The sequence below is a fragment of the Chenopodium quinoa genome, unplaced genomic scaffold (assembly GCF_001683475.1).
Source record: "Chenopodium quinoa cultivar QQ74 unplaced genomic scaffold, ASM168347v1, whole genome shotgun sequence".
Taxonomy (NCBI): domain Eukaryota; kingdom Viridiplantae; phylum Streptophyta; class Magnoliopsida; order Caryophyllales; family Amaranthaceae; genus Chenopodium; species Chenopodium quinoa.
Window position 1 is genome coordinate 4476443 of NW_018742484.1, and position 71728 is coordinate 4548170.

Sequence of the window (71728 nt, forward strand, 5' to 3'; positions counted from 1 at the left end):
TTACTACTCGTATTAGGTTTCATATCCAATTTCAATAATATTCAACCTCCTCTAATTATAAGTACCATAGAGTTTTTTATTTTTTTGAGGGAAAATACCATAGAGTAATATTTTTTAATTTATACGTACTCAATCAGTATTTTTATGCATACTCAATCAATATTACTGAATATCTCCTAAACTAATAATCCTAGATTCCTAGTTCCATCTCTAACATCCGTAATTAAGTCAATTTATTTGTAACATCCAAACAATAAATTCCTTTCTAAAATCGCTAAACAAAAAGCTACTAGCAGCAAAATCCAAAATTTTCCAACCATGTAACATGCACAAAGTAGCCGTTACCACTTCAAATTAAAACCATAATCCAAAACACCAAATCTTATCAGTCTTATAGACATTAAATATTCTCAATTAAAAGGGCAAGTAAGTTAAAAAAAAAGCTCATTTCTTACTATACTTCAGTAGTGAAGTGAGTTTAAAACAAATAATCCAAAACATACACATCAGACATCACCCACTTTCAATTTAACGGCTACATTTCTACATTCGCCCGCCCTTCCCCCAAAATTTGAATTTCTTTCTTTCTTTGAAAACTGTGCCCTGTTTTCTTTTCTCTCTCATCCAAATTCCTCAAATTTCAAATCTTTTTCTTCTCTACCTCTCTCATTTTGCTCCTCCCACCTACTTTTAATTAAGCCTTTATCTTTTCTTTCTCTTTGATCCTTCAGATTTTTAGTCTAATCTCATCAAAATTATTTGCATAGATTAAAGATGGGATGTTGTTTGAGCAAGAATGATCCATGTTCAAATTCACATTCACAAATCGAACAAACTGATACAAAAAAGAATCTTCCGGTTTCGGTTCCGGTTCCGGTTCCGGTTAAATTAGAGCACCCTAAGAAGCAATTAGCCGGTTTCGAGGCGGCAACCCCGAAACCGGAATGTAGCACAAAAGAAATAGAAAGTGAAGCAAAGGAGATTTTAACAAAGAAGAAGAAGGAGGTTTTTGTAATTCAACACTGAAAAAGTAATGAAAAGAGACCGGAATCAGATGGGTCGGTATCGAATTCAAGCAACCCGAGTAGAGGATCCGGGTCCGAAGAGATTGGTAGGAATATATTAGCAGCTGCTGCAAATGGGCAAGCAGTGAGAACTTCAAGCTGTACAAAGGAAGAAGTTGATGCCATTTTGATTCAGTGTGGTAGGCTTAGTAGGAGTTCATCTGGTAAGGGAAATGGAAATGGGAATGGGAATGGGCATGGAAGGAGGTATTCGGGTTCGAAACGGAGTTTCGATTTCGATAGAGAGAATGATATTGTTGAGGATTCCAAGAGAATAGGAAATGGGAATGGAAACGAGGATGAACTGAATGATGATGATGAACGATTGAGGAGGCGACAATCCCGGGGTTCGAATCGAAGGAGGACTACTCCGAGTAGGAGTAGGGAGAGAGACCAGCAGCAGCAGCAAAGGTCAGGGAGTAAAGAGAGATCACAGAGTAATGGGAGGAGGGTTAGTAGGTCTCCGGGAAGACGATCCGAAAGTCCCATAACTCAAACCCACAATGGTAATAATGGGAATGTTAGGCCTGGGAAATTAGTGTCTGTTCCTGCAACTGTGAGTTCACTGTCTGTTGAAAAGGGTAGTATTGGAAATGGAACTGATGGGAATGTAAAGAGGGTTTTGGTGAAGAGGAATGTGGGTTCGCCGCGGTCTCAGTCCCCTGCTAGAGCTATTTCTCCTGCAAGGGCGAGTTCACCTGTAAGGGGTGGTAATCAAGGGAATGGTGGAGGTCAGCAGCAGCCGGTGTCGGCCCCGTTGAGCCGGAATGGGTCTAGGAAAGCCGAGCATTCGCCGTTTAGGAGAACGCCTTTGAATGATATTGATATTAATTCACTTCCCTTTCATCCGCTTTCTAATAAGAGGCCTGTTAGTAAAGGGAAGGAAATTGAGGAGGATGTTGTGGTTGTTAAGCAGCCTGTTAATTCTGGATTTCAGGTAACTTTTTTGATCTGTTAGCTTCTTTATTGTTCTTAATGTTGTTGATTTCTTATTTTTTGGGAGGTTGTTAGTAAATTGGACATGCTATTCTAGCTAATTTACATGATTAGTTTGCTGCATCTTAACTCAGAAATCAGAATAGGATAAGGATATGGAAATAAGACATGTTTTTTATTTGCTATTTTCTCTTAAATTCAGTGTTTATTTGTTTGTAGTCTTTGCACCTTGCATACCATAACTCTTGAACAAGAATGGCGTTTTTAAATTCGTGTAAAATGATAATCTATATGTAGTGTAGGGGGTGTTTTTCTAAACACAATTGATAGGCATAGGGTAAAAATCAAGCCTTGGAATTGCAATGAGTCAGTGCAGTACTGAGTGACTTGTTTTCGAGTGACCGAGATTGCAAATTAATATTTCTGCTTTTAATTGCATCATGTGTATAAGCTGAGTGTTGCTCCTGTTGTGAATGGTGATGCAGCAGAACAAGTATGCAGAGACAAACAATGTTAAAGCATCTATTCAGGGGACTCATAGAAGAAGCAGAAGCAGAGGGGCTGAAGGATATGAGGTTACAAAAACTAATTACTGCAGAGTGAATGAGCTTCAGACGCCGAATGTTGAGCAAATGATTGAGGATAAGAGGGGGCAATTAGATACAGTTGAGTATGATGCCATGGTGACTCCGGTTGTTGTCTCGGGTGCTGAGACACTGAAGTTGCCACAAACATTAATGAAGCTGCAAGGCGGTCACGAGACCTGGACATCAGTGTTGAGGCTCTTTTAGCCCCTACCCTGGCTACTGACTATAACTCTCTATTGCTTCGAGACATTCAGAATTTCCACCAGAAGAAAAGCTCAAACATGAATGCTAATGCTAATGCAAATGCAAATTTCAGTAGCAGTAATAATGCTGGAAGTTCTAACATGGATGCGAGCAATTCGTACAAACTCCCTCCATGTGTCAGCAAAGCATGTTCAATTGTTGAAGCTGTGGCGGATCTTAACTCCATGACTGGCTCTGATGACAGGCGAAAAAGCCCAAAGGAAACCAACTTCTCTTTCAACAGTAATAAGAAGGTTTTAGAGTCCAAGGACCCCTTTGTTGAATCAGAAGTGAAAGTAAGTGATGATTTGATGGAGCCGAGTTTACACAAGTATGTGACAGTAAGGATGAAGAGTGGAGATTTCAACGACGAGGAGTCTTCTGGTAGCAATGTGGGTGGAAGTCAGCAAAATTGGCTGTCTTCTTCAACTTGGGAGCCAACTTCAGCTGATTCAACAGAATCTTGGACTTCAAAGTCTTACAGCCGAGAAGAGCTGAATCCAGCAAGATTTCAAAGGCTTGATATATCTGAAATTGCCTGTGGAATCAATGAGGAACCTGAGAAGAAATTCAGCAACGAAGGAGCTGCTCGTGTTAGGACAGTTGCCAGTAGAGCTCCTACTGCATCAACATCAAAAGCAGCTGCTGCCTCAATGTAAATTGTTTGTTTTGTGTTTTAGTTTCATTGTAGGGTAAGACTATGTTTGTAAAGTAGTTGCATACTTTGCAACTCGTTTTTCTTTTTCTTTCAGCTTCTTATCAAGATTGTTTAGAGAAATTTTTCTCTACGATATTGCAAATTATGCCTTTCACCGGATTAATTTGAATTTCTCAATGTCATTAATAAATGACCGATAATTACAAGAACAAACAGTTTACAGGATTATGCACATTCTGCCATTAGCTATATATGAGTAATATTGTTAAGATTTCGTAGCAGTATCATGTAGGAAGAATGATTAGTGGGTTTTTGCGTAAAAGCTAGATGATATAATTTCTCGTCACCTGGTCCATTTGATACAGACGCAGACAGCTGCAAAAAATTTACATCTTTTGACAGTATAAAGATGCAATATAAAGATAAAAGGAGTACATAAAGTACTTTAGATAGGTTGAAAAATATGTAGTATGCTGCTAGGGAGATGCAATACATCTGATCAGGTGGCAAAGAAGAGTATGTGTAGATAAAATTGTCGGTTTGAAGTGTTACGAATATATAGAAAGGACAGATTGTTTGGAACAGCTTAACAGTAGGCATGAATTTCATGAAACATCTTGTTGTAAGAAGTTGAGTACTAGAAGCAATATGTTTCATGAGTTTCGGTTATTTTCCATTGAAATCAGCCATATATGAGAAGAGTAACAATTGCATTCTATATTTCAATGCTTAATCATTTATTTAATAAGAATAATACTGTAGGTTAGTGTTTTCTTGATTACAGTTCATTATATACTCTTTTCATCAATAATAAACATTACCCTTCATAAAACATACTCCATAACTGTAGTAGATGTTACTGTGTACATTGTTATGTACAATTTTGGAGATTAAACTTTGTTTACTAATCTCTCTTAGATGTATGCTATTGAAGTACTAAAAAAAAATACCAACCAGTAAGGTTCTGTTTAAACGCATTTTCATAATATTGTATAATCAAAATATATAAAGAGTAATGAATGGTCAAAGTACAACCTCGAAATCTTGTGAATGAAGAGCGTATCCAATATAGTACTGTATTAATAATCTCCTAGCTTGCAGGACTCCAGGAGCTTAAAGATGGTACTTTTCACCTCAAATATTTTTTAATAATTTCATAAAGCCAATCGACTTTAGACACCAAAATCAAGCCGATATATATAAAATCAGCTCTGATTTGATCCTTCTAGTGGTCTAGTCTATGAATTCTCTCCACGCAATTGCAAATTCGGAGCGAAATTTAGGGCCAAGATTGCAACTGCTTAATATGAAATAAATTTTTAACTGAACACAACACCAACCCATTAAATTTTGTGATATTATCAATATTATTAGTGTGACTTATAAGTAACATGGATTATTTTTTTAAAGGTTCATACACTAAAAATATTACTCCGTGTTTGGGTCCAATTTATTTCAATTGGGCCGGTCCATAAATGATTTAATTACAAAACCCAAGGCTAAGGTTCAACTCTCCAAACTATGTCAAGTCAGCTAAGGCCCGGTCAATGTGGCAAGCCCACTTGATTCACGGCCCACTTATCTATTGAGAAAAGGTATAAAAGCCTTCAATCCTCTCTCTCTACATGGATACACATTAAGCCTCAAGCAATTAATATTCTTGCATAACTTTCTCTCTCTAAACATTGTACTGACTTCAGCATCGGAGGGGCTTTCCTCGGCAACACCCCGGGCCAGTTCACGTGTGTCTGCTGCGCAGGAAACCCTCGGCCCAGTCATCACTTGGACCGAGATCAGTTTTCAGCCCACAGAAAAGGACCTTGTCGAAGGTCCCATTGTTTTTACCCGAAATAATTTGGCGCCGTCTGTGGGGAAGACATTCTTCAAAAGTAAGCCAAAAATCAACCAATCTTAGCAAAAATGACTAAGAGTGGTAAAAGTGTCAATAGTACTAAAAAGAACGACCCTTCCTCTTCGAGGAAAGGTCCAATTCTGGTGAGGTGGAATCCACTTGCTCCTTCATCACCGGAACCTTCTTTTTCTTCTTCAAAAACTCCCTCTTCCCCGGAAAGGGCAGCGTCGGAGAGGTCACCATCCCATCTTACTCGCCAGCTGACCAGATCATATCGGTCGAGTCAGTCCATTGCTAAGAGTCCCCCTCGAAGTTTCCATTCTCGGTCTCAGCCGAGAACAACTTCTTAAACGGGACCCTCTACGGAGGAAGTGGCATGAGCCGTCGCGGTCTTCATGGACCTCATGAAGGCCCAAGGAGGCAACTTTCCACCACCTCGTGACCTCTCGCCTCTTTTGCCGAGAAACTTGAGAAGGAGGACCAGCCAAGAGGAAAGTGGACGAGCTCCATTCTTCAAGGAGCTCGGGGACAAATGGGAGGAGGGCACTTGGAGGACTGAACGAGAGAGGAAAAAGAACCCTTAGTTCTTTGAAAATTCTAAAACCCAAAACTCCAAAAGCTACAAAAGCAGCAACACCACCTCCGCATGGCAAGAGACTGCTCGTCGAAACATTCACGAACGTCTCGACTCAAGGGAGATGAGCGTGTGCAGTCGCCTCACCTACCCCGAGGGAACTGAGCCTTGTCCCGAACCGTCCCAGTCGAGGACGAAAACTACTTCAACCTCTCTAAGAGGGAGGAGCGAGGTCCCGTCGGCTGGACATAGGGGAAAGGCCGTGATGGTTCCCACTAGCTCACCCTTCCAAAGCTGGATTTGGGAAGAGCATGTGCCCACAGTTAAAATCCCGGCACACATAACTTATGATGGTACTTTGAATCCGAAGGACCACATTGCCTCTTACGAGGGGCACATGTATCTGAACCCCGGGTCCGAAACGACCTGGTGCAAATATTTCCCGACCACTCTTAAAAGTGTTGCACAAGCGTGGATCACCAATGGAGTAAAGGAAGACTCGATAACCGGTTGGAAAGACCTTTCGAACATGTTCAAGAGCAAGTTTTCTACGGCAAACCGCCGAGAGAAGACAACTGCAAAACTGATGAATCTGCAGCAAGGCAAGGACGAGAGCCTCCGAGACTATCTGACTCGCTTCAGCAACGAGTCGTCCAGAATTACAAGTCTAGACCAAGGGCTTGCCGTTTTCGCACTGCGAAACGGGCTGCAAGCTGGAAAGTTCCTTGACTTCATGGTCATGCATCCCCCGTAGACCTTGGAGGAAGCTCTGGATGCTTCGGATAAATACATCCGAGCCGAAAAATGGAACAAAACCAAATCCCAGTCTCAATCCGGGGCTGGGAAGACTAAGGGACAACAATTTAAAAGCTAGAGCCAGAGGAAAGGGAAGGCAAAAGCCTCAGAACCATTCTTGGCTTCCGAGCTGAAGAAAGAAAAAACCCCATTCGTGGGGAAATACGAATCATACACTCCTCTCGCCCTTCCACGTGCAAAGTTCTACAGCATAACGAAGGACGAGAAGAAGTATAAAAAGCCTAGGCCGCTCCCACCGTGGGATCAGTAGAAAAGCAAGGACCGATGGTGTGAGTTCCATGAATCATCGAGACATCACACCGAGTATTGTATCCAGCTGAGGGATCCGATTGAGTATATGGTCCGAAAAGGTTACCTGAAAAAAAATCTCGCGGATAGCCGCGAATAGAAAAAAGCTGAGAAAGATTCTCGGCAAGAACTGGAATTCCCCCGGAAAAAGAACAAGCTGCAGGACAAAGACAATGACATCCTTGTCAATTCCAGAGAAACAAGCTCTCGAAAAGCGCAAAAACGCCACTTGAGGGGCTTGACCCATCAAGTGAACCATACTGAGTTCCGAGCACCCTAGTCTCCGGTGCCGAACTTTACGTTCACATTCGAAGACTACCGGGAGGTGGCATACCCCCATGATGACCCGCTGGTGATCGTCAAAGGGATCGCAAACCACAACGTCTGACGAACTCTCGTCGACGGCGGAAGTGGTGTGAATATCCTCTTCCGAGAGGCTTACGACCAGCTGAAGTTGAATACCAAGAACCTGACTCCGTTACCCTACCCGGTATCTGGATTCAATGGGTCTGCAACATATCCAGGCAGGAAAATTACCCTTCCCGTCACTATCGGCCGCGTTAAAGCAGCCCAGAATGAACGCAAGCAAACTGTCTCAGATGCACATGATAATCGTCCAAAAAGTGCTGTTGGGTTTGCTGTGTCTGGTTCGGCTCAGGGTCGGACAAATTGGTCCAGTGGTGGAGATGTTCGTATGTGTGACCATTGTGGTAAAAAGGGGCATGTGAAGGAGAAGTGTTTCGACTTACATGGCTGGCCCAATTCCTTCAATTCTGGTGGGCGCGATGGTCAGCGTGGTGGCAGGTCTGGCCATGGGGGTGGCTGCGGTAGTCGTGGTGGTCGTACGGCAGATTCTGGTGGTCGTGGTTTTGCTGCGAATGTGAGTGGTTCTCGACAGTCAGGTGCGCAAGATATTAATGACAATGATCGTGGCTCGGCTCTTACTTTAACTAATGAACAGTGGCAGCAATTTATGAGTGCAATTAAAAGTGCAAAGCCCACTAATTCTTCTTCTGATCAGACTTCTCATGGTATGTATAGTTCGAATGAGTGGATAATTGACACCGGAGCATCAAATCATATGTCGGGTGATTTGAATTTATTTTTTGATTTGTGTGATATTTTATATCCTGTTGGTTTGCCTAACGAAAAAATTACTACGACCACTAAAGAAGGAAAAATAAAATTAAGTGATGGTTTAATTTTAGAAGATGTTTTATTTGTTCCGGAATTAAAATGTAACTTGCTGTCAGTGTCTCAATTATTAGAAAAACAACATTTTATTGTTCTTTTCACTAACAAGCTATGTACTATTCAGGATTGCACTTTGGAGAACCTGATTGGAGTTTCCGGCCGGTTCGTGCTTGTAATTTTCAAGCAAATCTAGTAGAAGTTCTAGATGCAAGTATGTTGTGGCATAGGCGTTTAGATCATCCTTCGATGAAAGTTGTTTTATCTTTACCTGGAGTAGTTAGTAGTAGTAAGAATAAAAGGTGTGGTGTGTTTTATTGTCATATTTGTTTTATGGGTAAACAGCCTCGTAACTCTTTTCCTTTAAGTATGAATAAAGCATGTGGTTTATTTGATTTGATAGATTGTGATATTTGGGGTCCAAGTACGTAGAGTATCATCTAGTTGTAATGCTAAATATTTCCTTACTATCGTTGACAATTTTTCTCGTGCTACTTGGGTTTATTTGATGGTTGGAAAATATGAAGTAGGGAAATTAATTCGTGACTTTTATGGTGTAATCAAAACTCAATTTAATAAAAATATAAAAGTGTTATAGAGTGATAATAGACAAGAGTTCTTGAGTTTGAAACCTTTCTTTGACAAAAAAAGGCAGATTACATCAAACTTTGTGTGTAGATACTGTTGATGATTTAGAGTGCTGTATGGTATGTGCTTGCGCCCATGTTAAGCACGCCCGCGCAAGGTAAGCGCGGCCGCGATGAGAGCGCGCCTAAACCGCACACCTCTCTGGAAATCAGCATTTTGGATGAATGTGGGTGGCGCGCCCGCGCTGCAAGCCGCGTCAAAATCGCGCCCCTCACTGACTTCAAGTTATCTCTTGCAGGTTTTTTAGAAGGCGCGCCCGCGTGGCCATGTGGCGCACCCGCGCCGATTTGTGTCGCGCCCGCGCTGCTTCCTTGTTCTGCGGTTTTTGCTGACGGTTATTTCTCTTAATTAAAGGGATTTTTTGTGAGATCAGAAAAGATATAGAACTTTTTAGATCTTCTCTCCCAAAAAGAATTCTCCACATTTTCTCTCAAACTTCTTGCAAACTTTTGTGAGGAAAATTCTTGAGATTTAGCTATCTTTGTGAATTTTTCATTGTATTTCGATTCTAGTGCTAAGAACGAAATTTGCTGTCAATTGTATCTCAAAGAGGATTTCCAGTTTAACCCTAGCACCGTGTGGGGGAAATAAACCTCTTTAGGAAAGTGTATACACGCCTTTGACAGTGTATCAAGGATTGAGTCTTACGGGACATTATTATTCTCATGATCATGCTCATTGTCATCGGCTTGGAGGAAAGACAAGTTTGATCTTTTCACACTAGTGTAATCTTTGTAAATTTTCTGTGATTTCTTAGAATTTGATAATACTTGATTGAAATACATTGTGTTGTATTTGATATTTACAATTATATTGTAATCATATAATTTAGGTTTTGTTCCCACACTTATTTTAAGTGTTTTCTTCTTTGAAATCACTGTAAACCTAACAGATACCGCTCAACAAAATGGTCGTGTTGAAAGGAAACATAAGCATATTTTAAATGTTGCTCGGGCTTTACGTTTTCAAGCTAAATTACTTAAGTATTTTTGGGGAGAATGTGTTTTGGCTGTGGTCGTTCATCTTATTAATTTGACTCCGACTCCTATTTTAAAGGGCAAGACGCCTCATGAATGTTGGTTCGGTACACCTCCCTTGTATGACAATGTGCATGTTTTTGGTTGTTTGAACTATATGGTGAATAATTCTCGTACTAAGGATAAATTTGACTCTAAGTCTAGGAGGTGTATTTTTGTTGGTTATCCGTATGGTAAAAGAGGTTGGCGGTTTATGATTTGGAGTCTAAGGAATTTATTATAAGTCGTGATGTCAAATTTGTTGAAAACAAATTTCCTTTTATTGAGCAATTTGGTGAGTTAGAAAAGGTGCAGTGGGAAAATTATTTTAGTCAGGTTCGTTTATGGGATGATGAAGATTATGTTAGTGATTTGCATGCCTTTTCACCTACTGCACCTGATGGTAGTAGTGCTTGTGATGTGGATTTAATGCATGAGTTGCATGCTACTGTTGAATCACCTAAAGTCAGTAAAGGTACTCAAACTTTGCATGTGCCTAGTGATGTATTTTTCGGTGATGATATTGCTACTGCCTCCCTTGACTCAAGGGGGAGTACGGGTGCTCATAGTGATGTGGCAGGGGGTATTACTCCCAATAATGGTGAAGTGTTGGATCGTGGTCATCGTGTCAAAATTCCTTCCTCGAAGCTCCGTGGTTATGTGACTAATACAGTTGTTCGTCAAACAATGGACCCCACTCCATCAACTACTGCACCTGCTTCTCAATCACGTTTTTCAGGTAAACAATTTGATATAGCTTGTTATGTTGATTATAACAATTTTTCTATGAGACACAAGTGTTATTTGATAGCAGTTACGAATGAAGGGTAAAGAGCCTTCCTCGTTTAGGGAAGTTGTGAAACATGAAGGGTGGCGTAAGGCGATGAAAGAAGAAATTGGTGCTCTTGAACGAAATGGCACGTGGACATTGGAGGAATTACCTCCAGGTAAGAAGGTTATTGGTAGTGATTGGGTGTATAAAATTAAATATAAATCTACAGGTGAAGTAGAGCAACTTAAAGGTTGTCTTGATAATGAGACTTTTGCCCCTGTGGCAAAAATGGGGACTGTTAGACTTTTTCTTTCGGTTGCAGCTTCTTTAAATTGGAAGTTGCATCAAATGGATGTTCATAATGCCTTTCTTCATGGTGATTTGGAGGAGGAATTATATATGCAGTTACCTCCGGTTTATTATTGTCCTATTCCAGGGAAAGTTTGTAGGTTGCGTAAGTCTCTATATGGTCTGAAACAGGCTCCTCGACAATGGTTTTCTAAATTGTCTAAAGCCTTGAAATCTTATGGTTTCAAGCAATCATATGTAGATTATTCTTTGTTCAGTTATATTCAGGGTACGGTCTCCCTTCATCTTCTTGTGATGTTGATGATCTTAATATTGCTAGCTGGTTCTTCTCATGATGCGATTATTCGTTTTAAAAAATAGTTGAGTACTTGCTTTCATATGAAAGTCCTTGGTGTGTTGAAGTATTTTTTGGGTATTGAAGTTGCTCGTGGTTCGGAAGGTATATTTTTGTCTCAGCGTAAATATGCTTTAGATGTGTTATCTGAGGCAAGAATGTTAGATTGTAAGCTTATTATTAATAATCCTTTGGAGCAGAACCATCGTCTTGCATATGCCGAGGGAGAGCCATTCTCTCAACCTGATCAGTATCGTGGCTTCATTGGGCGAATTGTTTATTTATCTGTAACTCATCCAAAGTTGAGTTACTCTGTTCATACTCTTGTACAGTTTTTGAGTAACCTGCAAGTGCAACATTGGGATGCGGCAATCAGGGTACTTCGCTATATCAAAGGTAGTCCTAGTTAGGGTATATTGTTACGTCCTATGAAGGATGTGTTTGACGGCTTTCTGTGATAGTGATTGGGCAGCGTGTCCTTTGACTAGTCTTTCTTAGTCTGGTTATATGGTTTTTCTTGGTCGTTCCCCTATCTCGTGGAAGACTAAGAAACAACCGATAATATCTCGTTCTTTTGCTGAAGCTGAGTATCGTGCTATGGCAGTTATAACTTGTGAATTAAAGTGGTTGAAATTTTTGTTTTCCTCTCTTGGTATTTTTCATCCTAAGCCTATGAAGTTGTATTGTGACAGTCAATCTGCTCTCCATATTGCTAAAAATCCTGTTTTTCATGATCGTACTAAGCATATAGAGGCAGGTTGTCACTTTGTTCATGATGAGTTGGTGAATGGTAATCTAGCTACTGCGTATGTTCCTACAGGTCATCAGTTAGCAGATATTTTGACGAAGGCACTTGGGAAACGACAGTTTGATTTTCTTCTTAACAATTGGGCATTCGTGATTTACATGTTCCAACTTGAGGAGGAGTGTTAGGACATAATTATGTTGTGAGATATATTTTGTGAATATATTTGATATATCTTGTTAGGAGTTTTTGGCATGTTAGGTTAATGTTGTAAGCCTATATATATGTGTTTAATGGTAAAGGCTCATTAAGCCGTTTTCTCCTAAATTTCTTGTGAGTTTAACAAAAATTGTCATTATGTTGGGAATAATTTGGATTTGTTTGGTTTGGATGATTTGGTAAGTAAGGATAATAAGGAGGCAATTACATTTGGAAATTAGGATTGGAAATATAATTTAGGTTTGGTTGGGAATTATTGGGAAACATTGAGTTTTGATAATGAGGATAATTAGGATTGGGATTGGGATGATTTTCAGTATTCTGCAAATACATTAGAAAATTAGGTTGGGGATTAAAATTTGGGTTAGGTTGGGAATTGTTTGATGTTCTTTGAGGATTTGGTGTGTTTCGAGGATTCGGATTGTTTGTATTCATGTTTAGGGGTTGAAGAATGAAGAGTAAGCTGAAATGAGGAAAATATTTGGAGTGAGCTTGTGAGAATGCGGCAGAATCCAGGGAGTAGAATATCTGATTTAAATAAAAAAGGAAGGTGGATTTTCTTAAAAAGTTATTGAGAATGAGAAAATGTAGCCGTTGTTAAATATGGAAGAGAAATAAAGAGAAATAGGCGAGAAATTGGGGAGACAATAAATCGAGACATAGACTTTTCAAGAGTTTGATAATAATTGCAATATTCAAGATATAAAATTGGAAGGGCTGTAAATACGTTGCATATAAGTTCTTCGAGAACTTTTCTTACATGATTCATAAATAATATTAGATCAATGTCATATATAATTTCATCATAATTATAAACCCGTTGGAATATAAATATGTCTTTCTAATTTTCCATCAAAGTTGTAAATATGCCTTACTATACTTTGAATGAACATTCACATACACCACAATTATTGTATAGAAACCAATGCATGCAATATGAGATATATAAAACATGATAACATATTAAACAAAATATACAATAAGTACTACATCTAACAATTACTGACTTATGCAATGAACAATCCGTTAACCTATGACTCATACATGCATATAAACATACATAGGACTCAAAATAATGCAAGACACTGTACAGTGTGGATTTAAAAATCCATATATCATTGGACTTATGGTCTATGATATACTTATGATTATTATCGTTATGTTGACATCAAAATGAACATATATTTCAGATCCTTTATTCACTAGTCCACTCTATTATGCATATGCATATTATTCATCGGTTCCCTTGTGTATCGGTATCATAATATTCCTTTAACGTACATTTCGCATGCTATTTTACTATGATATCTTGATACATTTCTTATCGGTACCATCACAACTTCCTTACATCATAGGTCATCTATTGTAATAATTTAGATATCTATACCACTTTTAGGGTATTTCATACACTATGGTATTTATATACTATTACGCTATTAGTGTTAACTGCACTATCTTGCCATATATCATATCAATAGAGATATCTTTATTTTGGAAGCGATCATACAACCTACACTTCAGGTGTAGTGATTCAAGTATAATTGGCAAGATTATATCTCAATGTATACACATAATATGACCAAAAAGTATCTTCAACGCTATGCAACATGAGTCATAACTAATTACAAATCAAATCATAAATGTGCAACATATCTTGATAATATATAGGCAAAAGTTGGCATATAACTTTTCAAACTACCTTTATAGGGATCATCAATTATATTTTCCGATTTTTTTCCAACTTTTGCTAATTCTTCTCCCCCTAAGTTGGTAAAATATCTCATTTATAGAGGCGTCTAATTCTATACCAACTTAGTATACAAATTTGCATTAAAATTCTTTTCATCTGGAGGATCACAATCAAAATAATCATCTCAGAAGATTTGCATTAAACAAGTTTTATCTCTTCTAGAAAACAATTTCAATGAAGAATCATTTCTTTAACTTTACATTGCATGGTGTATTTATTGTTACACTTTCCATAATATGTTCTCTTCTGGAAATCAATGTCAATGGGGAGACATGTGTTGTGCAGCTGTACGTTTTTCTTTCTTTTCCAATTTCTTATGTGCTGATATATAATAGCCCCAATTAAAAGAATTATTACACAAGCATAAATCACTTGCTTGGAATTCTACTAGGTAGTGATCTTTGAGATCTTTAGAGATTTAAATAGTGTATTTGGTGAGATTTTGGTCACCTAATAGTTGACAATAACATATTTGTTAATCTGGTGAACTTCTGGTCACCCATTATTCTTTCGTGAAAATAAATCAAAACCTATTAACTCTTGACATTTTCATCAATACAAATTATTATAAATCACTATTCAATAATAGCTCAATCTTAATGTTATGTCTTTCCATTTAATTCATTTCATATATGCAACATTGAGAGAGCGTCATCACATTATCAAATGAAACTTCAAGTTTCCATAACGGGTAATTATTAAACCCGGATGACCTAATTTAATTATCACATCCAGTCAATTCTCTAAATTTGAACTCTGGTCAGTATTCCAACCCTAGTGATCACTTTATTAAAATTACTTTATGCATGACCATGAATATGATGTGATATTAGAACACCAACATGTGTTTCTTTATATAATTGGCAAGACAATCAACTAATACTTGATCCAAAATTTTATACTCTGCTGGAGCTTTGACTATAATCTTGATACATGCTAAGCTTGTTGGACATTCTATACTCTTCTAGAGTACTCTATATAATCATGGTACATATCCATTTAACTAAATATAATCTCTTATAAAGATCTATCAAAATGCATTACTTCCTCAAATTTGCTATTGTCAATAATTGCTCTTTTCCTGTTAGAAGATTCTTATCTTTGAAATCTATTGGGCTCGGCTACGGCTACCACGCTTTAGGCGTACTTTAGGTTCATCAGTAATTGATGTTGTCCTTCTGGGACATCAATTTTAATTAGAGCATTTACAATTAGTATATAGCTAATGACATCTATTCATATCCATCTTCAGGATGGTATCATTTTGAAATATATTAATTAACATGTAGCCACTTTTATTAAATAAAATGTTAATATTTAAGTTAATGTATGTACCAAACTGACCATCAATATATTTTTTATTATTTATGTGCAAGGATTATATAAAATAATGAAATAAATACTATCTCCCCCTAATCCTTGCATGTGGGGGCATTAAATTAATCCAACTACCTTTAAATCTCCTGCACCTTTTAAGCCATAAATTCTTTTATCAATGCATATATCAAGAAAAGTAAAATGATTCTTATAAAACTCATATTCGTTCCTCTTGCCCAATTATATGAATCTTTATACTAAAAATTCTCAAATTAATATTTCTAATAGAAGTAAAGGAACTAAAATAAGATTCACTAAACCAAATAACTTAAATTAATAAAGGACTGATAATAATAATAATGAAATATCCGAAAACATAAAAATATCCAAAAACATAAAATTGTCCAAAACCAAATGTCCCATAAAGCATAAAATCATAGTACTAAGATAAAATTCTATAATAAATGCAAGCTAATTAATAGAGTTTATTCGCCAATGGATCATAATTTATTCAATTATTTTCTTCAGGATTAGGAAAGAAATCAGCTGCTTCTAGGTGAGTGGTATCACTGTTATTAAAATCACCTTCGCCATCCTCGTACACCAAATTTGTTTCCACTTTCTTTCCTTTCTGTTTGATTGATTGTTGATAGAGGTCTACTAGATGTTTTGGTGTGCGACACACACGAGACTAATGGCCTTTTCCTCCACAACGGTAGCATATATTTTCATTTTTATCCTTCTCATTCTTATTTCCATCTTTATTGTCCCACTTCTGGTGAGAGTATGAGTTCCTAAAATGACCACCTCGACCACGATCATGTCCACGTCCACGGTCGCGACCACGACCTTGACCACGATTGCTGGCGTGATCTCTAGCCTTTTGCTCTTTCCCACTATGGGATGTCGCATTCGCTTCAGGGAATGGAGTAGAGCCAGTTAGGCGTGATTCATGATTTTTCATTAATAATTCATTATTTTGCTCAGCCACAAGGAGACAAGATATTAATTCAGAAAATTTTGTAAAACCCTTTTCACGGTATTGTGTCTGCAGGACAACATTGTTTGCATGAAAAGTAGAGTATGTTTTTTCTAACATTTCTGCATCCGTGATTTTCTCTCCACATAATTTCAATTGTGATGTAATTCTAAACATGGCTGAGTTGTATTCACTCACAGTCTTAAAGTCTTGTAATCTTAAATGTTACCGGTCATAACGAGCTTTTGGTAATATCACAGATTTGTGGTGGTCATACCTTTCCTTTAGATTACTCCAAAGGACTTGTGGGTCTTTAACAGTCAAGTACTCAGTCTTAAGGCCTTCATGAAGGTGATGGCAAAGGAATATCATAGCTTTAGCCTTATCTTGGCTTGTTGCAGTGTTGTTTTCTTTAATAGTATCACCAAGTCCCTTTGCATCTAAATGTATTTCAACATCTAACACCCAAGACAGATAGTTGTTTTCAGTAATATCAAGAGCAACAAATTCGAATTTTGCAAGGTTTGACATGATTCACTGATATATAAAACAATATTATAAATTAGGAACTAAGGTGGTATAATAAATATATATATTCCAAATTTCAAATGAGGCGACTAATTTCAAGTAATTAATTATAACAAGATTTGCGTATTGAACCTTGAGAAGGTTATTGTTCATTACACCACAATTAAGTCCACTAATCAATGATCATAACAAAACATAAACTTTAATAAATAAATTTTTTTTATTTATTAAACCTTAATAGGTTCCAACTTCCAAAATCCAAACCCATTAACATACGAATTGCATATTTGCATACAATTATCTAAAGACCAAAAGTAACTCAACAAATTTCACTAGTTTCAATGATTAATGGATACGAGAAAGAAATAAACCAAAAAATATCAATAAGCAAACCCACTTCAGCAAATGCAATTAACCACTAATCTTGCAAAACCCAGTTGCTCAAATCCACAAATGCACATGATTTCTAAGTTTCCTTAATCAATTACAGCAAAACTACTAATTTTAAGGGTTTGGTCAAACACCCAGAAACTAAGATCTTGATTTCTAGCTACCAAAGTATCTGATTCGATTGATTAAGCAATGGTCAAACATCAGGTATCTTACTAAATACAGTAAATTTGAAGATAAATTTAGAGTAAAAACTGACCTTAAACAATCAATATGAATTCAATACATCATAATTTATTATCAAGAATTCAAGATATAAATCTGTAAACAAATTAACAAAACAAATAGTATGTAAAATATAAGAAATTAAGAAGTAAAAATTCAGTAATTCACCTATAAAGTCACGGAATATGGATGAGTGGATGACGGAGCAGTGGAGCACCGAGCACGGGAGGCCGGAGGCGACGCCTGTGGGACAACCGACAGCGAGAACGGGGGCCGGAGCGGTGAACGGCGGCGACGGCAGCTTACGGGCTGAGGATTTAGGGTAGTTACTTTGATTGTCGTTTGAGATTAGTCAATTTATGATGCTTCAATTGATATTAAAATCAATCTAAAGTTATGGTGCTGATAACGTGTTAAATATGGAAGAGAAATAAAGAGAGATAGGAGAGAAATTGGGGAGAGAATAAATCGGTCTCTCTTATTCCATAGAGTGGGGTATATATATACATACAATATAACAAGGGTTTGCTTAGATAACAATAAACCCTAGATCTAGAATATTCCGGAATGATAAAAGGAGGATAATGGATATCCACACAATATTTCATAACAGCCGTTGATATTTTATTTCAAAACAATGTTTGTTTTTTAATCTTGGGTGTTGGAGGAAAAGCTGTGAGCTCAGTGCAAAGTTGCTATGTAGCATGATAGCATCAGTTAAGCTTTCTTGTAGATCTATGTAAAAATGTGTTGTACAAGTCGTACTCGTACCCATTGCACAAGGCAAGGCTCTCGTGTTAACTGACAAATTTTAGTTCAATAAAAAGGGTTGATGAGGAATTGTGAACCAAAGTCTATTTAGATTAGTGATATGCCCTTCGTTTTTTAAATAGCACTGGGGCACTTGTCCTTGGACCTTGTACCAGTGTACCACCCTCTTAACACAAACACAAATGAACTAACTTCCCAAGTCTACATTCTTTACAGTGTTGCAAACTTGCAATAATGCTAAGACATCAAAGAAATCAGCTCGATATTGGGATACAAATTCTAACTCAACAGATAGTAGCACACTAGCACCATTTCCACCATTAAGGCAGTGTGTGCTGATACAGTGATACTCAAGCTAGCGAATAAGCAGACGAGGACTCTACTACCCAAAGACAGGATTATGATGTCAATTATTTGCTTGATTGAAATACCACTCTTGTTTGGCTGAAGCAGCTTAACAAAGTAAACAAGCCTGCCAATAATGTCTTTTACAATTATCAAAGTTGTATTTATCAGAATAATTGTTACTACACTACTACTCCATATTTATTATATAATCATTATTCATTTATTTTTTGAGACGAAAATCTTGAATCATGCATAATTGTAATTGTACTAATTAATTGCTATCATGAATTTAACCATAAGCCGAAAATACTAGTGAAATGTACAAAATATTGAGCAAGTGCTTAGATTACAATATTACGTACATAGAACGACTAATACACACCTAAACAAGTACATCAGGTGTTCCAAATTCGGAACATTGCTGTTTTGCAACATAACTTTCACAAGACCAAAAATATGCTTCCCTACACAAATACGTAATTCCTAGACTCCTACGGGCTACGGAGTAGTTATTAAACTGCTGGCTGTACGCTAATGCAATTCACTTGTATACGGACCATTAACTTCATCTCCATCATCGGAACTAGAACTCGAGCTCAGCTCCTGTAACATTGATGAGAATTGCCTTGAACGAGTGGTTTGAGAAGTAGATTGTTGTTGAGGATTTGTTGGTTCAGATGTCTGTTGAGAGGATTCTGACATTAAGGGTGTTTCGCCCGGCGTGTATAGTGAGTCAAAGAATGGAAAACTGAATCTGTATGTGACTGAAAGAATGAGATGATGTTTTAATGTAGCCGTTCTTTTTTTTTTGTTAGAAAAATGTAGCCGTTCTTGTTGATACTGATACTGTGATATTTTTAGCAAGGCTTAAACAGTTTTTAATCTATATTTCAAGGAAAAAAAAAAAAACAGTTTTTAATTTTTTTTTTTTTAAATCTATGCTACATAGGCTACATTCATAAATTTCTCAAAATAAATACTCCCTCTATTTTTAAATACTTGCTCCATTTATACATTTTGCACTATTTATTTGTCATACTTTGATTAATGTTTGTAATTTATACAAAAAAATAATATACTCTTGTGAGTACTTGTTAAAATTGTCACAATAAATAGATTATTAATTTTCAATTGTTCGAATTTATACTTATTGATAATTAAAAAAATATTGATAAAAAATTAACATTGACATATGTGCCCAAGAGAAACGGAGGTATTTAAAAACGGAGGGAGTAAGGTATAGGGTGAAACTAATTCGGATAAAAACTGAAAACCGAATCGAACCAAACTGAACCGAATTTTTGATATGTATCAGATTTTTTCTATAATTCGGATCGGATTAGATTGAAAAAAAAAAATAATAAATAAAATTTGGATTTCGATTAGAATTTGGTTTTGGGATTGTAAAAAACCAAAAACTGAATATGAAACCGAATTTCGGCCCGTATATAAGCCCAGCTACTCCTAACCCTTTTGGCAGGCCTTTCCTCCTAAAAAATAAACCCTAATTCTCTCTGATTTTGTTTCTCTTGCTAAAATCATCTTTCCCTCTTCTCTCTTTACAAGTTCAACCTTCAATCCTCATTTCCCATCTTTTTCTTCGTCCGCAGCTTAGAAGAAGGTAGCCACGACCGCCGCTACGGTCACTGCCTCGTTGCCGGCATCAACAAGCACCCTAATAAGGTAGAATAATGCGATGAATGAGCATAATTACATCAAACCATGAAAATGGTTAGTATTCAAGATTTAGTACTAATAATTTGCTGTGTTGTTTATGCCCATGACAAAATTCTGTTCAGGAAATAATTTGAGCTTCTAGTGCGTGAAACTATTTACCAAGAATATGGCATGTAGAGCAATGGATTTGGCAGTGGCAATTCCTTTGGGAATTTGCTCTCCTCAAAAGAGAGATTTTAAGTTGTTCAGGGTCAAGTGCTCTGTTGTTTCTCTCACCGAAAATGCTGCTGTTTCAGGTATTTATTATGAGCATTCTTCTATATTTCAAAGTATTTGCTGAACACATGATACAAATAATAAGACTTATTGCTTTTTAGTTCTTAATTTTTGATTTACTAGTATTGCATATTGCTGACCGACATTGCTAATACTATGTTAAGTAAAGAATTGGATGAGTGGTTTGTAATGCTACTACTTCGTATTATACACTGCTGAAGTGGGTACAGGATTAGCAAACTATGTATACGAGACAAATGCAATTTAAATCTTTGATCACTAACTTAGAATAATTTGACAATAGTTACATCTCCAATAGTCTTTTTTATCATCAGTTGGTTTGCTGCTATTAGTACCCCAAAAGAATAAAACTTTATCACTCACATTTTTGAGATAACACTGTTGATGTGGTGGAAGTTTTTAGGCGACAGAACTAATTAGGTTGTGGTGGAAGGTTAAAGTTTTTAGGCGATGGAACTAATTAGATTGTGGTGGAAGTTTGTAGGTGATGGAAGTAATTAGGTTGTTGTGGAGTGTGGTTGGTTTCATGTGAAAATGGGAACTATTTTTTTTTGGTTTGTTTAGGTGTTGGATCACTTGGGTTGAATATGAGACTTAGATGAGAATGCATCTCTCTCCCTTTGCTGTGTGTGCTTGTGTTTGTAAACGACCTCAAGTCCTCAACGCACACTTTATGTTAATAATTTGTCAATTGTTTGTTACTGCTGCCAACTGAAATCGATATTCTTCAAGAATGCTTAGATTGTTACTGCTCTTTCTGCTCTTTTCCAGTATTCTGTCCAATAATCATATCTGCAATATCATTTCTTTTAAGCCACAGGGTCAGGAGGCAGACCATGGAAGGTATCAGATGCTAGACTTGTGCTAGAGGATGGTACCATTTGGAAGGCCAAGTCATTTGGTGCTGCTGGGACACAAGTTGGTGAAGTGGTCTTCAATACTTCATTAACTGGGTGAGCGGACCCTGACTGTTTAAAAGTTCCCTCATTTGCTGATATTTCATTACCTGCTTCCACCCTTGGCTCGGTTTGTAATCTAAGTGTTTTATATTTCAGGTATCAGGAAATTCTAACTGATCCTAGTTATGCTGGCCAGTTTGTACTGATGACTAACCCTCATATAGGGAATACTGGTGTGAATTTTGGTGAGTAACGTTTATTTCCTCCGATGCATGGAATAGTCGTACATGATTGATGTATCTGTTTTCAATATGCTACGTTTACGCTTCCTCTTTACCTGTTTCCATTTCTGTGCAACATAGTTTACAATTGTTGCCAATTCATCTGTCAAAGATGTGTAACTAGATTAGGATACAATCATTGCAGATGATCAAGAGTCAAGTCAATGCTTTCTTGCTGGTCTGGTGATTAGAAGCTTAAGCATCAGGTTGGACTATTTCCATGATTACCTTAGTGATCGCTTTTCTAAATTTTTCCATATGTGCTTATCTTTTTCTTGTTTCTGCAGCACTTCAAGCTGGAGATGTGTTGAGACACTTGGAGATTATTTATCCAAAAGAAACATCATGGGTATATGTAAGTTAGAAGCCAAAATTTTGAAAATTTTGATTGGCAAAGAACATGCATCAGTAGTTAGTTTTTATTTGCTTGCCTTTTGACTTTCTGTCAAACTGTTTGTGTTGTGGAATAGATGATGTTGACACTCGTGCTATCACCCGTAGATTGAGGGAAGATGGGAGCCTTATTGGTGTGTTGAGCACGGAAGAATCAAAATCAGACAACCAGTTATTAGAAATGGCTCGTTCTTGGGACATTGTTGGTAATGTTTACTTAGTGTTGAAAATGGATTAGGCTTTCTATGTATTGTGATTTTAAGTTCTGGTTACAATTTTGCAGGTGTTGATTTGATAAGTGGTGTTTCATGTCTAGCTCCTTATGAGTGGGTTGATAAAACTGGCAATGATTGGGAATTTAATACAAATGGAAGTCCTGGAGAAACTTTCAAGGTCTGTGTTTTGCTACTACTGCTGTATTGACCCTGTACTTGGTTGTAAAATCTCATTGATCAATTCTGTCTGGCCGTGTTTTCAAAATAAAGGTGGTCGCTTATGATTTTGGTATCAAGCATAACATTTTGAGGCGTCTGGCATCATATGGATGTAAAATTACTGTTGTTCCATCAACATGGCCAGCGTCAGAGACCCTAAAATTGCAACCAGATGGCATTCTATTCAGCAATGGTCCAGGGGATCCTTCAGCAGTTCCATATGCTGTTGATACAGTGAAGGAATTAATTGGACAAGTCCCGATTTTCGGAATTTGTATGGGGCACCAATTGCTGGGTCAGGCATTGGGTGGTAAGACTTATAAAATGAAGTTTGGTCATCATGGAGGAAATCATCCTGTTTGCAATCTGAGAAATGGTCAGGTTGAAATTAGTTCACAGGTACTTTATTCATAAGTGGTTTGTTGGTATCCCGTTATTAATTCTGCATAATTTTTCCTACGAGTTTTGTGCTTCATCTTTTTTCCTTGCGTTGTGTTCCCGCACTCCTCATTTGTTTACTGATGTTTAGAGAACTGGCTATTGGCTCCACAAAATAATTGCTCACTAGTAGTTTATGTATTATTAATTTTTGAAACTATTTCCTGGCTGAAGATGAGGGACTTCTTGATATATGAGCGGAAATGCAGAGTGTGGAGTTTTTAACACTTCGAAGAATAAGAATTAGTGTTATGATATCCTAACATGTTTCCCTAAGATACTTTTGGGTTTGCAACTGATCTTTATGACATACTGTATAGTTTCTGCATAGGTGGATAAGCATATTCTTTGATAGAATTGAGAACGTCTGTAATTATATAATGGTGGAACTTAAAGATTAAATCCATGCATTCAATCTCTGTTTTAAACATATAACAAAATAATCTTCATTGTTTATGTATGATGTGACAGAATCACAACTATGCAGTAGACCCTGCATCACTTCCTGATGGAATTGAAGTGACGCACATCAATCTTAATGACGAAAGCTGTGCCGGTCTTGCGTTTCCGTCAAAGAATATCATGTCCCTCCAATATCACCCTGAGGCATCACCAGGACCCCATGATTCAGACCCTGGTATTTACAGTTTCCATTTAAGATATCTTGATTCACTTCAATCTCACTGCAACATACCCAACCATTTATCCTCTTGTTTATAATCTCTATCATATGCTAACACTAATTGCTGTAGCTTAGTTTCTAGCTCAACATCTGATAGATCGAGTTTAATGCATGAGTTGCTATGTTGGCGGATGGGTGTTTTTTTTTTCCTTTTTCTGAATTGATGTTTCTCTTGTTACAGTTTTTGGAGAATTTGTTGACATGATGAGGCGAGTGAAAGGAAATGCTTGAACTAGTGAGGTTATTGCTATTGTTGGACATGGTTACAAGTCTACATATTCTGCAGTTAAAGTATATCCATTTGCAGAAGATCTTTGCACGATGTCTTTGAAGAACAAGGATCTAGGAACAGGGTGATGTCTTGGAAAATGCTCCTTTGTAGTCTGTTTTGTGAAGTATAAGTTGTTTTGATGCTGCGTAAATCTGTGGTTTTTATTTTGTATCTTAATTCTAGAAAGTCTAGTACAACAGCTAAAACTAGGAAATATGAACTACAAAAGCCCAAATTCTTGCCATGAGATATAATTTCGTGTGCCAAAGACAACTGTGCTAGAAACTTTGTTAAACAAGGGTTCATAACACAGCCACAGGCAAGGTTACAATAGTCATGCACAACTGGCTGGATGTCGAACATTGTATAGCCGGAGCTCTTATTGCCTATGCTAGATTGAATAAACCTCGCTTATGTTCATTGTATGAATGCCCTAACAGAGTTACAGCTTTCTATGTAGTTAATTTTGTACTTTTTTAAGCTCCAAGGCGTTGTTTGAATCTTCTCTTTATTCTGAAAGTGAAGGCTCAGCCGTAGTTTGGAAGCTTGCCTTCGGTTTCTAAATTGTATGAGAACCTTCTATTTTCATTACCAGAAAGCTATTGCTCTAATCTTCAAGCTTTTGTAAACTCTTTATTTACTAAACTCATTATGATTGAAGGGGAAAGACTAGCTTTAGCCTTGTAAAAAAGCTTTTGATTTACAGTATCACTACAGCTTTGCCCAAATAAAAGCTACTCGTAATTTTCTTCTCTCTGTGTATGTTCGTCATGAATCTGGTAATTACAGGTCCATGGAATATTGATAATAAATTTCGGAATTGATTTTTTTTTTTTTTAAAAAAAAAAAAAAAAAAAGCTCATGTTGATCAGTATCATTATTTTCGGAATTTATATTATACAGAATATCTAGTTGATAAGTATCACTAATATATACTCGTATTTAATGCTTAATTATTTCACTTTATAAGATGTATATACATTATACAGTACTAAAGTTGCATCAATATTTCAAATTAATGCCTTGAAAATCTTAACTATAGATTTATTTATATGACTATTATTTACTACTTTCTATGAAGTAGTAACTACAAAAACTTTCATGGCTCAAATACTCTGTATCCTAAAGCTAACCATGGTATCTTCCTCGAAAACATTTTTTTTTCTTAATAATGTTTTGACCTGGTTAAAACGCTAACAACTATCTTAACCGCTACTGCCGAATTACTAGGTCAAGATTTCATCAGCTCTAAAGCTAGCATAGAAACATAGTGAATAAAGCAACCACCACAACTAATAGGCTTAATAACTTTTCCTCACTAAAAAAGGGTTATAACTCGACTTGTCACTATATGCGTAAAATAATTAGGTCGGTCGAATTCAACTACTTGTCAGTTGTCACATTATTTTCAACTCAAATGAAAAGATCCATAAAATGAGTAAGATAGTGTGTAAAATTTTCATTCTAATGGTGCATATTGTTTGATTAAATGTGCAATTTATTTCTAAGTCAAAATTGTTGTGTTTATGTTTTGAATACAATGTACTACCTCCGTTTCATATTTTTTGCAACTTTGGAATATTTTATATCTCACAAATAATACTCCAAACTTGTAAAAAATATGAAACGAAGGTAGGCCCTATTCACTTCAACTTAAAAAAAATAATATTAAGTAAAAATAATTTCAGTTCAATAAAAATAAGTTCAGCTCAGTAAACATAATTTTAGTTCTGTATAAATAGGTCCAGTTTAGTAAAATTCAATAACTATAAAGAAGAAAAATAATACAAAATCAGTAAAAATAATTTTAGTTCAACAAAATTAATTTCAGTTGAGCAAAAATAAGTTCAGTTCAATAAAAATAAGTCCAATTCAGTAAAAATAATTTCAGTTCTGTAAAAATCAGTAACTTTAAAAATGAAATATAACTGAAATTATTTTTGCTGAATTGAAATTATTTTTACTGATTTTCTATTATATTTCTTCTTTATAATTACTGAATTTTACTAAACTGAACTTATTCTTATTGAACTGAACTTATTTTTACTGAATTAAAATTAATTTTACTGAGTTGAAATAATTTTTACTTAATATTATTTTTGTAAAGTGAAGTGAACAGAGCCTTCACTCTATATTGACAATGAGCGCCTAGCCCTTGACTATATGTTACGGAGTAGTGCAAAGGTGTGGACTGTGGAGTAGTAACTTCTAACGTAAGCTTTCGTTAGAGGAGAGAGAGAAAAAAAAAAGGCAGAGCATTTAAAAGTGACCCCAAATTAAACTTCCTCAATTCAACACTTCCCGTTAAAACTCCATTTTCTCTCTCCTCTTCCCCTTTTTTCTCTCTCATATATTTTCCCGCTACTTCATTCTACCCAAAAACTAAACCCTAATTCCCAAAAAAACAAAAAAAAAAATCATTCTTTGTTTTCTCTAATTTGATTCTCTAGCTAGCGGTTACGAATTGTCAGAATTTTGAGGTTAGTTCTTTCCAAAATTAATTTATTAACATTGTGGAGTTATTAATTTATATGATTATGGAAATATTCGTAATTTTGTCAACTGGTAACGGATGAATTTTGTGTCGGTTTTCCAGGAATTTATATTATTCATGAGGTTGAGTTATTAAGTTCAATTTATACGTTGATCGTTTATTTTTGCATTTAATAGTAATTTTTGATTGAAGTTTTTAATTAATATCTACTGAAGAAACAGAGTTTGTGATTATGATGATTTCAGTGAACCTGAATTTTTTGGAATCTGTATGTTTTCGTTGTATTCTTTCAAATTTTGGTGCAGAATTTTTTTTTGTCATTGTGATTTTTGTATGATTTGATCAATAAGACGAACTAGTTGTTGTAATAATTGTTTTTGGGATGATGAAGATGATTGAGGTGAAGAATGAGGATGATGAGTGGAATTTAGGGTCTCCTGATGGTGTTACGATTGCTTCGAATTCGTCGATGTCGTGTTGCAGTTGTGAAAATGCTACCCCGAGATCTACACCATTGCGCGGGTATGCATTTTTCTTAATTTCAAAATTTAAACTTTCATATTCTAGACGATCTACTCGTCCAACCATTTTTCGTATTCCATAAACGCAATTTATGTGAGTAATAATGTTCGCGGTGCAGTGTGTGTATGGGGAGGGTGACTGGGTGAGGGTCGAGTTTTGGTGTAACTTGGCTATATGCATAATTATTTATCAATGTAACAATGTTTATACTTTAGTTTGCCTGTTTGAGGAGGTGTTTTTGTTCTTTAGTGTTGAAATAGCCATTCAAATTATTGGTAGAGGCTGATCCATTGATGTTTGTGTTGATTAGAAGGACAAGTGGTCCGACAAGACGCTCATCGAAGGGTGGGTGGACAGAGGAAGAGGTGAGTGGTGGCTCTTAGATCCTCCATATTTGATAATCATGCTTTAAATTTTACACTAGTTTAGTGTTTGATCAGATGTGTATGTATAGTGACGTAGTGTATGACTTGATTAATACCAATGTGTTTAACCTTGTGTTGGCTTGCTGATCTTGAAAACAGGACAATCTTCTCGCAGCTGCTGTAAAGAAACACAATGCGAAGAATTGGAAAAAAATAGGCGAGTGCCAACCTTTATACATAGTAGTTTCATTTGTTCTTTTAGTACTCTGAATCGTTTAAAAATTTAGTGTTAATTGTTGTAAGAAACTTAGTCTAGTTTATTGAATTTACCATTTTGTTCAGCTGAAATATGATAGGCCTTGATGGCATTGCAATCAGTTTGAATTTAGCTGTTTAACATAAAAAGGTTAAATGCTTGATCAAGGAAATTATGTGTGTTGAATTTTTTACATGGTCAATATGTACTTTAGTTGTATCTAGTAAAGTTCTTGTAGTTGTTTATAAGCTGTTTATTGACTATGTCTTTGAATTTCCTACAGCTGAGCATTTTTCGGGAAGGACGGATGTGCAATGCCTACATCGGTGGCAAAAAGTTCTTAATCCCGAACTGGTTAAAGGACCCTGGACAAAGGAGGTGAATTAAACAATTTAAACTCTTTCTCACTGGAAGCTGCTTCTGGAGACTCGATATTGTGCTTGTTGATATTGCTGATGCCTATAAATATTGTGTTTGATTTACTTATCTATCATCTTTTAGGAGGATGATTGTATCATGGAGATGGTTCAGATGCATGGTTGCAAGAGCTGGTCTGTCATTGCAAAGAGGTTGCCTGGTCGGATAGGCAAGCAATGTCGAGAGAGGTAACAATTGCTCTAGTGCATTATATCCCTGATCCTGGCATGCGAAAATTTATGAATATTGTGTGAAAGGATATGGTGAAATTTTATTTTCCGATCATTACCTTCTGACACATTTTGCCTAGAATGATTTTCTCTGTTCTACTTTTATCAGTTAGACAGCTATGGTTGTTAGCTAAATGTTTACGATGGGAAAGTGCTTGTGCATTATAATTTGCTTGTTTGGGATAAAAGGTTTGGATGGTTAAAAGAGGGATCATCTGGCATTGCCTAATTACTCCCACTACTAATGCTAAATGTTGACAGTAGAAGATAGGCAAAGATTCTAAAATATACTTATTTAAAAATGATGAAAATCGAAAAGGGAAATCTCTGTTTTTTCTAATATGATAGGTAAGAAAAGATTGTTATTTTTTCTGGTCGAAATGTAAATTATATATGTAGCTATTATGATCTCTCTCTCTCTCTCTCTCTCTTTTCTCTTTGTTTCTGCATCTCTGCTCACTAAAAGCAAATAAGAATACAAGGCAATTGGTTAGAGGCAAAAGTTTTGTTTTGTTTAGTTTTGGTTTTTCTTTTTTGCCCCCTCATTTTTGGTTCTCATGTAGGTGGCACAACCATCTTGACCCTGCAATAAAGAAAGATGCCTGGACAGAGGAGGAAGAATCACTTCTTACTTACTATCACCAGAGATATGGCAACAAGTGGGCAGAAATAGCAAGATTTCTTCCAGGAAGGTATTTGTATTCGAATTGGCAATCTTACCATGAACTAAATGCTGACATGGTACAGATTGTTTACTGTTTTGGCGTAGTCAATTTTCAGCAGTAATTATGTTTTGACTTCTTAGTATCGGAAACATGCAGGACAGACAATGCCATAAAAAATCACTGGAATAGCTCTTTGAAAAAGAAGTTGGATGCAAGATCGTCACATGGTTCTACCCAGAGCATAAACAAGACTACATTCGAAACAAACTGTTATGAGGGAAAGTTAGACCTCTGCAGAGTCAAAGCAGCAGCAAATGTTTATGAAGATAGCTGCACAGCATCAATCTATGGTACAGAAACTTGCTCTACTGAATTAGCCCTTGGAAATACTCCTGGAAATTCTTACCGTTCAGAAATTAGACTAGACCGACCAAGCAGGATGTTGTTTGATGAAAAAGATGCTCCTCTTGGTGCAGATCTTCAGCTATCTAGTATAGCTACTGTAGGTTCTCGCTTGAATTTTCCTTCAACAAACTATAAGGCTACACCCTTAACTATGTTATCACTGGAGTCTCCCAAAAGGCCAAGAAGTGGTAGCAAAACTGTTGATCAGGTGTTCAGGAGTTTAGACAAGCCTTTCTTGAGTTTAGGAATGTCTGGTTTCAGTGAGGATGATGCTCAGGGCAAGAAGAAAAACAAAGTTAATGGTATATCTACGGATTCTGAAGATACAAGTTACGGCAGTCTGTGCTATGAGCCTCCTGGAGTAAGAATTTCAGAGACTGGCCAGGTATATGGAGTCAATTATGTAGAGAACAATGATGCTCAAACTAATAGTCCATTGTATTTTTCTACACCACCTAGTCATGTATATACACCTACAAGTAGTGGCAGTCCAGAATCTATATTGAGGAACTCTGCTATGAGCTTTAGCATGCCTTCTATAATAAGAAAGAAAAGTTCAAGTAAATTGAGAAATTCCGTCGAGAAAGGTATGGGAATGCAAGATGTCAGGAAGGCTGAAACTTCAGCAGCTCCTAAGCCTGTTGAGAGATGCCTTGAACTTTCATTTGACATGGAAGCAGATGTTGGTGGAGTGAAATGTGGCGCCTCTGTTGCAACTCCAGGTGATGTTGGCTTGAAGACAATGTCAATATCTTGATATTACCCTATTGGTAACTTCTGATCTGTTGATGCCCTCTCCCCTGAATTGACCTGTTATTTTAATAGCATTTTACAATTTTTTGTTCTTTGTTCCTCTGAAGCCTGATACTATACAGTGGTGTTCAATATCCATAGGTTTTGATATGTGTACATTCTATGAGCTTGTAGGTTGTTTCTTCTTTCTTTCTTTTTTTTTTTTTTTTTATTTTTTTATTCTTCTGTTGCCAACATTCCCGGCCTTCTCCCTAACCCGGCATCACATTGTGTAGGTGTATGGCAGTTTTCAGTAAAGGGACACATTCTAAAATTTCTTTTATATAAGCCATACAGAATTATATCTTGGGATTGCCCTACTTACAGGCCTAAAATCTGTCTAGTTGGTTTTGTGATATTTGACTGGCTGCATGGTAGTGTCAGTTTAAATCTTATCTGATTCAATGTTGCTGATAACATGATTTCTTGTAAATGAAACAATGGCATTGCTAAAGGCTTGCTAAATGAACGCTCAATTGTTGCATTGCCTGCTTAAGGACCAGAAAGTCTTGCTTTACTTTAACTTGCATTTTCTGATGTGTTTTTGATATTATATGGCATACTAATAATATAAGCTGTGTACTTGCAGACTCTGAAGCTGTTTTTTGTGTGGCTGTTGGGCAGTCTAGCAACTTGGACGAGAAAGGTGAGAGTGAGATGAGACTCGACCTAAATAGGTGAAAAGAAAGGCATGTTTTAAACTTTGGCCTTACAATAAATGGAAATGTAAATTTTTTAGAACTGGTAGCTCCTTAGATAACAAAATTTTGGAAAACATTCATAAAAATTGTACATATTATCTTCTAATAAAATTGGTTGTACCGAAGGAAGAAGTTGGGAACCATGGTAATATTCAAGGATGTAACGAAGCTCTCTGTTGGTGTTCCATTAGCTTTCTAGAGCATACTGACCCAATTTTAATGTGCTTGGCGGCTTGGCGCCTGTATCTTGGCAATAAGGTGTTTTGTAACCTGTTTAGTTCACCAGTGAGACAATCTTTGAAGAAATAAAAAAGGAGATCTCTTACTCATTGAATTTATCTGCTGTTTTATGGACACTTCTCATTAACTCTTTGAGAGAAAGCCATTAAGGAAAAGTGTTATGTTATGGTCATATGGATGTACATGGTTTATTCAAGAACTGTTTTGGCGTATAATACGTCGTATAACAGTCGAGATATCATTGCTTCCCGTCCCAAACTGTCAAGTTTGACATGTTACGGTTATTGAAATACAATTTTGATCATCGATATATTTAATTACGTAATATGAAGTATTATAAAAAAAAATTAATATTTTAAAAATAGTGATCTAAAGTAACAATATCAGAATTGATAATTTTTTTCCCCTGTATGGTTGTCAATTTTGTTATAAATGTTGTCAAAATGTATTGTTAAATTTGTTATGATATATAACAAACTAACATTTAATTTGAGACGGAGGAAGTACATCATTTATATGTATAATTTATCAAGGTATACGAGTAACATGACGTACATGTATAAATTTTATGGATAGCCAATAAGTGACATATCTGTTGAGAAAAATTACAAGTGAAGTTCACATGAGCATGTAAACTAGTACAATAATTTGTAATAAAGTACAATCATGCAAAATATTTTAATAAGAAAATTTGCCTATAAAAAGGCAAATTCACTATTGTGAACTATACAAGCAAAATGTAACCAGAGCTATACTACCACACTATTTTTACTTATTTACTTCTTTTACTCTCCAACATCTTTCTATTGGTAAAATATTTATATGTTATCAGCACCAATTTTAGTTAGTTAGATATATTTATACCTACTTTTCAAAATTTATAACAAATAATACTATTTATTTCTAAATGTTTTGAGGAGTATGCTCTACAGTTGCCCATATTTGAGATATTTTATATCAGAAACTCAAACATTTACTATATCATATATATTGTGGAAATTATATTTCAAAAACAATGGTGAAAAAAATTTCTTACTTATGAAATTATTACTATCCTCCCTTGTTCTTTTTTATTCAACTCATGTTGGTACTTTGGTTTTTGTGTGATTCTTACATGTTGATATTACATACTCACCTTTTACGTAAAATTTGATTTTAGTTATTACAATTGCTTAGTACTCCCTCCGTCCCTTTATTTTTGCCCCATTGTCATTTTTTGGGTCAAACTTTGAAAACTTTGACCATAAATTGCCGTTAATCTATATACAATAATATAGTCATGAGTAGTCTTGTTAGATTTGTCTCGTTGTATATTTTACTAATATCATGTTTTTATAATTTTCACGTGTATAGACATAAAGATATAAACGTTTTAAGACGCGTCTTGGAGACCGTGTATATTTAAATGGGGCAATAAAATAGAAACAGAGGGAGTAGTAACTTTGCATGCATATTATTGACAAAAAGATGCAACCTTTTTATACTTATTACTTTTTTTCATTTACGTACTTTTTTAGTTTCTTTCCGTTTTCGAACCCATTATATTTTATAGATATTAGGACTCTCGGACCACTATGGCTTGCATTCCCAGTGTGATAACCTTTCATAATTATAAATATTTATATTTGGACCATAATTTTTTGCTAATACATTAGACTATTATATGATATTTTTACAGTTGTACAAAATAGTAACGGATAAACCTACCTCTATAAAAGGCAGATTTTTCTCCGATTTCACCACAAATCTCTTATCCCTTCCCACTTTTTATCCAAAAATCACCCCTTCTTCTCCAATATGTTTCCCGCCGACGGCAACCAAAAACACCCACATCTTCACTTTTGAGGAAGATCTAAGGAAAATAAAACAATTTTTTTTCTAATTATGACGCTTGTAGTTCTGTTAGTAGCAATATTAATTTTTGTCATTATGTACAAATGAAGCCCATTTATTTTGTCGTTTCGGTAGATTAAAAGCTTGTTTTTGTTTTATTATGTTGTTTTGCTGTTATTAGTCATCATTGTATAATATTATCGTTATTATTATAATTATTGTTACTACTGTTGTTGTTGTCGTTTTGCTGTTTTTGCGACTAATATGATTTTTTTTGCCTAATTATATAATTACTCAGAGTAATAAACCAAGGGGAAGAAAAGAACTATATTATTTATGGTTTATTATTGTTAAATAAATTTAATTATCACGTGTTTCATTAACAAACTATAAATATGGAAGAATTAAACATATGTGTTGTACATATGATTTATTATTATAGAACAATTATCACATAATTTGTTGTAGTTAAAATGGGAGATCTTATGAAAAGACAATTCAGCATTCTAGATTTATCTGGAAAGAAATTTTTTGAATGGAAAGTGGATGCCATGATGAATTTGAAAGCTCAAGGGTTGGAGCACACTATTAAAGATAATAAAATTCCTTCTGGTCAAACAACAACTGATACTACCACTTCTGCAATGACGGTTGTAAAACCTGTTATTGAACAAGAAAAGGCAAAAGCCTTAGTGTTAGTAAGGCATCATTTACATGAGGCCTTAAAACTGAGTACATGATGGTTGAAAATCCCAAAGAATTATACGATTGCCTTAATAAAAGATTTGGACTCCACAAAAGGGTGCTCCTTCCTAAGACATTATTTGACTGGACAAATTTACGGTTTCAGGATTTTAAATCTGTAATTGATTACAATTCAACCATACATGAGATAGTATCTATATTGAGATATTATGATCATCTAGTCATCGATGAATAGATAATTGAAAAAACACTCACTATCTTTCATGCAAGCAACATACTGTTGTAAGAACAATATCGTGAAAGAGGTTTTAAAAAGTTTAATGAATTGATGAGTATATTGCTTGTTGCTGAACAAAATAATAATCTTTTGTTGAAAATCATAATCTTAGACCAACTGGGTCATTAGCCACTCATGAAGCAAATGCAACAAATTCCTATCTACCCGAGACAAATGCTACACAAAGAGGTGGACGTGGAAATTACAATGGTCGTGGAAGAGGCCGTGGACGTGGTAGAAATAATTTTCAAAGAAACAATAATTTCAAAAATTCTGAGAAACAGAAGGGACAGTCATCTGGAAGCCACAAACAAACTCCTTCAAAAGAAAAAGACACATGTTATAGATGTGGCATGACAGGGCATTGGGGACATACTTGTCGTATGGCCAAACATTTGGTATATCTTTACCAAGCTTTTGTAAAAGGCAAAGGGAAAAATGCAGAAGCAAATTATGTTTACGAAGAAAATGCTCCTTGTCCCAGCCTTGATGTGTCTGATTATTTCATGGATAATGCTGAAATTGGAAATGATTTCATCATTGGAGAAAATAACAATGCTTAGATTTCCCATCTACTAATGTAAAATATATTATGTTTTAATGTATTTTCTTTTATGTAATGTATTTTAAATTTCTAGTCATGTACTTTTAATTTCTATCATCAATAAAAGTTTGTATGATATTATTCTAAACTAATCTCATATTTATCTTAAGAAGATATGGATCTGACCGAAGTTGGTTCCAAATATCAATGCCTTTTGGACAAACAATGGAACAACACATACTATCTTGAAGGATAGAAAATATTTTTCACAACTACACTTGTTTCAAGCAAATGTAAACACTATTTCCGGGTCAGCTAAATTAATTGAAGGATCTGGAAAGACTTGTATAGTGTTTCCAAATGGAACAAAATTGATAATCAATAATGCTTTATATTTGAGTAAATCTCGAAGAAATCTCATAAGCTTTAAAGAAGTACGCCAAAATGGCTATCATTTAGAAACAATGACAACAGGTCAAAAGGAGTATTTATGCCTCACGGTAGGAAAATATGGCAAGAAACACATTTATGAGAAATTGCCAGCATATTCTTCGGGGTTATATCGTATAAACATACGATCCGTGGAATTTAATATGATATCTAACCAGAAGTTAGATGACAAATATTTGATTATTTTATGCCATGATCGTTTGGGACATCCAGCAACTGGGATGATGTAAAGAATAATAGCAAATTCAGTTGGACATTCAATAAGAAATGTCAAATTCCTCGATTGGATGAATTAACATGCTCTGCATGTTCACTTGGCAAATTAATAATAAGACCATCTATGAACAAAATTGCTATTGAATCTCCAAAATTCTTGGAAAGAATTCAGGAAGATATTTGTGGGCCAATTAATCTGGCATGTGGACCATTTCGATATTTCATGGTTTCAATTGATGCTTCTACATGATGGTCACATGTTAGTCTGCTTTCAAGTAGAAATGTTGCCTTTGCAAAATTACTTGCCCAAATTATCAAATTAAGAGCTCAATTCCCAGATCATACAATAAAGAAAATAAGACTCGACAACGCTGGGGAATTTACATCCCAAACATTTAATGATTATTGTATGTCAATTGGAATTGTTGTTGAACACCCAATAGCTCATGTTCATACACAAAATGGTCTAGCTGAATCACTAATTAAGAGATTACAATTGATTGCAAGACCAATATTAATGAGGTCAAAATTGTCATCATCTGCTTAGGGACATGCTATAATACATACAGCAGCACTAATCAGATTGAGACCTACAGCTTATCATAAATTCTCACCACTACAAGTTGTTTGTGGTCGAGAACCAAGTATCTCACATTTGAAAATCTTTGGTTGTGCTGTATATGTTCCCATTGCTCCACCCCACCGAACAAAAATGGGTCCACAAAGAAGGCTGATAATTTATGTCGGTTTGAATCCCCTTCTATCATCAAATATCTTGAACCATTGACTGGTGACTTATTTACGGTTAGATTTGTCGACTGTCACTTTAATGAAACAATATTCCAAGCCTTTGGGGGAGAGAAAGTGGGCCCACGCAAGAAAAAAATAGAAGTTATTTGGAATGCAACACAACTGTTGATGTTAGACCCACGAACAAATATGTGTGAACAAGAAGTCAAGAAAATTGTTCATTTACAAAGTGTTGCAAATCAATTGCCTGATGCATTTGTAGACACAAAGAAGGTGATAAAATCACATATACCGGCAGAAAATGCCCTTGCACGTATTGAAATTCCAACCAGCAATAAGGGCATTGGAAATGAATCTCAAGCACGCAGAAAGAGTAGGAGAGCACTTGGTTCAAAAGATTCTAAGCCAAGTAAATTGAAAAGATTGGATGGAATAGAAAATGGGACTAATGACGTTCCCCCGTCAGAAGATCAAGAAAGACCAAATGTGGATGAAAGTAAGGAAAATGATGATAATCCAAAAGGGGAAGAACAAGAAGACAACCCTACGGGGAATGAATAAGATGACAAAGACATCGATAACAATGAAATTTCAATGAATTATGTCTCTACCAAGACTCAGTGGAATAGGAAAGATATTATCGTGGATGAAATATTTGCAAATTCCATCGCAATTGACATTGTGTCTGATGAAAATGATGTTGAATCAAGAACAGTGGAAGAATGTTGACACAGGAGTGATTGGCCAAAGTGGAAGGAGGCAATGCTGACTGAGTTAAAGTCACTTGAAAAACGAGAAGTTTTCGGAAAAATAACTCTTACACCAGCAGGTGTAAAACCCGTTGGATACAAATGGGTATTTGTGAGAAAACGTAATGAGAAAAATGAGATAGGTAGATACAAGGCAAGACTTGTAGCCCAAGGATTTTCTCAAATTCCAAGGATTGATTATGAAGAAACATATTCTCCAGTAGTTGATGCAAAAGGACTGCAAATGCAATTAATGGATGTAGTGACTGCGTATTTGTATAGGTCACTCGATACAAACATTTACATGAAAGTCCCTGAAGGACTAAAACTACCAGAAAACCACAAGCATAGACAATTACTTTCCATAAAATTAAAAAGGTCACTTTATGGATTGAAACGATCTGGAAGGATGTGGTATAATTGTCTCAGTGAATACCTTATGAGAGAAGGGTTAAAAAACAATCAAACTAGTCCCTGTATTTTCATAAAGCGATCACAATCAGGATTCGTTATTATTGCAGTTTATGTTGATGATTTGAATATCATTGGAACCCCAAATGAACTTGAGAAAACTGCAAAATACTTGATAAAAGAATTTGAGATTAAAGATCTTGGAAAAACTAAATTTTGCCTTGGATTGCAAATTGAGCACTTGAGTCATGGTATTTTTGTCCATCAATCAAACTATACAGAAAGAGTTTTGAAAAGATTCTTCATGGACAAAGGAACTCCAATCAACTTCCCAATGGTTGTTTGTTATTTGAATATGAAAAACGATCCATTCAAATCACGAGAGGAAAATGAAGAAATTCTGGGTCCAGAAGTACCATACTTAAGTGCAATTGGAGCCTTAATGTACTTAGCTAACAACACTAGACCCGACATAGCTTTCTCTGTGAACTTGTTAGCCAGGCACAACAATGCACCGAAATAGGCATTGGAAGGGAGTCCGACACTTACTCCGATACCTACGAGGGACACAAGACCTTGGTTTATATTATCAATCGAAACCAGATGATGCTCTCATTGGGTATGTAGACGCTGGATACTTATCGAATCCTCAAAATGCCAAGTCACAAACTGGATATCTGTTCACTTATGGTGGCACTGCAATATCATGGAAATCAACAAAGCAGGCATTGACTACGACATCCTCAAATCATGAAGAATTGATAGCCCTTTATGAAGCAGGACGAGAATGTGTATAGCTGAGATCGATGATTAGTAATATCCAAGGAGAGTGTGGAATGAAAGAAATAACAGAAAATCCAACCATCATCTTTGAAAACAATACAACATGCATCTCTCAAGTAACTGAAGGATATATTAAGGGAGATAGATCAAAACATATATCCCCAAAATTATTCTTCACACATGATCTGCAAAAGGATGAGGAAATAGATATCCAGCAAATTCAGTCTTGTGACAACCTTGCCAACCGATTCACCAAATCACTTCCTTCTAAGAAATTTAAGCAATTAGTTCACAAAAATTGGAATGCGACATCTTCGTGAACTATGCTTAAATCAGGGGGAGTATTATATACACTGCACTCTTTTTCCCTTCGATTAGGTTTATATCCCACTGGATTTTTCCTGACAAGGTTTTTAACGAGGCAGTATACCAAAACATATAATACAATAATATCGTTGTACTCTTTTTCCCTAGCTATGGTTTTTATCCCATAGGGTTTTTACCTAGCAAGGTTTTTAATGAGGCAACTCACACCCCATTTCATGTGACCATTCAAGGGGGAGTGTTAAGAAAAATTACAAGTGAAGTTCACATGAACATGTAAACTAGTACAATAATTTGTAACAAGTACAATCATGCAAAATATTTTAATAAGAAAATTTGCCTATAAAAAGACAATTTCACTATTATGAACTATACAAGCAAAATATAACCGGAGAAATACTACTACACTACTTTTACTTCTTTACTTCGTTTACTCTCCAACATCTTTCTATTGGTAAAATATTTAACAAAATTTATATATTTGTCCAACTACACATGATCTTGATTATCCACAAATATTAACACACTTTTTTTTTTAATTTATGAAACATATGATTGGCGAGAATTATGTTGTTTCAAATCCCTCAATAGATGAGTATGCAACAGGTATGCTTATTCACGAATTTACCTAATTAGTACTCAACCCAATCTGTTTCCTTCTTACTGGCAGGATGTACTGTATTATTTTTGATAAATTGTTATTGTCTACGGAGTATAACATTATTCTGCATGTAATAAATGCATACGTAGTATGTTTTGTTAGGCCTAGAAGTAAGGTTAAGCAAAATTGTCGTTTAATTAAGCTATGTAATTGGTTCGTTTAGTTTCGTCTCTTTTTGGTGAAAACGTAGCTTTTATAAACCTACACCATCACCCTCACCGGACCGGAACTCTCCCAAGGGTGCCAGCTCGGGGGGAGGATCATACAGGGAGGATTCCCTTTCTCCCGTAATTCATAACTCTCATCATAGGCCGAGTCACTCTCGGTCTAGCAGGGGTCAGTCCGATCATAGGACACATTCAGTGCCCCAAAGCCAACCATCGACCGTCCGCTCTCATTCTCATACTCAGCCGAGGACCCCTTTGACGGGGCCCAGCTCGGAGGAGGTGGCAAGAGCGCTGGCAGTGCTCATGGAGGCAATGAGGGCACAAAATATGGCCACCTCGCGATCGAACTCCTCCGCCTACCCGGCATCAGCGGAGGAAGCTAGACCATGATGGTGGGAAACTTCCTTCCTTCCGGGAACTGGAAGAGTGGGAAGAGGATACCTGGAAAACTGAAAAAGAGAGGAAAAAGAACCCTCAATTCTTCAGAGGATCCTCGACCTCCCGACAGGAAACGCATAAGAGCAGCAGCTCAGCTTCTCGGCCAGAATCTGCTCGCCAAGAACAACCTGAGACTGTTCGCCGAAGTGTTCTCGACCGACTCGGCGGCAAGGAACCGAGCGTGCACAGTCGCCTCTCGTTCCCTGCAGCCGAGGCCCAGACTTCCTAGCCAGGGACGAAAACCACTCCTACCTCTCTAAGAGGGCGGAGCGCGGTCCCTTCGGCCAGGAACAAGGGCAAAGCCGTTATGCTACCCGCCAGTTCCCCATTCGAGCAATGGATACTGGAAGAGCACGTGCCCACGGTTAAAATACCGTCGCACATCACATATGATGGGACTTCGGATCCGAAGGACCACGTTGCCTCGTATGAGGCTCATATGCATCTTTGCCCCAGATCCGAAGCGACTTGGTGCAAATATTTCCAACCACTCTCAAGGGGGTCGCGCAAGCATGGATCTCCAAGGGAGTAAAGCAAGGCTCTATAACAGGGTGGGATGATCTGTCCTCCAAATTTAGGAGCAAGTTTTCCACGGCAAACCGCCGAGAGAAGACTACTGCAGAACTCATGGGTCTACAACAGGGGGAGACCGAAAGCCTCCGAGACTATCTGACCCGTTTCAGCAACGAGTCATCCAGCGTCTCTCAGCTGGACCAGAGGCTAGCCGTTTTTGCAATGCAGAATGGCCTTCAGCCCGGGAAGTTCCTAGACTTCATGGTCATGCATACCCCGCAGACCTTGGAGGAAGCTCTGAGCGCCTCGGATAAATTCATCCGAGCCGAAGAGTGGAACAAAGCAAAAACCCAACCTCAATCTGGGGGAGGGAAGCAAAAACAAACACCCTTGTCTGAAGGCCAAGGCCAGAGGACAAAGGGAAAGGCCAAGGCCTCGGAACAATCTTCGGCCAGCCACCCAAAGAAGGAAAAATCTGCCTCATACACAGGCAGATACGAGTCCTACACTCCGCTCTCTCTTCCACGCGCCAAAATTTACAGCGTGACGAAGGAGGAGCAGAGTTACCGAAAGCCGAGACCACTCCTAGAGTGGTATCAGCGAAAAAATAAAAATCAGTGGTGCGAGTTCCACGAATCTCCGGGACATAACACTGAGGAGTGTATCCAACTGAAGGACCAGATAGAGGACATGGTCCGGAAGGAATACTTGAAAAAATACATCGCGGATCACTGCGAGAAAAAGGAGTCCGAGAAGTCAGCAAAGGACCCTCGGCAAGACCTCGACTTCCCCCGGAAGAACAGTAAAAAAGCAGAGGGAAAATTCTCTCCGATCAATGTTATCTCGGGAGGAATATGCTCTCGGAGGGAACACAAGAGACACCTTAGGGCTCTGACCCACCAGGTGAACAACGCTGACATTCAGCCTCCCCAGTCGCCGGTGCCGAACATGACGTTCACAGCCGCCGACTGCCGGGGGGTAACGTTCCCCCACGAGGATCCGTTGGTGATCATCGCCACGGTGGCCAACCAGGACGTCAGTAAGGTCCTTGTTGTCGGTGGCAGCGGAGCAAACATTCTGTTCCGAAAGGCCTACAATCAAATCAAGTTGAAGCCCAAGCACTTTACGCCGGTACCCTACCCGGTATCCGGGTTCAACGGGGCTTCAACTTATCCAGATGGGAAGGTGACACTTCCTGTCACCATCGGCTGCGATGAGGCAGCCAGGAATGTCATGATTGAATTTTTGGTCATTGACGCTCCTTCAGTGTACAACGTGATTTTGGGGAGACCCATAATTCATGAGATCCAAGGGGTCGTCTCAACTTATCATCAGCTGATGATTTACGTCTCAGACGTTGGCTTCCCCGAAAGGATACAGGGCAACCAAAAGGACGCCCGAAGGTGCAACTACCTCAAGCCATCCAGTAGTCGCCCAGATGACGACAGGGATGAGAAGGAGAAAGAAAAAGAAAGAGAGCCAAGCACAAAAAAGCCGAAAGGCCTAAGTGCTTCGGCCCAAGGATCTGTGCCTAGAGAAAAAGGGCCCGAAAGGGAAAAGGCTAGCTCTTCAGCTGAACCGAAAGACTCAGAGAGCCAGCCGAAGAGCAAAAAGACTGGAACACCTGCTGACATAGGCAGCAGGCCAGATTCTGAAGAGTCTAGTCCATCAGCAATGGACATGGACCAACAGACTGAAACAGTTGAGTTGGCCGAAGGAGACGTTGAGAAATGTGTAACAATCGGGATGGACCTTGATCCGAACACCCGTTGTGAACTTATTCAGCTCCTTCGGGACAACAGAGATGTGTTTGCTTTCTCGGCAGCTGATATGCCCGGGATAAGTCCAGACCTCATCTCCCATAAGCTTAATGTTGACCCAACGTGTCGACCAATTAAGCAAAAGAAGCGGAATTACTCCGCTAATAAGAACCGAGACATCGCAGCCGAGGTCAAAAAGTTGCTGGAGGCAGGCTTCATCGAGCCTTGTCAGTATCCAGAATGGCTTGCAAATGTGGTGATGGTTCAGAAGGCCAATGGTACCTGGAGGATGTGCGTTGACTTCACGGACCTAAATAAGGCTTGTCCAAAGGATTTCTATCCCTTGCCGAGGATCGATCAGCTAGTTGATTCGACAAGTGGCCATGCCTTGCTTAGTTTCATGGACGCATTCTCGGGGTATCATCAGATGTTCTTGCACCCCGACGATCGAGCAAAGACGGCATTCGTCACGAACGCCGGGGTGTACAATTATAAAATGATGCCCTTCGGATTAAATAATGCGGGGGCAACCTATCAAAGGCTGGTGGATCAAGTTTTCGCCGATCAAAAGGGCCGAAACATGGAAGTCTACGTCGACGATTCGATCGTCAAAAGCAAAAAATCTGAGGACCATGTTAAAGACCTGGCTGAAACCTTCGCCACCTTAAGAAAGCATCAAATGAAGCTCAATCCGAAGAAGTGTGTCTTCGGCGTGAAGTCAGGGAAATTCCTTGGGTTCATAGTCAGCAAGAGGGGGATTGATGCCAATCCCTCCAAAGTCAAAGCAGCGCTCGACCTTCCTGAGCCGAAAACAAAGCGGGATGTTCAGCGGCTCACCGGAAGAACGGAAGCCCTCTCGAGGTTCATTTCCAGAGCTTCGGATAAGGGGTTACCTTTCTTCAAAGCCCTGAAACTCCCGAAAACAAAAGAGCTCGTTTGGGAGAGAGAGCAAAGGGAAGCCTTTAAGCAGCTTCGGGAGCATCTGGCTCAACTCCCAACGCTGGCTAGCCCAGCAGAAGGAGAAACTTTGTTTCTGTATGTGGCCGTTAGCCCAGCCACCATCAGTGCAGTACTGCTGAAGGAAGAAAGCAAAAGTCAGCGACCGATCTATTTCGTCAGTCATACTCTGACGGATGCCGAGACTCGCTACCCTCTACTCGAGAAAGTCGCTTTTGCGGTAGTGGTAGCTGCTCGGAAGCTGAGGCCCTATTTTGATTGCCATCCGATAGTGGTCTTAACTGATCAGCCGCTGGAAAAAGTTCTCGGCAAAGTTGAAAAATCTGGTAGGCTGGCCAAGTGGGCTTTTGAGCTCACCGAATTCAGCATCAGCTACCATCCGAGGGCTGCCATTAAGGCTCAAGCTCTAGCGGATTTCTTGGCCGAATGCTCATACCAGGAAGCGCTAGACAATGAAAAGAAAGTCTGGACCGTGTTTACGGATGGATCTTCCACCGAAAATGGTTCGGGGGCAGGAGTAGTGATAACCTCTCCCGAAGGGAAATCCTTCGAGTATGCACTAAAATTTTCTTTTAAGACCTCGAACAACGAAGCCGAATATGAGGCAGCAATCGCTGGCCTAGAATTGTGCATCTCCCTGGAAGCCGATCATGTCTGCCTGAAAACAGACTCTCAGCTAGTTGCATATCAGATCAGCGGCAGCTACGAGGCCAAAGAGCCCTCCATGATAGCCTATCTTGCCAAGATCAAATCAGTCATTGCAAAGCTGAAAACTTTTGAGGTTCAGCTGATCCCAAGGGGTTAGAATACTCAAGCCGATGCACTCTCCAAACTTGCCAGTTCAACTCTCACTAAGCTGAATAGATCTGTATATGTGGAAGTGCGTCGAGAAAGAAGTGTCGACGAAGCACCTGAAGTGTGCTGCGCTGACCCAGAGCCTAGCTGGATGGACCCCATCCTAGCTTTCAAACTTCGGGGAGAGACTCCCGAAGATAGAGCTTTGGCCTCCAAGATGAAGAGAACCAGCTCAAGGTTCATTTTCTTCAGGGGGGAGCTTCTGAAAAAGTCCTTCTCAGCCCCATTGCTGAAATGCGTGGGACCAACAGATGCAGATTATATCCTACGGGAGATTCACCTCGGCATCTGTGGGAACCACATCGGGGGAAGGACCTTAGCCCACAAGGCATTGAGGGCTGGATATTACTGGCCCACCATGATCGCAGATGCTAAGGAGCTGGTCCGGAAATGCGAAAAATGTCAAAAATACGCACCAGTTATCCACCAGCCAGCAAGGGATCTTCAGCCAATCCTTAATCCACTCCCGTTTGCCCAATGGGGACTGGATATACTAGGACCATTTCCAGAGGCTGTGTACCAAAAAAAATGGCTGATAGTTGGTGTTGACTACTTCAGTAAGTGGATCGAGGCCGAAGCAGCCTCGAACATTACAGAGCAAACTGTCAGAAAATTTATCTGGCAAAATATCATCACTCGTTTCGGCATCCCGAGAGTATTTGTCTTCGATCATGGGAGGCAATTTGATAACTTACCACTGAAGCGGTATACAGACCAGTTCGGTATCAAACTGGCATATTCAGCGGTATGCCACCCGCAAAGTAACGGACAAGCTGAAGCTGCAAATAAACAGATCCTAAATGCCCTCAAAAAGAGGGTGGAAGATCAAAAGTCCAAGTGGCTGGAGGAGCTCCCTGGAACCCTTTGGTCCCTTCGGACAACTGAAAAAGAGGCAACGGGCTATTCACCTTTTGAACTGGTGTATGGTGCCGAAGCCGTTCTTCCAGTGGAAATTGGCTCTAAGAGCTTACGAGTGCACCACTTCTCGGCTGAGAATGAGCGACTGATGAAGGAATCTCTCGATTTCCTCGACGAAGTAAGAGACTCTGCCCGAGACAGAATGGCTGCTTATAAGCAGAGAATCAACAAACTTTACAACCGAAGGGTCCATGCAAGGCCTCTCAAAATTGGAGACCTTGTCCTTCGAAATGCTGCTGCAGTTCAGAAAAGTCGAATTCATGGAAAACTCTCAGCTGCATGGGAAGGGCCCTACAAAATCTGTAATGAGCTTCAGCCAGGGACATACCGACTTCGGCAGTTGGAGGGAACTGAGTTGAAAAATCACTGGAACGCTGATGTACTGAAAAAATATCATGTGTAAACCCTTCGGGGCAGAACAATCTTTGTAAGTACATTTTGAATTAATGAAAGGCCTTGGAGCCACCATTTATATAAATATTTGCATATTTTTATTCTTTCAAAGTTTTCTTGGTTCTATCTACTCTTTAAGGGTTTTTATTCAGCCTCGTCTGAAACCTTCGCCTTCGGGTAACTGGGTTTCAGATTGCTGACAAAACTCGTCTTTTTAAAGAACACTGGTCTTTCAGCTGAAGTCAAACTTTAGTAAGACTTGTTCTCCAAAGGCATGAGTCCATGGACAATTCTGGAATATTGCCTTAACTGAGCCTTGTATTCCAGAAAGCCATTATCCGAAACATTGCCTTCAGCTGGCCCTGTGTTTCGGATATCCATTTTTTTAAAGATAGCCAGAAAATTAAGGATAACAGCAACTGTTGGAAATTGTTTATTCAGCCTCGTCTGCAACCTTCCCCTTCGGGTAACTGGGTTTCAGATTGCTGACAGACTCGTCTTTTTAAAGAACTCTGTTCTTTTAGCTGAAGTCAAACTTCAGTAAGATTTGTTCTCCAAAGGCATGAGTCCATGGACAAGTCTGGGATATTGCCTTAACTGAGCCTTGTATCCCAGAAAGCCATTATCCGAAGCATTGCCTTCAGTTGGCCCCGTGTTTCGGATACCCATTTTTAAGAAATAGAGAAATTGTTTATTCAGCTGAAGTCATACTTCAATTTCTGGGGGGGCATGAGGCACTACCAGTGAAAGTTTATGTTCAGCAGAATTGAAGAAACAGTAAAGCATTCAAAGTAAGACAAAGCAGTTGAAGAAAGGAACGTCAGATTAATAATTCATGCTCAGAAATTGAGCTACAAGTTCAAATAAATTAAAAACTATATCGGCAGCCGCCCACAAGCGGAAAATAACAGCTGCCGAAATACGTACAGAAGCAAAAAATAAACTGCTTGTACGACAAGGCAAGCTGAAGCAAAAAAACAAGGCAAAAATTCAGAAAGCGGCAAGTCTAAAGTTGAGCGCATGATGAACCGCAAGATTCTGAAGACGACTGCCCGAGTTCCTATGCTTCAGCCCGAGGATCAGACTGATTAGCATTGTGGGGCCCCATGGTGGCCTCAGCCCCAGCAGCAGAAGAAGCAGGCTTTGCACTCTGCCGAGCCTCCCTTTCCCTCTGTTTAGCCTCAAACTCCTTTCTCTCAGCTTCTTCTTCGGCTTCCTCAGCCTGAAGGATTTCAGCTTCGATTGGAGTTGCATATTTCATATGAGGGTCTTTGGGATCCTGGACCCATTCAGCACATTTGGACCAGTCCAACTTCGGCTCAGCATGTAGGCAGACTCTTCGGCACACTCTGAACCCGTTTCTGAAACCCATTTCATACTCTTCTTGGGTATAGATACGGACTTTGAGTAGAGCCTCAGCATCAGCCAACTTCTTCTTTGTCTCCTCCAAGTCTTCCTTGGATTTCTTCAGCTCTTTGGCGAGCTTGGAGGAGGAACCTTTCAGCTCATTCAGCTCCTGCTGAACTTAAGAAGCCTCTGTCTGAGCCTGGGTCAGTTCTTCTTTTTTGGCCATCAGCTGATCCTCAACTTCTTGGAGCTTAGCTCTCTGAGCTTCAGCAGCATTAGCAGCCTCTGAGAGTTGGACATTCCGGGCTTGGAGCATCTCTTCAGCGGCCATTCTACTGGCTTCAAGAGCTTCCAGCTTTTGCTGCACTTCAGCTTGTGCAGCAGCTCCTTCCTGGATTCGGCTCCCAATGGTAGCCTTGAACTTGGAGATGTCCACTCCCATGTGCTCTTGAAGGAATTTTTCCCCTTCCATCAGTGGGGGAAAAACTTCCTTCTCCATAGCATCGCAGAAGGTTTTAAGGGCTTCAGCAGCTCTCTTTTCATATTCTTCACCCTTCAGCTGCTTCTCTTCAGCTGCTGCTTGCTTCAGCTTAGCAAGCTTTAGCTCCTCCTCAGCTACCTTCTTGTCATACTCGGCAGCATCTACCCTATCTTGTAGGGTATCTATCAGCTCTACAGTGAGAGTCTGATTGTGCACAAACTGGAAACAGGAGCACAAGTCAACCAAAAAAAATAATAATATATATAATAACTGAACCTGAATTGAAGAGCTGAATTGAAAAGGAGATAAAGGCAAGGAGAATCACCTGCATCATCAGCAGTTGGTTAGACCTGGCTGGGTCTGGAACTGATCTGCTGGATTCGCCCATCCCAGCAGTGGACTTTAGCGACCAGATTCTTGCCCTATCTACTTCGGACATGCCAGCAAAATCGTCGAAGTAGGCTGCAACACCTTCTCGGTTCTGACCCCATATGAGGTCCCAGATGTGATCTGGGATTGGAGTTCGGGGGGCCGAGAAACCCATTTCCCCAGACTGCAGCGTCTGGAAGGAAGGGAAGGATGACGATGGAGCTTCTTGAATCTTGGATGGCTCGGCATCCCCCTTCTTCTCAGAAGAGTCAATTATTATGACTTCTTCTTTTTCAAGTGTGAGGACGAAGGCCTCAACCTCTCTTGCAATGTCTGCCGTGAAACCCTCAGCACTGGGCATCACAGCATCCTCATCTCTGTGCTCAGCAGCACTCTCTTGAACTTCCTTTTGGACCCCTCCCTTAAGTTCGGGAGTTTTCTGATCCACCTCCATCTCGGGAGGTGGCGGAGGGGTCTTTGGAGGTGATTGAGGTGGCGGCCGGGGAACCCTCGGCGATCCATTGCCTTCCTCAGGTTCCCTTATCTCGACGCCGATGGTCATCGGCCTCCGCTGAAAGTCATGCGGGCCGATGATGGCCATTCTTCGTCGCCTTTTCTGAAGCGGCTGCTCATCCATGTCTGAGTCTGAAGACTCTTCTTGTGCCTGGTCTTCGGGACGAACAGGGGCTTTCCCTTCTCTATGTCTATTACTCTCTTCGGACTGTAAAAGACAGGGGGGAGGAAGAATGTGAGTAAAAAAAAACACAGACAAAACTAAGTCTAAAAGCTCACCGAGGTCTTCAGAAAAGCCTCGTCTTCTTCAGCTGCCCTAGCTGCAGCTTCTTCTTCAGCAGCCCTGGAGGACCCTTCTCCTCCTTCACAAGCTTCAATAACCCGTGCAACCTCTTCGGCCGTACGGGCAGCTTCAGCTTCTTCGTCTAACAGCTGAAACCAGGGATCTCTCTTCTTCCACCAAGGCTTCTGCCTCTGATACAGAGCAACAACCTCAATTTGGAAATGGGAAGAGTCTAGATGAACTTCCCTATGCCTCGGTTCAGTGATAGAGGGGGCCCGATCAGTTACAACTCGTTCTCGGTTGACGCCAAGACGAGTGAGTTAATGCCGACGTTTGTCTCGTCCCGCTCTGAAAAAGAAGAGGGAAAAGGTCAGTTCAGTTAGGTTGGCACAGCATAAAAGAGCGAAGTGAAAACGGAGGAAAAGAGATAATTAAAAGGCCTCGGCCCCAGCCGAAGAAGCTTACCATCCCTAAACTTTCGGCTGAGGCCGACAGCTGCTAACATGTTCTCTTGGAAGACATAATGCGTATCGGGGAGCCAAGTCTCCGGGATATGCTGCGTTCGACCGCTGCCCCCCCCCCCCCCGGTTCGGCAGCTTGCCGAAGATGTTCTGTTGATTAAGGTTCGGATCTGGGCCGTTATCTTCGGGGGGACCTAAACTTCCCATGTCGGGATCAGGCTCAGCAAGATACCTGGGAGCGCTGAAGACGAAAGGGTGGCCCGGGTCTGTGGGCGCCCTAACCCAAATCCATTGACCCCTCCAGTCCTTGTCTGAAGAGTCGTTCGGCCACATGGTTAGGTACTGGGGCCGAGACTCAATCCGGTACCACCCAGAACCGTGACTTCCGTGCCCACTTTGAATATTTGGCACTAGACGATGGAGCTTTTTGAAGCAGTGCAGGTTCGGCACATACCTGAAGAACTTGCAGACCCATAAGTATGTAATCACCCTTCGGATGCGAACGGGAGTTAGCTGACATAGGGAAATATTATAATGGATTAGCAAGTCTCGGACGAATACGTCCAAAGGGAACCTCAGCCCATACTGAAGTTGTCTTGTGTACACCCCCACATACCCCGGGGGTGGACGATGGATTCTATCGGATGCCACGGGCATTCGGCACCAATACCCATCAGCTTCAAGGATGCCGTAATGCAACTCAATCTGTTCGGCAAACTGATACTGTTCAGCATTCTCTACCCACCATGAGTAGGGGCGGTTCTTTATCATGGCCGAAGCTACTTCAGCATCCTCCCACTCCGAAAACCCAGGAAGGATGTCCCAAAGGATAGCGGGAACTTCATCGTCCCGCCCAGAAGCGCTCGGCCCCTCCGTTCTCTGAGGAGGAGCCGAAGAAATGGGAGTCGCCCTAATCCCTTCAGCAGGGTCAGGCTCTGCTCTCTGTCCATTCCAGGTCCCAATCCTGTTCTTGGGATCGGGAATTGGCCTTGCTCTTCTTGGAGCACGGGTTCTACCTCTAACTCCTCTCACCATGGATAAGTTTCGAAGAAAAAAGAAAGTCGAAAAAAAAGGGGAAGGAGTTCAAATTCGAAGAAAAATAAACTAAAATCAAAGGAATTTACCTTAATCTGAAGCGAAAGTTGCCGATTTACGAATTGGTAGTGACGAGTCTCAGTTTCTAAGCTTAATGCTCGGGGAATTTGCGAAGTTTTGACGCGGGTTCTTGGGACTTTCTTAAGAATTTTGGGTTTGTGTTGGTGAATAAGTGAGGAGAGATGACGCGCCTCTAATTATATCTCCAGAAATGGGAATTCTGGGAGTCCGCGTTTCAATTTCTCTTAAACATCCCACTAAGTAACCGTTAAACACACGACCTTGCGATTAAACCGCCCATTATCCGTCCAACTTCCACAATTATTCGCCTTAACTGTTGTTATCTCATTAATTACGGTTTAAATTCAAATTTCTTGGATTAATTAAATCATTCACTTACCTCCTTTTCTGATTAATCAAACCCGACCCGTCATCTTGCCAAATCGGGTCTGGGGGGCAAGTTGTTTGGGTCCAATTTAGTCCAATTGGGCCTAGTCATTAAATGATCCAATTTAAAGCCCAAGGTCAAGGTTCAACTCTCCAATTGTGCTAAAGTCAAAGATCAGTCCTCAAGGCAAGTCAATTGGGCTAAGGCCCAACTTCTCCATATATGCAAAGGTATAAAAGCTATCAATATTACATTTGTACATTCATTCAAACAAAGCCTCAAGCAACTAATTCTCTTGCATAGCATTCTCTTTCTACACACTGTACTGACTTTAGCATCGGAGGGGCCTTCCTCGGCAACACCCCCGAGGCTAGTTTACGTGTGTTTACTGTGCAGGAAACCTTCGGCCCAACATCACTTGGACCGAATCCAGTCTTCTCCACTTCATCGGACCTTCGACAAGGTCCCATTGTTTTCACCCGAAACAATATCCTTAACTTCGATTATACCCTTTTGAAATTGATTTTGTATCTTAATCATTTGGCTAATCATTATTGTTATTATATTTATTTATGCTTCTATAATTTTGGAGGTTGAAGGTTTTGTTCCATAAAACTAACAGTACTAGTAATTGTTATATGTTATAGTCGTACTCGTAGCTGTAAGCAATTGTGGTACTTCCTAGGTTATATGTTACTTGTTACTTCGTATAAGTTAGAGGTTAATCGTCAAAATAGTTATCTAAACAATTACTGTTCGGTAAAATCAGAAGTTAGATTAGTAAAACATTAAACAGTAATTGATCTAATCCATATTTTCTTGCCTCCAAAATTGTTCTTTCTGCAGTTGAAAGTTCAAACAGAAAGACACGTCACTTAAAGATTTTCATAAATATACAAATAACAAGCTTTTAAGCTGTATAATGTTCTTACTGTCCAGAAAACAAAAGCAGCTTGATGTTACTACTACTAGTCTACAACACCATTTATAGGGCCATTGCACTAAAATTCCAGTAAAAAAAATTTCCTGCCTGTTAACTAAAGTGCAAGAAAACCCATCTTTTTGTTTACTTAAAGCACCCATTTTGCATGTGAGATGCTGAATTAGTACACTAAATTTAGCTAAGACAGCTTCAGATCACACCTCTTTTGACTCTTATGCATATATTAACCCAATTCTAGTAACTTAAATTAGCAGGTTACATCATTATTTCTGGTACTAAACTTATTTTTGATTGCTCGCGTAATTTTGCTGTTGTTAAGGAGGATGTTTTGGCTCATTTTTTGGTTTTAGCAAAGATGAGAACACTGCACATCTCTCAAACAATGCAACTTGTTGAACGATTTACTGAGAGGGTCAATGAAGGAGGGAAATATACTAGAGTCACATTGATCTTGGTTGTTTGTTTCATAAGTCTGCCTGTTTTTCTGATCTTGTTTAAAGACTCGAAACTTCCACTTTCTGAGCCATTTGATGCAACTGAAAAACCTTTGAAGGAGAGTTCAGCAACGCTTTTGAGAGGAATTTCACTGGATGTTACACCATTGGCTGCAGGTAATGGTCCTATAACAGCACATTATGTACAAAGCTGGTCTTTTCGGTCCGGCCATATGCATTGTGCCAGGCCGATTAAAGGCTAACTAACTGAAGATTAGGCCGCAAAACGGGCCAGAATATAGCACCCGAAACCAGCCTGAATGTCAGATTTGATTTTTTCTACACTAATATATTCATAGTTCCTTCTAGTTGTGTGCTTGATTTCAATTTTGTTATGAAATACAAAGTATGGTTATTAGTTTATTACAAATTTTTGGTTTCATGTGTGATTACATGAATTGCTCACAGTTTGTCATTGATTTATTCACAGATGGACATAACAGTTCGTCAAATACTTCTATTTCTAGCAGCAAGCCTATTAGTGAGCAGCACAAACAGGTTGATGAGCTTTTAGCTTCAGGATTTGCTAAAGAATCATGCATAAGCAGGTACCAATACTCTTCATACCATAAAAACAAGCCTTATAAACCATCTTCTTATTTGATATCCAAATTACGAAGCTATGAAGAACTCCATACACGGTGTGGGCCGCAATCATTGTCCTACAGAAAAATTATAAGAAAACTATCAAGTACACAGCACATACATGATAGTGAGACCACACCATGCAAGTACTTAGTCTGGACACCTGCAAATGGATTAGGAAATAGAATGGTTAGCATGGCTTCGGCTTTCCTATATTTCCTTCTTGAAAATCGAGTTTTCCTTGTTGAGTTTGAGGCCGATATGGATGGCCTCTTTTGTGAACCATTTCCTAATTCAACATGGCTTCTACCCAAAGATTTCCCTCATAAAAACCGTTGGAGTCGACTACCAACGTTTAAAAACAGGGCAAATTCAGGGGAAAGTGGGCTTTCGCCGTCTTTTGTACACCTTGACATACAAAATGGGCACGGTGATCATAATATCCGGCATTTTCATTGCAATGAAACTCTTGTCTCCCTACAGAAAATCCCTGTTTTGATCATAATATCAGACCAATATTTCGCTCCTTCGTTATTCATGAGTTCATCCTATAAGGAAGAGCTGAATAAAATGTTCCTAGAGAAGGATGCAGTTTTTCACCAATTAGGACACTACCTTTTTAGCCCTTCCAATGAGGCTTGGGGACTAATCACAAGATTTTATGAAGCTTACTTAGCTAAAGCAGATGAGAAAATCGGCCTCCAAATCAGGGTCTTTGATCATCAACACATTCCATCCCGGAATATAATGTCACAAATTTTATCATGCACCCAATCCCATAATATACTACCCTCATTGGATAACACAAAAAAATCTCTAGAATTTCCATGGCAAAACACAGCCTCGAAATCAAAAGTTGTACTGGTAGCATCATTATATCCCGAGTATGCTGAGAGGTTGAAGAGTATGTATTGGACAAGGCCAACAACGAATGAAGATGTGATAGGAGTTTATCAACCAAGCCATGAAGAATACCAAAAATTTGGTGACAACATGCATAACATGAAAGCATTGGCTGAAATATATCTGCTTAGTTTGTGTGATGTGTTAGTGACTAGCCCTCAATCTACTTTTGGGTATGTTGCCCATAGTTTAGGGGGGTTAAAACCATGGATCATGGTAAGTTTAGGGAAGAACAAGCACTCGGATCCGCCTTGTAAACGAGGCATTTCTATGGAGCCTTGTTTTCATACTCCTCCACAATAGGATTGCAAGGACAAGACTAGGATTACTAACTTTACCAATCTTTATCCTCATATAAATGCTTGTGATGATTTGTGGTGGGGAATTAAGTTAGTTGATTTATGATCTTTTGAGCTTCAATAATGTATTTGTAATTATTTCATTATGAATCCTATTACTATTGTATTTTTTTTGAATTGTACAATTGATCAATATATACAAAGTTACAAAAATGACTTTCTTAATTAAAATACAAAGTAATATTAGTGTGTATTCTCTATCAATATGTGGTATCTGGCTTCAAAATATTAAGATGAACTAGATAGAAGAAGACATGCATTACTTTGGGCCCTAAGGAGTTCATTGTTCAGCCAATCCAAAATCTATATTGGGGGAAAAAAAAAGTTGTTTGATCCATCTTTACAATAATGCACAAAATGCATGTAAACAAAGAGTGGGAAAATTAGGTCCCAAAGTAAACAATATGACAATATGTAAATGCAGTCTAATATGCCTCTAGTTGCGTGAAAAGTTTACCATTTTCTATTATTGTGTCAAGGTACGGGTGTTCAAAAAGCCAAATGGGGTTATATACAACTAATCCGGTTTTAAGGTTAAAAAATTATTGAAAAAGACAAAAAATATACATGAAAAAAAACTTCTAATATTGGTTAGGTCTATTTGTTGATCTCCAAGTCTTGAATTATCAAAAAAAAATTCTTTGATTCGATTTGATCTAGTTTGGATATGAGAAGACCTGGCCTCAAGGTTTAATTTGAATGAATAAGCATACGTGTTGCAAGTACAAACAAATTGGGTTGAGTACTAATTAGGTAAATTCAAATTTGAGCTTGAACCAAGCTAAAATAATTTGTTTAAGCTCAGTTCGTTTAAGGCTATTGTATTTGTGACAGGCTTAAGGGGTCGTTTGGTTCGCACGGGGTAAACGTAATGGAATGAGCAAAGGGAATGGAAAAGAATGGAATGAAAATACCTTTATATTCTTTATGTTGTTTGTTTTAAAAACAAAGGGTAACAGTCCCACCACCACACCACCACCACACAACCACCTAATTAATTCACTTTCCACCTTTTCCAGCCACCATCCAACCACTATCCATCCACCAAACCACTCGCCACACCTCCCTAACCATTCGCCGCCCTTCGTCGGCCCTTCCCTTCCCCTTGCCGGCCCCCGCGCAGCTCTCCCCTCCCCCGAAAAACATCCCTCAGCCCCGAAAAACCCTAGAAACATCCCTCCCCCGAAAAACAACCCTCACTCCCCGTAAAACCCGTCGTCCAGCCCTTCCCCACCCTCGAAACCCTAGCGCCTAGGGTTTCGAGGGTGGAGGAGGGCCGGTCGGCCGTTTTACAGTGAGGGGGAAGGTTTTTTTAGGTTTTTATGGGATGGGGATAGGGTTTCCAGAGTGCGGACAGCCGGCGAGGGGAAGGGAGGTGCGGCGAGGGGTGGGGAAGAGGCGGCGAGTGGTGACATGGCTGGCCGTGGTGCGGGTTTCCGATGATTTGGGTAGGTAGGAGGGTGGTAGTATGGTAGTGTAGTGGTGGCCAGGGAATGGGAATGGAAATACCTAGGGGTTGGGGAATCAACTTAGAAGGATTTGGGGGAATGAAGAGAGTAAAGGGAATGGGAAAAAAGGCCTAACAAACAACAATAAAGGGAATCAAGGCAGTTGATTCCTATTCCCTTTGATGAATACCCCCAACCAAACGACCCCTAAATAAGTTGATTTCATTGATAAGCTTTTTCATAATTAAATAGAGTTTTTTTTAACAGATGAACATTACATTTTTGGCATTAGAAAATCTCACAAGTAACTAAGTAAGTATTATAATAATCAAATCCAAACTGTAAAGCCTAGCATTTTATATATTAAATGAACAAAATGATTTAAATTCACAATTGTGAATAAGTTATAGTGTTTGTCAAACAAGGGTTTAAATTTTCTTATCAATGAGTTTGTTCATGATTTTATAAGAACAAATATATCTATATTCATGTTCAACTTCATTAATTAAACGTAAGGAATTATAACTTATTTAAGCTAGACTTATTGATCAAAAATATTAAACAAACATAATATATATATTTATTAGTTGAGATCGAATCCAAGTTGTTTCATTAAAATTTTTGGCTTGTTTACGCCCCTATATTTTGGTGAAATCAAATTCAAAGTATTAATTTTTTTTTTTTTTTTTTTGACACTGAATTCAAATTATTACTGAAAGTAACTTAAACTCAAACAACTAAGAGAAAATAAATAAATAAAATGTAGTACGCATGCATGTCAAAACTCTCAAATTAAACTATCATGAATTCGCACTAGCTAGTTAGGTATGATGCAATCAAACATGTATCATGGACTATCATCTCCAAGGTTAACACAACACTTATAAAATTATAATATAAATGCAATCAAAGCATGCTGAGATATAAGAAATAATCCAATAACAATGAAACTATATCTTCATATCTTATCATACCTTATAAACAAGATGTTGTCGATTAGACTTTGATAATAATGGATTCTTATATAAACACCACACCTCACTCATCACAACCACCATGTGCACTAGTCGTGCAAAAGCATGAGAGATGAGTTTACCAACTATATATAATTCAAGTCTTAGATGGGAACACTTCAACAAACTATTGATCTGAAAGACCAATATATAAAATAAAATAATTAAACTAGTCAATGTAAATATAATAAATATTCATCTTTGCTTACAAAAATAAGTGCAAAAAGAAACTCGTATTGAAGTATATATATGTTTAACATTTCCGGCCATCAACAAACTTACCTTCACCTTAAGTTCTCTCAAGCATATATATGCATGCTTAACAAAACAGAGTAAGAGAGTAAATAAACTATACATAATGACATTTCTTAAGTTCTCACAGAGTCACAGGCATGCATGCTCAACAAAAAGTAAAGAACTATATAATTTGACATTTTTCTAGTGTTCTTTTTAGAAAGGTAATGTTGGGCCCATATTTCTAATAGGCCCGTAAGATATAGGGCCGCCACTAAGAAGACCTAAGCATCAAGCCAAGAGGAAGAAGAATCAGGCCACGACTTGATTGATACAAATAAGGTAATGAAATCAATCAGCAAATTAATAAGGCAATCATACCAAAAATACAAGAAAGCAAGAAGGAAAGAGGAATAAATCATGAAGATCTTCCCCTTTTGAATATATTCTGTAAATCTATGTAAACCCTAATAATCCCTAGGTATAAATAGCTAGAAACATGTGTATAGCCTCATTCATACATACAAACTCGAAACTATATGCAAATTACTTAATAATATTTACGTCTATTTTGATCAAGGAAGCTGTCCTTACTCACTATTGTCATCTTTACACTTATTTCTTTATTAAATCTTAAGTTCTTTATAGTTCTATTGTTCTTTGTTATTTTGATTGTTCTTGCAAGATTGATTATTAATACCCCTAAAACATTAAGCAAATTCCTAGAAACCATCTCTTTAAGATTTATCCTAAACAATTTGGCGCCCTTCGTGGGGCTGATAACCAATTGACCTGCCAAAAACTCTCCAAAAAACCACAAAGAGCATCTCACAATCATGAATGGACATCTAGTACCATTCACCATAGCTAAGATCAATGAAGGAATGAACGCATTCTGCCAAACCTTAGACCAACTAAAAAGCCAGATTGAAACCTTGTTAGCCCGAAAAGTCCAAACTGAGGCCAAACTCCCCAGTTTAACCAAACAGAATGAAGCCCTTTGTAGCCAAATACATTCGGTTGCATCCAAAACAGCCAATACCTGAAAGAATACTGATGGCATAGCCACACAACTTGACCTATCAAGAGCTTTCCATACCCCAGGCAACGGGGAAAAAGGTTATAACAATAGGGAGATGTCCCTGGATGAAGGTTTTATTGATGCAGGTACCTTTCAGAAAAGCAAGTAAGCAGGAACTGAGGAGGGAAAGGTAGAAAAGGTAGTCAAGGAGTACCTTAAAGCTTTCGAGGCCAAGATCGCAAAGATTCCTGGAGTGCCAAAGCCAATGGAGGAAGAAGCTATTGATGGCTACATAGAGTCACTCTTCTCAGAAGAAATTGCCATGGTAGAAGTGCCAAAGAGGTTCACTATACCCACCATGGCCATGTACGACGGCACAGCAGACCCTGATGAGCACGTGTCCTACAAACAGAAAATGATGACCAGTTCTATCCCCAGAGACATCAGAGAAGCAATTATGTGCAAAAGCTTTGGAACCACACTGTCAGGTCCATCCCTAACTTGGTTTATTAATTTGGATAATAGGACTATTCGATCTTTTGCAGGAATGGTCAACCTATTCAAGATCCAGTTCGCTAGAAGCAAAAAGATCGAGAAGCAATCCTCAGATCTGTACAGAGTAGTGCAAAGGCATGGCGAATCCTTGAGAGACTACCTAGAAACCACCCCTCTAAGATTTGTCCTAAACAGGTTAAATGAATATATCTTGTTATGATTTTATGAAGTTAAGGTGGGCGTGTTAAAATTGAAGTATCTACCTATCTTTTATGAAAATCAAATTCTGAATCTCATAAATGCAAAGTCGAAATAAATCATGTAATATTTTAAGATACTAGTATATAGAAGTCAATTCAGATAATAAAGTCCATATCAAGACATCTACAATCTAATTTAACTTTTACATTTAAGTTGTATAATTTTCAAGTAACTATGTCTCGTACACTCTATTATCATGATCTTTAATTTGTTACAGTTATTCACCTATTATAAGCATAAGCATATCCTATACCATTACCAAATATTTAAAAAATTATCTTTTAAAAAGGATAAACCTTACATGAGGTATTATTCAAGACAAGCGTTTCTTATGCCAAATGGTAAAGTCGTCACCATATAAAAGAGTGTCTACCTACCAAAGTGCTCGAGGTGCGGGGGGGACTTAAAGAAAAACGAAGAACTCATACAATTATATACAAATATAAATTTTGCAACTTGCACTTAGCTTAAGCAAGTGAGGAACAATTAGAAAAATGTGGGGTATAATCTAAATTGTACATATTCCCACTTAACAGAAAAACAGAAAATCCCGCCAACTTGTTGTTGCTCTTTTAAATAATCCGGAAAAACTAATGTGATTGTATATTATTTATAGCATGTGGCTTTAACGAAAGAAAATAACAAAATCAACTTTGAATTGAAAGGTAAAAAGTACCTTTTACGTAACAACCATCTTTTCTTTCTCCAACTTCGTTGTCTCTTTGTACATTTTCATCATGGTTTATTGATTCCCAAGCAAAAGCATATGATTTCTCAATTCAATATCATAACCAAATTCTAAACCAATAAAATTACGATATCCCATCCAACAATGATCCCACTAAAAATGGTGATAGAACTACGAATTTGATTTGTTGGTTTTTTAGTTTACACAAATTCTTAGTTGTTCCTGGATACACTTAGAGTTAGGTAGGTGTATCACGCATATATATTTTTTTTTAATTAATTTTGTCTATCTAATCTTTTCCGATCCAAATGAGTAAAACAGATAAAATGAGAAGAAAAAAAAATCTCGTTATATACACCACTCGGGAATAAGATAAAGGTGTGTAGTTAGCTTAGCTTATTGTAAGAAAAAAAAAATAATGGATCACTTTCATTATCAAATGGATAGGAATTTTGAACTTATACAAAATATTACACGAAGTACATGATATGCATCAATATATGTCTATTCTTTAATGATACCTCAAAAATAAGGCCCGTTTGGTATGGTGTAAAATGTTTTAGTGATAGATGAATTTTCCATTTTTCTTTGTTTGGTTTGTAAAAGAGTAGAAAACAATTTTCCCAAGGGTGGAAAATTGCATCTAGAATGATGGAAAACATTTTCCTTTACAAATTAAGGGAAGCCACACTTTCCTGAGGTCCCTCCTCCTTACCTCCTTTTTAACTTCCCTCTCATCCATCCTTACATTCCGGATACTATTTTTTTATTTTTCTTGTATGCAACCAAACAAAGGAAAACTAATTTGCAACTATACGTGCTTTTCCTTGAAAATATTTTTTTTTATTGAAAGGTTGCTTTTCCTTGAAAATATGTTTTGCATGAAAACTAATTTTTCATTGAAAATATTTTACATCAAACCAAACGGGGCCTAAAAGTATATTCTTTAGGAAATTGAAAAAGTTCAAACTAAGTTCTGTTTACCTTATTTTCACTTATTTCAAATCTAATAAATTCAGATAAGTTTAGGAAAAATAAATTCTGATAAGGGTTGCCCAAATTCAAATTACAACTAAAATAAGTTTTAATATGGTCTAATAAGTTCAGATAAGTTCACATAAGTAAAAATTAGGTGAATAAAACACTTTCTAATTGGACTTGCATTTTGAAGTCAAAGAAGAAATTAAAAAAAACAGACTATTTAGTTTCAAAATAGTATTATATATTTACAATGCATGAACACATTGCCAAATTCATGGTACAACTGTAGCAATATAAAAGTAATAAATTATTATTATGATAAAAGAAAACTAAATTCATCTCGACATAGTTACTCTTTAATTTAAAATTTGAACAGATTTTAATTGATTCAAACTTTAGATTATACTCTGTAATTGACATTATTATTATTATTATTATTATTATTATTATTATTATTATTATTATTATTATTATTATTATTATTATTATTATTTTATTTATTTATTTATTTTTTTTTTTTTTTTTATGGCCGACGTGCTTCAATCTTAGGTTGCCTCTAATATCCACATCACGTCATCACTATAATCCTAATGTGTTTTTAGCGACTTCCATATTAAGCAAGGTCGAATGGGTCGATGAAAACAATTATACAACGTTGTTATTCCATATACAATAGAGATGCTTATCTTTGTTAAAATAAAAGAGATACTTGTATTTATCAACTCCAAATGCGACAGTTACGGATCATTTGCTTCTTAATAATTTTTTTAAAATAATTAAATTTTATATTCCTTTAATTAGATTAGACATTGGAATTAATAAAAACAAGTCATTTTACACCACCTTCCCATTAATATTTGTCATCTGAGCTTTATTTAATTTTTTTTTTGGTTGTGTATGTGCACGAAGTATCATAGAAGGCAATTATATAGACAATTAGAAAGTACTCCATATTTAATCACATGGATATAATGGAATTTTCGCTTGCTAAGCTTTATATTGCACACAAAGAATATATTCATTTTTGTAAAAGTATAAGTTCATGTTTGGCCATATATAAATACATAAAGCGTCATTAAAGACAATTATATTAACGAATAAACGATATTCGATCTCATGTTTAAAACGACATCCCCTAGCTAAACTTTAATTTATGACAACAAACTCTACAACTAATATTATCATTGGTGCCATTATCCACCTTCTTGTTCTTATCTAGTCTTACATTACGCATACATTTTAAAAGCGTCAGCATCCTTGAATTTCTCACATTCTCTTCCTTCTTTTTCTTCCTCAACAACTGTATCTCTCTCCTCTTTTCTCTCTGTTTTTCCTCTGTTTTTCTTACTCTGCTTTCACATTTCCCCTCAGAAAAAAAAAATGGGTTCTGAAGGAAGAAACATTCTAGTTACAGGAGGAGCAGGTTTCATTGGTACACACTGTGTTCTTGTACTACTTAAACAAGGATTTCGGGTTGTTATTATTGATAATCTCGATAATTCTGTTGAAGAAGCTGTTAATCGGGTCAGAGAATTAGCGGGTCCTGAATTAACCCAAAACCTTGAATTTCATTTGGTATATTTTTCAACTCCTTTTTTTTCTGGGGTTTTGATTTTTGGTTCAATTCTGCAATTATTGGTTCAGATTTTTCTGGGTTTTTCATTTTTGGTTCAATTTTTTTTGCAAATTATGACTCATATTTTTCTGGGTTTTTTTAATTCTATTCTATTTATATTTCAGGGTGATCTCAGAAATAAGGATGATGTTGAGAAGCTATTTTCTGAGAACAAGTATGTTATTAATTTTAATATTTGTACTTTTCTCGGTTGTTTTCTGGGTTTTTCTGATTCTATGCTTCATGGTTTAGCAATTTTTTTTGGAATTTGTGAATTATTTCATGCTACTTTTCTGCAAAGTAATTTTGTGTATGTTTTCATTTTGATGGTAGTTTTGATGCTGTAATTCACTTTGCTGGATTAAAGGCTGTGGGTGAGAGTGTTGCACATCCATTCCGCTATTTTGATAATAATTTGATTGGATCAATCAATTTATACCAAACTATGGCCAAATACAACTGTAAGAAGGTGAGCATTTTAGTCTGATTAATTCAATTATCTGTTTCAAACTCTCAAATTCAGCTTAATTGAATGGCTAATAATCCTGAAATTGATTGAACAATTGAATAAATACAGTTGGGTTATTGCACTGTACTTTTGTAATATGCTGATTACAGTACTTACTTTTGTCCATAAGATCATATAATACAGGGGATTAGTCGTCTTAAAATTGGATCACTCTATGTTAGTTGAGTAAATGGTTGGAATACATAAGCTAATGAAGTGATGAGTACTTTGTAGATTCGCCGTGCCTAATCGTTTAGCACGACGAAGTACTTATGATATACGAGTCTTCTTATGATTTTCTACATTAGTTCAAATAATGATGTTTGGATCGTTGGTAATTTTGGATGTATAGTTGGTGTTTTCATCATCAGCTACAGTTTACGGCCAGCCTAAGGAAATCCCATGTGTAGAAGATTTTGAATTGAAGGCTATGAATCCTTATGGCCGAACCAAGGTACTAACTCGAATATTTCGTGGTGTTTTCACATATTATTGTCTTAGAATTAGGCTGATTGTATTGCAATTTGTAGCTGTTCCTTGAAGAAATTGCCCGAGACATATCAACTGCAGACAAAGAATGGAGCATAATTTTGTTGAGGTACTTCAACCCTGTTGGGGCTCATGAGAGTGGGAGACTTGGTGAAGATCCTAAGGGTATCCCGAACAACCTTATGCCTTACATACAGCAGGTTGCTGTTGGGCGACTGCCTGAGCTCAATGTCTACGGCACTGACTACCCTACAAGGGATGGTACAGCGGTATGTAGTATGCTATGCTGTTTTCAAATACTGTGATCTATGTTAAGCCATATGATTCAGATGTGCCAATCGGTTGTAATTGGACTTCTTTGCTCACAGATTCGTGATTACATCCATGTGATGGACTTAGCTGATGGTCATGTTGCTGCTTTAAGGAAGCTGTTTACTGCAAAGAATATAGGTGACCTTTCATTGTTCCTTCAAGATCACTTGTAAAGCCTAGTTTATAATGAAATGTTTTAATCTAAGTGTTGCCTTGATACCTTCCTGAATTAGTCCTTTGACATCGTGTTTGATCTATTCTTCAGGTTGTGATGCCATTAACTTGGGAACAGGTCATGGTGCTTCCGTGCTTGAAATGGTTCAGGCATTTGAGAAGGCCTCAGGAAAGGTAATATTCTGTTTCAGTTTTCGGCTGTTCCCTAGCTTGTAAATATTCATCAATTTTCTGCAAGCCTACAACAATCAATTTCTATATGTTATTTTCAGAAAATTCCAATTAAAATGTGTCCTAGAAGATTAGGAGATGCAACTGAAGTATATGCCTCAACCGAGAAAGCTGCAAAAGAACTCGGCTGGAAGTAAGTTTCTCAAAAAATTCAGATATGCCCTTATTAAGCTCGGTCTCATTATGCTAACAGAATTGTAGTGTGCTTAGCATTATCATCTAAGCTGATCGTGCTGAATGTACTTGTTGCAGGGCAAAATACGGCATAAACGATATGTGTAGAGACCAATGGAAATGGGCAAGCAGCAATCCATGGGGCTACCAAGGCAAACCTTAAAACAATATGGTACGAGTATAGAAGTAATGAAAGAGTTCCAAAGATTTATACCCAAGTGCCAAAGATTTATCAAGTGTTCAAAAAGCTCCTATTGATATTTTTTTTTCTTCCTATGATGTGCTACAATTTTGTTAAAGTGCACTTGTGATTTTCAGAAAGTAAATATATGCGCTATTTTCCTGCACTTTTTTTCTGGTTCAAAGAATCAAAAGTGTATCAAGTTGATGTTGTTGCGACTCACTCATAATTAAGAAATAGATATATGCGCTATTTTTACTCCTCCAAATCTTTTCATATCTTTTCATTTGTGACTTATTCTGTTATCCATTTTAGGAAAAGTAGGCCATCTTAGTTGTCATTTTCTCTAAGACCCCACTGTTTTTTGGATAATCATCTTATCTTACTTGAGAGGATAAACTCCGTAACAAACACCAGCAGAAAACCAACTTTACCCATGCTAATGAATGTACTCTTCGAGAAAAGAAGGAAAAACGGGGATACTAATTTCCCCCGGGGACATTTAGTGTATGGAGTACCCCCTTGGTGCCGGAGTGTTCACAAGCGATTATAAATTTGTGTTGATCAATGCGTTTTATGTGTGTCTGGTTGATCACACCGTGTTGTCGGGATTACTTATTGAAGGGTTATTTATTTTTGGGTTATTCTGTCGGTTAAGGGTTACTTATTCTGGGATTTTCTGTGTGATGGAACCCCTGAATAAATAACTCCGATCACACGGCATGACCAGCTACATATGAAAAGTTGTGTTATAAATTTAGCTATTCACAATTGTGTTGCTACCTCCGTTTCATATCATGCACAACATTTACTAATCAAAAAGGGTTATTATGCATTATGTGCAACAAAATTTTCTTTCCTATTTTAAGTTGTCATTTCTCTTTATCTCTCTCCTCATCACATGCATGATGCATTACTATTTTTCTCTCTTCCTTCAACACTCACAAACAATTTTGTCATGGAGTCCGTGAAAACTCATTTGTTGCACATAATATGAAATAGAGATAGTATATACTTTGAATTTCGTAATCATAATTCATTAGTGTAATTTTAAGTGTAATTTATCTGTCATATTACTGAAGTAGTTTATGACATCTCTAATTTATTGGGTGCAAATAGAATCATCCCTATCATATTGTTAATCAATCCGTTTAGAAACTGTCAAAATAATTATCCAGCGTTAATTGTATAAATTCATATGAAAAAGGTATCATATATCATACCACCGTGGCATGTGCTAAACATAAGGACCAGAAATAAATCACACCTTTAACAACATCCTTCATAAGAGGATAAATGTGCATTACTCCAAATTAAGTCAAAGTAGGTAACTCTCAGTATTATCCAAACATTTTACCACATATGGATACGGAGTTTGCAAATTCCGGCCTGAAAACCAAATAATTTTGGGTTTCGATGAAGAAGGGTAGAGGTCATTCCAGCATTCCCCGTGGTACATGGGAGGAAGAGGTTGGCCACGAGGCCCACGAGTAGCTGAAAGTGAGAAGTACGATGCTGACTTTGATAATCCGCTAATTAATTGTGGGTTGCCAAAATCCAAATACAATACCCAACTTTTTTACTTTCAGCCACCAATTTCCATTCTTGGGATCCTTCACTATTGAATGTAAATACTGAAATAAAGTGAAAACTAGTTTTAACCCGGATCATTATATGTATATTATAAATGAAATTTTATAATAAAAATTATGTGTAAAATACAAATATAGATTAAATAAAGGAGTAGTCTAGTACAAATAGTATAAAAATATTTAAGTAAGATCAAAAAGGTAATCTCACAAACAATGGAACAATATCGGTGCGTCGTGATGCAAATCACTAACTTGAAAACGAATTTTCAACACAACCAAGGTGCTCAATTGTATTCGCCGGTACGTTTCCTAAGGTTGACACACCACTTCCACACAAAGACACTTTTGGGTGGAAGGTATGTGTCAAGTAACTTATGCCCAATAGAGAATGTGTTTAGACTATTGTGCTTGATGTATTCTTCAAGTGTAAAAATCAGAAAAAAGGCTTCTTCTATTTATAGATAAACATGAAAAAAAATAGAAGAACAATCCCAAGCATCAAGGGAGGTGAATAATCATCTTATACATCCTCTTAAATGGGGGATTATGAGAGTTACTTATCAAGAGAATAATGGTGGTGATTAATCATCTTAAACATCCTCTTAAATTGGGGGTTGGATTACTCAAGAAATTAAGTGAGGGAATCCAAAGATCAAACCGTTGGAGTCCAACGGGCCAACACGCGTCCGATCGGGTGGCTGAACCTGATGTCTTGAATTCCCTTACTTTATTCCAACAACATTTACTTGTACTCGTACTATTTGAATATATTTTTCCAATCATTATTGAACATCAAAATATATTATCCAATACCTAGTATTTAAATTTATTAATTTGCTTCGTTCGACTTCAAGTTTATGAATATAATTAACTCTTTTTAACAAAATATTGTAGACATGAGATGTGTCATTAGAGCAGTGGTTGAAATTAAAGTATAATAAGCATGGGGTCATAGGTTTGAACATTAATGCTAACAATTCATCATTTTTTTTAATGAATTATAGTAATTGTAAGACATGGCACCATATCATTTGCCTATTCATGATGATACGTGGCGGGCTCATATCTTCCCATTGAGTTTTAATATATATATATATATATATATATATATAGATATCGTTAAATATTTTTATAATAAATCTAAATACAATGGCACTCGCCTTTTTGGCTCTCTTAACACTAAAAAAAAAAAAATAGTGTTGTATTCACATCTAGTATATGGTACAACTAGGGATGATAATGAGCCGAGCCTGTTCGTGAATAGCTCGAGCTCGGCTCGGTCAAAGTTCAATCAAAGCGCGATTCATGGTGGCTCAGCTCGAGGTTTGAGTTCGGCTCGAGACATTAATGAGTCGAGCTGAGTTATGCCAGCTGGGCACTGAATAAGCTCGATTATTCTTTTCCATATAAAAAAAGTTATGTATATAAACATAAATGTTTATCATATATATTACACAATTTGAAGCTAGTATTTTCATTATACAAAAATAAACTCTATCACAAAATTAAAATTTTAATAATGAAATATAAAGAAGACAAGTAAAAAACTAAGGATAGTAATAAGTCAAGGTTGTTCGTGAACGGTTTGAGTTCGACTTGGTCAACACTTAGTCAAAACTCGGCTCGATCAAAGCTCAACTCGTAAAGTTTCGAGCTCAGCTCGAATTCAAATAATGTTAAACGAACACGAGTCGAGCCCGAACCGAGCTGACCATAGTTCGGACTCGACTCGTCCGATTAGCACCCCTAGTTACGCAACCAAATGAAGTACTCGTGCTTCATGTATAGAATCATAGCCTTCGTAGATTAACAGACAGTGGATGATATTTATTTTTTTTTGTTTTTATAATTGAAAAGGTAACACAGGATTAGTAGTCCCCGCATTTCAGTAGATGATATTATAGTTTAAATAGTTTTGGAAATGAGATCAACAAACAGGTGCTAAAAGCCTATAAAATCCTTTGCGCAGCTTTCTATATCTGCTGTCTCATGATCTTGACAGATGATGAATCACCCAACATCAACGCCTCCTTACATTCATATTCGATCAGCAGCAGCTGATACATCATTTATTTTAGGTGCATCAATTTCACACTGATGTTAAAGTATCCCGAACTCTATTATAAATTGCTGATAGCTAAACTAATCGAATTGATGAGTTAAATCAAGTTGGTAATTTAATGATTTCCAAATGCATTAATCTAGTTGTTGCCTTGTTAGTATGCTGTCATTATTTTTTATCTAACCAAATCAAACGTTAAATTGACAATCATAGTGCTACGTATATTCTAAGAACCAAATATACGATATTATTGTGCCAGATAATTTTTCTTTGATTAGAACACTTTATTACACCTAGCTAATTTTCAATTCTGATTATTAGAATTACAAATAATACGAAAATGATATTTCAGTGTAAGAAGTCGATTTGATCATACAGATTACAGAGTAAATACGAGTATAAATTAATTGTTAGAAAAGCAGATATCTCGATCTATGCATGTATGCAAAGTGGACTACTCAGAGTTGTTCAAAGTTATAATTCCTCCATTCTAGTAATATTACAACAACTGGACTTTTGCACTATTCATCACGCTTGTTTGATCACATATTATGATTTATAAGTAAAGTAAAATATAGTCATGTGGGGTCATGTTAGATTCGTCTCGTAAAATACTTTCACAATATCAACCTTTTATAATTTTTACTCTTATATAATTATAGATATTTAACATATAAAATATGATTTGAGATGCGTAATTTCATTCTTGTTGCAATATTTGTTTTAACGGAGGAAGTATACTGTATGCAAAATTTTCCTGTAATCCTCAAAAATTGTCCATTTCATTTTTTTTGTTTTGTTTTGTTTTGTTTTTTTTTAAGTCATTGAATTAGAAAGTGATTTTGGTTAGAAACTTCATTTTGATGGCTTTACAACTACTGTAGTTTGGGTTTAATGTTTAGACATATCTGCAATTTAGGAGGTGGAGCCCAATCTTAACATTAAATGGGCTGAGAAATATTCTAGGCAGACTGACTTGGGTACATCTGCACATGCGACCAGACGGAAAAGCCAATTGTGCCTTTAAGCAGCCCATTAATGTTGCCTTGTGTTGGTGATTTAACCCACTAGGAGATTCCTTAAAAATAACCTACTACGAAATCTACGTTTTAGAATAATTGATATAATTTGACTTTTTTTTTTTTATTTATGGTATGTATTATTTGATATAATTACTTAGTTGAGCATCAATCAATATTATTTCTCATCGAGAAGGTTTTAATGTTTTAACAACATATTTTAAATAAATAGAAGGAAAATTTAACAGGAATAATCCAACCTTTACTGCATTCTCTCAAAATAATCCCACCTTTGGATTGAATAATCCAATCTTTATTACCTTATTTCTCCTAACAAGCGTACGTGACCGGTTTCCTAGAGATCAGGTAAATTTTTTTTTCCCTCTTGTTCTTTCTTCCTTCTACCTCCTCACTGACATCAATAGCTGGATGCAGCCCCAACCATCAACAATCAACAATGGCTTCTCCTCTCTCTTCAATGCCTTTCCACCTTCAAACACAACAAACCTATCGTCTTCCTTCGATCCCACAATCACAACCAATCCCCTCTCCAACTTCTCCTCCGACCACTATACAATACTGCTACCCACCCCGTCACCACCCAATTTGGTTGAAAACCACCTCAAAAGCCCAAAACACCAACCAATTGCAATACTAGTAAAACCCAAACCCCTACAATTTTAAAATATATTTTTATACAAAAATGAAAAAATCCTAAATTGAAATCTGGGTTTATATTAGAACTATTTGTTGATTTTTTTTATTGATTGATTGAACAAAGTGGGTGATTGCTTGCTGGAGTAGTTTCATTATTGTTGGTGTTGGGAAGTTGATGTTAGTGAATTATGTTGGTTGGTGATGCAAGGAAAAGTGGTTGTGGGTCGATGGTGCAAGGAAGTGCCGTTGGTAGTGGTGGTGCGTGCTCTATGCTCATGGTAATGGTCGGTGCAGGATTTGGTGAGGTGGTGTGGGTGATGTGTTGGTGTCTTGATTGTTGGGTAGGGGTTGGTCATAGTCATGGTCGTGGTTGTGGGTGGATTATGTTGGTTGATAATGATGGGAATAGTTTTTGTTTTTTCCTTATCTGGGTGGAGGAAGTATGACATGATGGATGTTAATAGTGACCATGGAAGTGGCGGTGGTGGATGGGGTTAATGGTGGCCATGAAAGGTGACAGAAGATATGGGAACAGGAAGGAGAAAGAAGGAAGGAGTTTTTTTTTAATTAATAGAATTAAGAGATTAAAATTTAAAATTATAACAATACGGACCTGACACGTGGATTGGCAACCGGTTGGATGGGTAGGGTGATCTGTTAGGGTTGCTTGGAGAAAATAGGCAGTAACGGTGGGATTATTCCTGAATAATCCAAAGGTAAGATTATATTGAGAGAATAGAACAAAGGTTGGATTATTTTTATTAAATTTTCCTAATTAGAAAATAAGTAAAAGATATTCCCTCAACTAAGTATCTCACTATTCACTAGTAGAAAAACAGAAATGAGCACCGCCATTTTGGCACCGGTTTTTAAAAATTGGTGCCAAAAAAAATAGGCGGGACTGGGGGAAAGAGTTTTTGCACCGATTTGAACCAAACCAGTGCGAAATGATGTTATTGGCACCGGTTCTAACCGATGCGAATGTTAACGTAAAAAAAAAAAAAAAAAAAAAAAAAAAAAAAAAAAAAAAATTGGCCCTTCTTTCTTTCTCTTTCTGTCTTCTTTCTTTCTCTTTCCTCGATCTCTCGTTGCCTCTCATCTCTGGCTCTCAGTCTCAACCGTTGCTGCTCTCCTTCGAAAACCGTGGTAAATTTAAGCCAAGGACAACCATCATTGCCGCCGTCGTCTATTTCTTCAATCTACAACAATGGAGGCTCTCTCTTGCCTTCTCTTTCCTCAAACTTGCAGAATATGTGTTCTTCGGTGAAGAAAACCTACAACCCAGTTCATCGGGGTTGATTTCCGATCTCGGAACAAAACCAGCAGCAGTGGAGTGTAGATCTGGTGATTCTGGTTCTATAAAACGGACCAAACTCAGTGGTTCTTCTAACCCTAGATCTAGATTGGTTCTGAAAAACGCTCCAAGAGTCTCCTTGTTGATCCTTCGCAAAATTTCACGGTGCTGGAGCAAAAATCTCTAACGAGGAAGATGTACATCTTCTTGATGAGTCCCCCTCTACGAACTGAAATTGCTTGCTCACAGTTCTTGGTAGATTTCTGTAATCCTTACCTTCTCTGTTTTTTTAGTTTTCTGATTTTTTTTAAATTCTTTACTTAGATGCATGTTTAAGGTGGAGGTAGATGTCTGATTCATGTTGTATGCCAGCAACGCAAGTTGCTGGCTAGGTTGGATTTTGGTAATTGTTGGTAATTGTTGATGGTATTGTTGTTGTTATTGTTGATGCTGGTAATTGTTGGTAATTGTTGATGGTATTGAGTTGTTATTCACTAGTAGAAAAAATAAAATAGGCACCCCCCCTTTAGCACCAGTTCTTGAAAACCGGTGCCAAAAGAAATGGGTGGGATTGAAAAATTCAGTTTTGGCACCGGTTCCAACCAAAACGGTGCCAAATCATATAATTAGCACCGGTTCAAACCGGTGCCAATTTATTAAAACAAAAAAAAAAGTTGGGAATTGATTTGGCACCGGTTCGCCTTAAACCGGTGCCAACTATTGTAATTAGCACCGGTTCAAACCGGTGCCAAATAATTAAAAATTGGGGTATACGTATAATAAACCCATTCTCTCTCTCATCCGCCTCTTTCTTTCATGCTCTCCTCTCTTCTCTCTCATCTCTAATTCTCTGTTCATTCTTCTCTCTCCTCTTCCTTCTGATTTTGTCGTTCTTCTCGTTCATCTCTCGTTCTTCTCACAATATAATCTCGTTCTTCTCTTCCTTCTGAATCAAGTTGATTTGTTATGTTGATATTCAAAATTCAATGGATTTGTGGTTCCTCGCTATTGTTGTTGTTGTTCATCGTCTAGGGTTTGCGATTTTGTTATGTTAAGAAGATTTTGGATCTAAATCTATGGTTGGTTATTTTATTAATTAGGGTTTTTGTTGAAACTTTCATCTTCGTCCTCTGGTTGAGATCTAGAATTCCTTTCTCAGTCCGTCACCTCCGACTGCTCAGTGGCGCCTTTACGTTAATTGATAGCTCCAATGGCGTTTCGAGGTGTGGGTTTTCAATTGACAGCAACTATACACTCGGATAAGCAGAGGTAAGCAATTTGAGTTAGTGGTTGCAGTTTGCTATGGTCTAATTGTAGCTTGATTGGGGTATTCTGGTTTTGCTTATGATTAGTTATTGTTGCTAATTAATCAGAGAGTGTTTGCAATTTAGTCTGAGCTAATTGTAGTTTTTATTGGTAATTATCTATTTTGATTTATAATTAGGTTGTTGTTGAGTATTTCTAATTGTTTCATGCATTGTTTTTGGGTTAATAGTTTAGTTATTGTTGCTAATTAATCAGAGAGTGTTTGCAATTTAGGAACTAAGTGTAGTTTGATTTTTTTTTTTTATCTATAATAAATAGTTTACCGTTTAGGATTTCTAATTGTTTCATTCATGTTTTTGGGTGGGTATGCGTTTAGCAAGGCCTTACTGGGTGATGCGGAACTCAAGTTTTGCTTGTATTTGTGGTGGGTGTGTGCTGCTTGGATTAAGATTGTTTTTTTTGTACTTTTTTGTGTGCCTACTGTCCTTTTTCTTTTGCTTTTTTATCAATTGAGGTCGTTGCTTGCTGGATTTTTACTGTTTATGGTTGGTGATGGCAACTACTCTGCTGGAAATATGATTTGGAATCCTAATTTTGGGCAGAAAAAGCTTGCCCAGTTTTTTAAGGCCTTTTCATATCTTGTCTTTTTCTGGGGAAGGAGTTAGCTTTAAGAGGGTCGGTTTATCCTTACTATATATATGACCACTCTCTTTTGAGTTGAGCTATCTGTTGTTTCTTCACTGATCAAGGTGGTTCAGGTAATGAGTTCTTGGAGCTTTATTTTTCTCTTTCATGCTAATTGGTTTTTGTTATTGGACTTTTACTGGAAAAACGAGCTTGGTTTAAAGAACACTGTGACGAAAATGATCTTTACCTACATTGATTACTCAACTGGAACAAATGAATTGCAATTTAGATAATTAGAATATTTAAAATGTCTGATCTTATATACATTTCTGTGTAAATTAACTTAATCGATTATTTGATTACAGTTTTGGCTTAAATAAGCTTGCCTATCATACTGTTGTTAGGTTTTATGATTTATAGTTTTTATAATTAGCTATTGGTG

General features: G+C 37.5%; 5 protein-coding genes and 1 pseudogene across 6 annotated transcripts; 5 read left to right on the forward strand and 1 right to left on the reverse strand.

Annotated features, from left to right (window-relative positions):
* The first annotated feature begins 161 nt into the window (after positions 1 to 161).
* On the forward strand, positions 162 to 4010 carry LOC110719479 (annotated as a pseudogene).
* A 12000-nt stretch (positions 4011 to 16010) lies between these two features.
* On the reverse strand, positions 16011 to 16829 carry LOC110719176. Its single transcript, XM_021898080.1, has 2 exons — positions 16576 to 16829; positions 16011 to 16467 (listed from the first exon to the last, which is right to left on the reverse strand). Exons 1-2 carry the CDS (start codon positions 16827 to 16829, stop codon positions 16011 to 16013), a joined length of 711 nt encoding a protein of 236 aa, XP_021753772.1.
* A 3205-nt stretch (positions 16830 to 20034) lies between these two features.
* On the forward strand, positions 20035 to 24544 carry LOC110719480 (carbamoyl-phosphate synthase small chain, chloroplastic-like). Of its 2 annotated transcripts, none has more exons than XM_021898434.1 (11): positions 20035 to 20243; positions 20360 to 20533; positions 21355 to 21487; positions 21590 to 21678; positions 21860 to 21920; positions 22002 to 22069; positions 22185 to 22313; positions 22391 to 22500; positions 22593 to 22940; positions 23451 to 23616; positions 23843 to 24544. In XM_021898434.1, the coding sequence occupies exons 2-11, from the start codon at positions 20404 to 20406 to the stop codon at positions 23890 to 23892; spliced, it is 1284 nt and encodes a 427-aa protein (XP_021754126.1). In that variant the 5' UTR covers positions 20035 to 20243; positions 20360 to 20403; the 3' UTR covers positions 23893 to 24544. The 2 variants fall into 2 exon arrangements, with proteins under 2 accessions (XP_021754126.1, XP_021754125.1); XM_021898433.1 differs by having other exon boundaries at positions 20036 to 20243; positions 21349 to 21487.
* Positions 24545 to 26217: 1673 nt separating this feature from the next.
* On the forward strand, positions 26218 to 31134 carry LOC110719481 (transcription factor MYB3R-5-like). Its single transcript, XM_021898435.1, has 9 exons — positions 26218 to 26412; positions 26818 to 26948; positions 27259 to 27313; positions 27473 to 27530; positions 27853 to 27947; positions 28071 to 28174; positions 28780 to 28908; positions 29038 to 30056; positions 30668 to 31134. The coding sequence occupies exons 2-8, from the start codon at positions 26818 to 26820 to the stop codon at positions 30041 to 30043; spliced, it is 1578 nt and encodes a 525-aa protein (XP_021754127.1). The 5' UTR covers positions 26218 to 26412; the 3' UTR covers positions 30044 to 30056; positions 30668 to 31134.
* Positions 31135 to 50973: 19839 nt separating this feature from the next.
* LOC110719482 (galactoside 2-alpha-L-fucosyltransferase-like) lies at positions 50974 to 53061 on the forward strand. Its single transcript, XM_021898436.1, has one exon. The coding sequence runs from the start codon at positions 51446 to 51448 to the stop codon at positions 52886 to 52888; it is 1443 nt and encodes a 480-aa protein (XP_021754128.1). The 5' UTR covers positions 50974 to 51445; the 3' UTR covers positions 52889 to 53061.
* Positions 53062 to 60211: 7150 nt separating this feature from the next.
* Positions 60212 to 63037, forward strand: LOC110719483 (bifunctional UDP-glucose 4-epimerase and UDP-xylose 4-epimerase 1-like). The gene is made up of 9 exons (XM_021898437.1): positions 60212 to 60660; positions 60826 to 60875; positions 61034 to 61169; positions 61561 to 61662; positions 61739 to 61966; positions 62066 to 62147; positions 62275 to 62357; positions 62456 to 62547; positions 62667 to 63037. The coding sequence occupies exons 1-9, from the start codon at positions 60466 to 60468 to the stop codon at positions 62749 to 62751; spliced, it is 1053 nt and encodes a 350-aa protein (XP_021754129.1). The 5' UTR covers positions 60212 to 60465; the 3' UTR covers positions 62752 to 63037.
* Positions 63038 to 71728: the final 8691 nt, after the last annotated feature.

Coding starts and splice junctions, on each gene's coding strand:
- LOC110719176 (XM_021898080.1), bottom strand. CDS start 16,829: ATGTCAAACCTTGCAAAATTCGAATTTGTTGCTCTTGATATTACTGAA. Junction 16,468..16,575: donor TGGAGTAATCTAAAGGAAAG/GTATGACCACCA, acceptor AGCCATGTTTAG/AATTACATCACAATTGAAAT.
- LOC110719480 (XM_021898433.1), top strand. CDS start 20,404: ATGGCATGTAGAGCAATGGATTTGGCAGTGGCAATTCCTTTGGGAATT. Junction 21,488..21,589: donor TTCAATACTTCATTAACTGG/GTGAGCGGACCC, acceptor TTTATATTTCAG/GTATCAGGAAATTCTAACTG. Junction 22,941..23,450: donor AGGTTGAAATTAGTTCACAG/GTACTTTATTCA, acceptor ATGATGTGACAG/AATCACAACTATGCAGTAGA.
- LOC110719481 (XM_021898435.1), top strand. CDS start 26,818: ATGATTGAGGTGAAGAATGAGGATGATGAGTGGAATTTAGGGTCTCCT. Junction 27,314..27,472: donor GTGGGTGGACAGAGGAAGAG/GTGAGTGGTGGC, acceptor TCTTGAAAACAG/GACAATCTTCTCGCAGCTGC. Junction 27,948..28,070: donor AAGGACCCTGGACAAAGGAG/GTGAATTAAACA, acceptor ATCATCTTTTAG/GAGGATGATTGTATCATGGA.
- LOC110719482 (XM_021898436.1), top strand. CDS start 51,446: ATGGTTATTAGTTTATTACAAATTTTTGGTTTCATGTGTGATTACATG.
- LOC110719483 (XM_021898437.1), top strand. CDS start 60,466: ATGGGTTCTGAAGGAAGAAACATTCTAGTTACAGGAGGAGCAGGTTTC. Junction 61,663..61,738: donor ATCCTTATGGCCGAACCAAG/GTACTAACTCGA, acceptor TGCAATTTGTAG/CTGTTCCTTGAAGAAATTGC. Junction 62,358..62,455: donor TTGAGAAGGCCTCAGGAAAG/GTAATATTCTGT, acceptor TGTTATTTTCAG/AAAATTCCAATTAAAATGTG.